Source organism: Carcharhinus amblyrhynchos, chromosome 14 (assembly GCF_965287045.1).
Source record: "Carcharhinus amblyrhynchos chromosome 14, sCarAmb.v2.hapA, whole genome shotgun sequence".
Lineage (NCBI taxonomy): Eukaryota > Metazoa > Chordata > Chondrichthyes > Carcharhiniformes > Carcharhinidae > Carcharhinus > Carcharhinus amblyrhynchos.
Window position 1 is genome coordinate 13,283,370 of NC_137337.1, and position 60,948 is coordinate 13,344,317.

A 60,948-nucleotide genomic window follows, 5' to 3' on the forward strand; every position below is an offset into this window, starting at 1 on the left:
TCATCCAGAGTAAATGCCCAGCCTATTAATAAAACTTCCACAGAATGACTTTTCACATTGCTTAACTACAATAGGCCACTTCTTAATTTGTACAGCTAGTGGATTTAGGAACCAACATTGAGCTCAGACACACTCTCGGTGGAGAGTTGCACTGTAGGAAAACCCAGATGCAAAATTAAATGTAGATCCCTTTGGCTTCTCCAGCTGGCATCAAAAGACATTGCAGAGGCTATTTTGAAGAGGAGCAGGGGAGTCTCTCCTTGAATTTAGCCAATATTTATGCCTAAGCGAACACCTAAAAACAAGTGATTTGGATCATTATTAACTGGTTGTTTGTGGAACCTCTTTGCACAAATTGATAGCTGTGCTTCCAATGTAACAGTAATAACCATAGTTAGAGTTAACGGGTGGGATTCTCCAGCTTAGCTCTCCGCTAAACCAGACATGGACCTTTGCATGGTTGCCCCCCAACAACCCTGCCCACTATGATTCCCGCGCTGGGCGGGATGGGAGAATTCTCCTCAACACTTCATATGATTTTTTTTCAAAGCTAACTGTAGGGAAAATTCCCCCTCCCTTTAGCTGTGAGCAAGATTCATATGAACTTGAAACGTTAACTCTTTTACACTCTCTGCAGATGTCGCCAGACGTGCTGGATGGGATTTTCCAGCCTCGCTCATCCTGAAACCATAAAATCCCACCCAAGGTCGGGCAACGGATCTTTCCATGATCCACCCCTCACCTGTTCCGATTCCCGAGGCAGGTGGCACAGTAAAATTCCATCGCTGAGTTTTTTTCAGTGTTTGGTTTTTATTTCAGACTTCCAGCATCTGCAGTATTTTGCCTTTATTTTACTGACTATTTATTTCAGCTTTTCATTGGCTCAGCGACAGTAGAAGCAGGTTCACTGACCGATTTTAAGGCAGAGGTTGATATATTCCTGTCAGGCGAGGGAAGCAAAGGTTATTGGGGATGGATGGGAGCATGGAATTTGAAACACAAACAGATCAGTCATGATCTTTTTGATGGCGGAACAGACTCGAGGGACCAAATGGCTGCTGCTCCTATTTCATATGTATGTTGGCAAATCGCTTTCAGATATCCTGAGGTGTGGCCATTGTATAAACCACAGTTAATGGAGTTAAACAATGGAGAAGACTGTATATCACCAGGGGGCAGCGCATACCACATGTCAGAACATCATAGATGCTTTGCCCATCATTTTTCAGTCATTAGAATTATAGAATCACTACAGTGCAGAAGAAGCCATTTGGCCCCCTGAGCCTACACTGACTCCAACAGAGTGTCTTACTTAGGCCCTCTCCCCCCGCAACCCAACCCCACACATTTTCCATGGCTGATGGGACATTAAGAGGCAATTTAGCATGGCCAATCCAGGAAACCAGAGCACGCAGAGGCAACACATGCAGACATGGGGAGAACGTGCAGACTCCAAACAGACAGTCAGTCAAGGCTAGAATTGAACTCAGGTGCCTGGAACTGTGAGGCAGCAATACTAACCACTGTGCTACCATACTGCCTAACATTGACAAGATGAAATAGTGAGGTTGATTTTTTTGACAAGTGAAACCTGGATAGTAGAATTGGAGTCAAGGAATCTTTGACCCCAAATATATAAATATCTGCTGAAACCAATTGTTTAGTTACTGGACCTCATGTTACATGAATGGATCTCAATATATCAGCCAATTACTTTCTCACAGGAACAAGTTATTCTCATACAATTCTTCTACCCAGTTCCCTGAACTTTACGTAAATAAATATGACATAAGTTGCTCATCCGACTCTAATGGAGAAGTGGGGGGGGGGGGGGTGCAGATAAGTGTCTCGGCTAATTATTAGAACAGCACAAGGGTGTCAGTCATTTTGGGATTATGGCCCTTTCCAACTACATTTCAATTTGAACACTTGTTTGGAATTTTCAGTGATGGGGGGTAGGGGAGGAGGGAGTGAGCTGTTCCACAGAAAGTCAGTAAAGTCAGCCATAGGAGGGGCATGAATTACTACAGATCATACCCGGAATTCTCCAACCTTGCCCATGGCTGGGATTCTCCTGCTCCGTTGCTGTTCAATTATGGCCTTTGGTGATTATCTGTGTGCAGTTTGCTTCGGGTGCTCCGGTTTCCTCCCGCAGTCCAAAGATGTGTGGGTTAGGTAGATTGGCTAAATAGAGTTATATAGATTAGATGGATTAGAAGAGTAAATATGTGGGGTTATGAGGTTAGCCTGAGTGAGAATCGGTGCAGTCTCGATGGGCCTCCTTCTGCACTGTAGGGATTCTATGATATTCTATGAAATAGAAAGAAAGAGCAATTTGTAATGGTTAGTTTTGGCTACCAACATCAGGAATCACAAAAACACAATGATGCATAACACGCAGACCACACTGGCAAATCCCCATCATCATTCAGTCCAAAATTAGTCAACTATTCGGATTGGAGACATGATGTTACCAGGTGTTGATCTCAGAGAGAAATGACAACATCAGATCGAGAACAATTCCTTACTGCTTTCCATTGGAGGGACACAGATAGGATTTAATGAGGTTGGGATTTACTTGGAGAAGCAGCAACTGAAACATATACAAGGACAGACTCAATTTGGAATCTGGTGCAAAAGGAAGGAATGTGATTATGAAAAATTCCAGTTAATGTGAAGCTGGATGATCATCCCAGCGTCGCTTTAGCTTTCAAATGATGCACTAAAAATATACTTTCCAAGTTAAAAATTACAAAAGATAACTTAAAAATAGAAGCTCCCTGGAGGTGTCATAGAGATTTACAGTGTGGAAACAGGCCCTTCTGCCCAACTTGTTCATGTTGCCCTTTTTTCAAACCCTACGCTAGTCCCAATTGCCCATGTTTGGCCCATATCCCTCTATACCCATCTTACCCATGTAACTGTCTAAACGCTTTTTAAAAGGCAAAATTGTACCTGCTCTACTACCTCTGGCAGCTTGTTCCAGACACTCATCACCCTCTATGTAAAAGAATTGCTGCTCCGGACCCTTTTGTATCTCTCCCCTCTCACCTTAAACCAATGCCCTTTAGTTTTAGACTCCCCTACCTTCAGGAAAAGATGTTGACAATCTAGCTGATCTATGCCCCTCATTATTTTATAGACCTCTATAAGATCATACCTAAATCTGCTGCACTCCAGGGGAAAAAGTCCCAGTCTACCAGCTTTTTCTTATAGCTCAAACCATCAAGTCCTGGTAGCATCCTGGTAAATCTTTTCTGCACTCTTTCTAGTTTAATGGAACAATGTCATGAAACGGAATGTGTTTTACAGAAATGAAAGAAAATTGATGGAAGAGAAACAATCCAAGTATTTAAGAGTGACAAATGTTTGAAAAGCATTGGCCAATTATATATTTGCATGTGTTTGCAAAATAAAAAGTGGGTGGACAACATTAACAGATCTGAATGGCCTTCCCTCCAACACCATTAACAATAAAATCAATTCACTCCTTTAGAACAGAGATAACTAAACGTTTATGAGAAAAGGGCTGAAGAAAGAAATGAGAACATTATGAGACCATAATTTATGAGTACATGTTATATTAGGTGGATTGGCCATGCTGAATTAGGAGGGGCAATAGCCTCGTGGTATTATCGCTAGACTATTAATCCAGAAACTCAGCTAATGTTCCAGGGACCTGGGTTCAAATCCCACCACGGCAGATGGTGGAATTTGAATTCAATAAAAAATATTTGGAATTAAGAATCTACTGATGACCATGAAACCATTGTCAATTGTCGGAAAAACCCATCTGGTTCACTAATGCCCTTTAGGGAAGGAAATCTGCTGTCCTTACCTGGTCTGGCCTACGTGTGACACCAGATCCATGGCAAATAGTTGACTCTCAAATGCCCTCAGGCAAGTAGGGACGAGTAATAAATGCTGACCAGCCAATGACACCTATATCCCACAAATGTTTTTTTTTAAAAAATGCTCCTTAGTGTCCCAAAATGTGTAGGTTAGGGGGATTAGCAGGGTAAATGTATGGGGTTATGGGGAAGGACCTGGAATAAGATGCTGTATCGGTGAGTCAGTGCAGACTTGATGGGCAGAATGGCCTGCCGCTGTACAGTGGATATTCTATGATTTTATGTGTGAAATGTAAAAGATCAGGGCTGACCAGTGTAGGTTGTAATAGGAAGGCAGCATTCCGGAGATATGCAGGATTAGACCGTAAGATCATAGAACTTAAGAAATAGGAGTAGAATTAGGCCACTCGGTCCATTGAGTTTGTTCCGCCATTCAACCACGGCTGGTATTTTTCTCATCCCTATTCTCCTGCCTTTTCCCCATAACCCCGATCCCATTATTAATCAAGAACCTATCTATCTCTGTCTTAAAGACACTCAATGTCCTGGCCTCCACAACCTCCTGCAGCAAATAGTTCATTCGAATGACTCGTTACAGAAAACTTTTATCTCAGTGTTTCTTTTATTCATAATTAGCTGCGACTCTCAGGTGAGTCCCACACATGCTAAACAGTACCTGCTCAGTGGAAAGAGCAATCCGATAGGTCAGGTGTGACTAATTCCTTCCCACATCTCATGTTTTAAAAAGCCATCCGGCAACTTGGGGCATCGGTGACATGACACGGTTCGGTGCATTTTTATTCAGAACAAATTACATTTGCAAATTCAGGTTTCTTGACCTAGTGGGCAATCAGTGTGGAAGAATGCAAATTGCATATATCCAAATGTGGCCAGTCAGCAACATTTGATGAATCATGAGATGAATTTGTTCTGAAAACAATTGTCACATTTAGCACATTCCACACGCCACCCGATTTCTAGTAAGGAGATAAGAAATAGCGTTCCATCTTGATAACAGAATTAAACTGTTTTCACTTCCTGAAAACATATCAGAAATGTTTAACTGGTTGTTTAAGTTCTTCCTGAAGTGTATATTTTATGACTGGGCAAGTCCCAAAAATGAAATTTGATGCATGGAGGTGATCACTGATAACTTGCATTTATTTAAGTACTTTTAATGTAACTAAACTTTTCAAAGAACTTCAGAGGAGAGTTATCAAATATTATTTGACGCTGAGATGCTGAGGAGATATTAGGATCAGTAGGCAAGTTTGGTCAAAGAGGTAGGTTTGAGGGAGTGTCTTACGAGAAGTGATGAGTGTCAGGGAGAGAATTCTAAAGCTTAGAGTCGAGGCAGCTGAATTAAGGCAATGGTGGAGTGATTATCATCGTGGATACACAAGATATCCGAATTGAAGGAGTGCAGAGAGCTCTGGAGGTTGTGGGTCCAGCCCCAAGCGAGGATAGAAGATTTTGGCCAATGAGTGAGCAGGGCTGTGGAGTGATGTGAAAGCAAGAATGAGATTTTGAAAATGAGATTGTTGTTGGACCTGGATCCAGTCTCACTCAGAGGGCAATGGGGAGGGGTGAACAGGACATTGGGCACAGTAGGAAATGAGCAGCAATATCCCCTCACTCAGCATATCAGAACTCTGTCCAATAAAACAGCCAAAAACACACATTGTGCATGGATTATATTGACATTAACCAGGGGAAAGCATCTGTCTGGAAACTAATATGCATTTATATGCCCAAGGTACCATTCACTCCATTTACCTTATCCAATAAGTAGGGAAATACAGTATCAAATTGTGTGTAGATAGCAGCCTGAACTTAATACATACAGATACAAGGTAAAGTTACAAAGAACCCAGAAACATAGATCACACATTTTCACATTGGCAGCACATATCACTACAGATGGACAAACTCCAACCTCTGGAGGTATTTAAAAGGCAAAAACAGCTTGCACAAAATATGCCTGTATCCCTAATAAGAGTTGATCATAGAATCCCTACAGCACAGAAAGAGGCCATTTGGCCCATCGAGTCTGTATTGACCATAATCCCACCCAGGCCCTATCCCCGTAACCCTCATTTACTAATCCCCCTGACACTAGGCCAATCAACCTAACCCACACATCTTTGGACTGTGGTAGGGAACCAGAGCACCCAGAGGAAACCCACACAGACACAGGGAGAACATGCAAACTCCACACAGCCAGTGACCTGAGGCTGGAATTGAACCTGGGTCCCTGGCACTGTGAGGCAGCAGTGCTAACCACTATGCCACTGCGCTGCCCTGATGATGGCTGGAATTCTCCAGCCTTGTCCGCGGCTGGGATTCTCCAGTCCTGCTGCAGGGAATGGAATTTTGGCTGAGTGCCAAATTTTTTATTCTCGCCAGCAGCAGTCGCAGGGTGTCTGAGAATTCCAGCCAGTGTTTTTTCAGAGAAAATGACTAACTTTGTCTTAATTACTGAGTAATGATTAATATATAGGAGAATTCAAATGCAGGATGGAGAGCACTGAGCGTTGCTCAGATTAAATATTTTATTTTCTATATTGTTTAGATATTGCTGGAATTTTCCGGCTGTTCACTCCCCGCTGCAAGCGAGGATGGAGAACTTGCCGTTCAGCCAAATCTCCATTCACTGCAGCGGGGCTGGAGAATCCCGTCGGTGCTGACAAATTCCGGCTACACCACACAGACAACATTGCAGAATAAAATTAAACACCTAACTGTCCTCAGCACGGGAATCTGTTTATTCACCATGACAAAAGTACACTTCAAGGTTTTGGTCTCCAGAATAGTCTGAGCTTGCCATTTATGCTGAAGTTGTGCTTAAAGTTAAAAGTCAAAAATTAAGTGCCTTTATTTAACTTACTTGAAAGTGCAGGTTTTTAAAACTATTATTTATAATATACATATGGATATAATACACAAATACACAGAGGCTGCAAAAGTTTCCTATTATATACACAGATAAAATTCAATATTACTGTCGCCTGAGGCTATTAAATCGACACAATAAATGGAAAGGCTATCTTGATCATTGTCTAAGCTGCAAGAAAGAAGGCAAAAGTATTAATATTAAAGAAGGCAACAGTCTTGTATATCATACAGTCTGGGCACATCACAAGGCCGTTCCACAGGCTGAGGAAATCACATTCACATTCAGCCATTTTGAATATCGTGGTGACCTATGAGAAGCTTTTTTTTTGCCTTTTGTGATCCAACGCCCACAAAGTCCAAAGGTTGATGATCAAGAACGCAATATTATACTAAAATTCCCAGTCAATCTAATTATAAGACACACGACACTAAAACACAGTTCATCCTTCAGTCCCGGTTCTTTATGGATTCGGATCTAGTTGGCATGGGCCACCAACTTCAACGAAATACCTCAAGTGAAATGCAGGTTGTGCCACTTGATAACAACTTTCTCTGGATTGGCGCTCATATCTTGCCACTGTTCCAAAGCCTCTCCACTGCTGTCCCATCCGATCGTGATCTAAAAAGGAAAAGCACCCAAGTCACAATCAAACACGAGTAACATGTGGTTAAACTGGTTTCTCTGTCTCAGTTAAACTGGAATGATATTGCCAAATTGCATTCATTCTTCTTGTTCTGTTTCTAGATTTATCAACTGCAGTTTCTTTGTTTCGAATAAAAATTTATAAAAAAGGTTTTTAAAAATGGATCATGTACTCGGGGTTAAAGGTTGACAGGACTCAATTGGGGTTGGAGATGGCAGCAATAGTGGGACTTTCTTTGGTAATCCAGACATCCAAAATAATGCTTTTGGGGCATGGGGACCATACCAGCGAGATGCAATTGTTTAATAATTCAGTTAAATAATTTTTTAAAAAATATGGAATGGAAAGTTAAGCTAAGGTGAACAAGGCAACTCTCAGCTTGTTGTAAAAACCCATCTGGTTTACTCTTGCCCGTTCAAGAAGGAAATCTGCCGTCCTTACCCAGTCAGTCCTACATGTGACTCCAGATCCACAGCCATGTGGCTGACTCTTAACATTGCTCCAAAATGTCAAGCCATTCAGGATGTGGGCAATTAAGGATGGCAACAAGTGCTGGCCTTGCCAGTGACACCCACATCACATGGAAGAATATTGTCAAAAATCCATTGATTTTTCTCTTGACTCAGTATTATTCCTCATCACTGCCTGCTAAGAGCCAAACCGGGCAGAGCACAATGTTACAACTCATTGGCCTGTTGGGGGTATTTGGGTCTTGGAAGGGGTTGAAGAACCAAAGTCAGAGCGCACCTAATAGTCAGGAGTCCCCTGCAATGCTTAAAACTCCACAGTGTATGTGGCATCACCTGGTTGGCAGTGTTGGCGTCCAGTTAGATGGGGAAACAGACAGGTAGAGGTCGCAAGACGGTGTCAGTCTGTGCCCGATGACAGTAGGTAGGGTGATCCACAGGAGGGAAATTGAATTGGGGTTTGGGGGGTTGGGGGGGGGGAGGGTAGGGGGGAGGTGGGGGGGCGGGTGCGCAAAGGGTGGGGGGGGATGCAGTGTGGATCCTGTAGCCCTGGGACATGCTGAGGGTGGAATTAGAGTCCTGGAAATTAGAATTCAGGGATATAGAGAAGGTACCCCATTTTGGGGGATTGCCCAGGTTGGCATGTTGCACCCAGCAGGTATATGTGAAGGCACTTGCGTCACGGATCTGTTAGCCCTTACCTGCAAGCAGATTTCCACAGGAAACCCAGCCCTCTGCAATTAAAATCAAAAGCTAAAAATAATTGAGGCTGATGGTGTTGTAATATTTAAAGGGCCAATGCACATCCTTGGAATTTGCTGATCTTCCCATCTGTTAAATAGGTTTGAGGCAGGTTTGGGTCACGTTTGGAATGTTTCAGACATTACCACAGCTCCTCACCACTACCTGTTCCTTATGGTTAAAATTTCCCTCTCACATTCCAGTTTTCTTCCTGCTAGCTGATTCGAAGGCGGGTCCCAGTCCTTCACTGTTTCCAGCCCCCTGTGTATGAGTCCCGCTCTTGTATACATTAATCTGTCTAATTAATGCACACAAGGTACTGGCTGTTTCCCACCAAATCTGGCTCAATTACCTGAAGCAATATTGGTTCTCCCCTTCCTGCCTTCAAATCTTCTGAGCACTCCAGAACTATGGAAAGGCAAGGGGAGAAGCTGGACACCGCTCCCCCCGAACCCCCCTGCTCCTCCTCTAGATGATAATCACCCCTTCTAGCCTCACAGCCGCTCCTCCTCAAATCTCCCTCTTCTTGGATTCCTATTTTCATCCCAAGGCCAATCAGGAGGCGTACTTGGATTTCTTCAACTAACACATCAGGACCATCATTCTCACTGCAGCCCTGTGGCGGCACAGTGGCACAGTGGTTAGCGCTGCTGCCTCACAGTGCCAGGGACCCGGGTTCAATTTCAGCCTTGGGTGATTGTGCAAACTCCATTCAGACATTCTCCCTGTGTCTGCGCGGGTTTCCTCCGGATGCTTCAGTTTCTTCCCACAGTCCAAAAATGTGCGGATGAGGTTAATTGGCCATGTTAAATTGCCCCTTGGTGTGAGAGGGATTAGCAAGGTAAATACGTGGGGTTACAGAGATAGGGCCAGTGCAGGTTTGATGGGCCAAATGGCCTCCTTCTGCACTGTTGGGATTCTATGATTCCTGGTAAATGTCAATAGCTCCCTCTCCACATGTCACGCCTGCCACACCCAAGCCTGATAATAATAAGCTGCTTCTTAAATCAGCCCTGACATCCGACCATCGTGTCAACTCCCTACTCACCTCTCAATTCCTTGATCAGAATTAACAAGCAGGAGACCTTTCAAGATTTCTTACGGTTGCTGGATAAATTGGGTTTAATTTAGTTCTGCCTGGAGCACTGTTTTCTTAGTAACCGTCAGTATTCTTAGTACCTTAGCCACCTGTCACTTGCCTAAAGAAAATATTCTTTGTGTAACAGAGGCTTTACTGGTGATCATTCTGTGATCAGATGCCTGTAATGTACTCTGACCTCCCCAGACAGAAGAATCATCCATCAAACCTAACTGAGGAGCAAATAATCTTCAGGAATGTTTAATATTGCTAGGGATGCCATGAAAGGCAATTAGCAAATTAGTCGGTCAGCAAGGAGAATAAGGAATAAATCAAAGAGGTTTTAATTGTTTGTGAGTAACTAGAGAGATGTGGGGCAGCCTCACTTTGCCACCTTAAAGCAGGGGAAGGCAAAAGATTTCACAAGAGGTTACTGCAGAAGGTCAGAGGACATGGAGTTGGGGGTAGGGTGTTAGCGTGGATAGAGGATTGGTTGTCAAATAGGAGGCAGAGAGTGGGGGTCAATGGGTGCTATTCGGATTGGCAGTTGGTGACTAGTGGGGTGCCCCAGGGGTCGGTGCTGGGGCCTCAGCTATTTACCATTTATATAGATGATCTGGAGGAGGGAACCGAGTGTAGGGTGTCGAAATTTGCTGATGACACCAAGATTGGGGGAAAGGCAAATTGTGCGGAGGGTGTGGAGAGTCTACAGAAGGATCTAGATAGGCTGGGCGAATGGGCCAGGAAATGGCAAATGGAATTTAATGTTGGCAAGTGTGAGGTGGTCCACTTTGGTAGGAAGAATGGTAGGAAGGACTATTACTTACGTGGCGAAAAACTGCAGCAGGCGACGGTGCAGAGGGACCTCGGGATCCTTGTGCATGAGTCGCAAAAACCCAGCCTGCAGGTGCAGCAGGTGGTCAGGAAGGCGAATGGGATGCTGGCCTTCATAGCGAGGGGGATTGAATATAAAAGTAGGGAGGTCTTGCTGCAGCTGTATAGGGCATTGGTGAGGCCGCAGCTGGAGTACTGTGTGCAGTTTTGGGCGCCGCACCTGCGCAAGGATATTTTGGCCTTGGAGGGAGTGCAGAGCAGGTTTACTAGGCTGATACCGGAGTTGAGGGGGTTGAGCTATGAGGAGAGGCTGAATAAACTAGGCTTGTACTCGTTAGAGTTTAGAAGAATGAGGGGAGATCTCATTGAGACGTATAAGATGATGAATGGGATGGATAGGATAGAGGTGGAGAGACTCTTCCCGCTCAAAAAAGACAGTAGGACTAGGGGGCACAGCCTCAAGATAAAGGGGGGACGGTTTAGAACGGAGTTGAGGAGGAACTTCTTCACTCAAAGGGTGGTGAATATCTGGAATTCTCTGCCCGTTGAAGTGGTGGAGGCTGCCTCACTAAATATTTTTAAGAAGCGGGTTGATGGGTTTTTGATAAGAGAGGGGATTAAGGGTTATGGGGAGAGGGCGGGAAAGTGGAACTGAGCCACGACAGATCAGCCATGATCTTATTGAATGGCGGGGCAGGCTCGAAGGGCCAGATGGCCTACTCCTGCTCCTATTTCTTATGTTCTTATGTGGCTGAGTTGGTTGTACTGTCTGAGCTGCTAAAGGTTCCTGGTTCAAATCCCACTCCAGGAGATGAAAGATTGACCTGAGGTCTTCTCGGGTGGATGTAAGAAGTCACTCAGCACCAGCTTCATAGAATCCCTACAATGTAGAAGAAAGCCATTCGGCCCATCGAGTCTGTACCGACCACAATCCCAATCAGGTCCTATCCCCATAACCCCATGCATTTATCCTAGCTAATTCCCCCCAACATTAAGGGGCAATTTAGGGTGGCCTGCAATCTTTTGGACTATTGGAGGAAACTGTAGCACCCAGAGGAAAACCACGCAGACACGAGGAGAACATGCAGACTCCATACAGACAGTGACCCAAGCCAGGAATCGAACATGGGTCCCTGGCACTGTGAGGCAACAGTGCTAACCACTGTGCCACCATGCTGCTGGGAATCGAACCCAGGTCCCTGGCACTGTGAGGCAACAGTGCTAACCACTGTGCCACCATGCTGCTGGGAATCGAACCCAGGTCCCTGGCACTGTGAGGCAACAGTGCTAACCACTGTGCCACCATGCCACGCCGGCTGCAGGAAGTACAGGGGAATTCTGCTCAATATTTATCCCTCAATTTTCATGATCTCACAAAAAAGATCTGGTTCCTATTCCATTATTGCCTGTGGGAGCTTGCTGTGTATAAACTGGCAGCCAAATTTCCTGTGATACAGCAGTGACGATACTCAACAATACTTCATTAGCCACACCGTGAGACGGCTGGTGTTTGTGAGTGGTGTTACACAAATGCAATTCTTCCTTTAAATGGAAAGCTGTAACTTGGGTTTTCTTCCCTTTACCCAAGAGGGCCATGGGTCTCACTGTCCCACCATCGCTGGCCCTGTCTCTAGCTGCCCAGGTGCCAAGCTCCGGAATTCCCTCCCTAGGCCTCTTGGCCTCTCTTCTCCTTTAAGGCGCTCCTCAAAACCTGCCTCTCCGTCCAGGTAATTTGGAGAGTGAACATTTTTTAACCATTTAGAAGAGTGAGAGGCCACTTGATTCAGACAAATAAGATCTCGAGGGGACTTGGCAAGAGTGACTGTGGAGAGCATGTTTCCCCTTGTGGGAGAATTGAGCACTTGGGAGTCACTGTTTAAAACCGGGACGAGGCAAAATTATTTTCTTTGAGAGGATTGTGAGTCTTTGAAACTCTCTTCCAGATAAGGTGGTGGAGAGTCTTTGAATATTTTTAAGGCAGAGGTGGATAGATTCTTGGTGAGCAAGGGGGAGATAGGTTATTGGGGCAATGTGCAGTTGAGATTACTATCAGATCAATCACAATCTTATTAAAAAGTGCAGCAGGCTCAAGGGGCTGAATGGCCTCCTCTTGCTTCTTGTTTGTATGTTCATGTGTTCAACACATGTACACATGGCCACGGACTTTCAACGGGTCGTACTTGGGCTGCTCTTGGATGTTCGAGAGTAGCCTAGTGCTTTGTGTCGTTAGTGTGTGCTTAAACTGGACCAGATGCTGGGCAACACAACAGCTCAGTGACTATCACTGTTTGCTGTGCAGGCACATGGATTTGGGCCAGTGTCTGTGGGAGTTTGCGCATTCTCCCCGTGCTTGCGTGGGTTTTCTCCGGGTGCTGCAGTTTCCTCCCACACCCCAAAGATGTGCTATTTAGGCTGATTGGAGGTAATAAATTGTCCCAAATTAGTTTCCCTCAATGTGGAATGCCATAAACAATAGATAAGGATCATGGGTGGAGGGGGGGACTGGTAATGTTAAAATGGCGGCGCGGGCTCGTTGGGCCGAAGGGCCTGTTTCCCAGGCTGTTTTTGTTCTTTTTGCTCTCTGTTCTTTGGACTTCCTACCCACTAAAAACTGCAGTAATTAGGAATCTGTAACAGTGTAATAATCTTATCAGAGAATGCGGGACCTCAGTAAACAGGACAGGCAATTGTGCATTCCTTTACTGGAGTGAAGAATCCTCAAAGAACCATGCAGAATTTAAACCAGGAAGTTAGAAGCATAAACAGAAAATGCTGGGAAAAATCTCAGCATCTGTGGCGAGAGAATAGAGCCAACGTTTTCAGTCTGGATGACCCTGACTTGAAATGGTGATTCTATTCTCTCTCCACAGATGCTGAGAGACCTGCTGAGATTTTTCCAGCATTTTCTGTTTCCGTTTCAGATCCCAGCATCTGCAGTGATTCGCTGTTATCTTAAAGAAGTTAGAAGGTTTGACTCAGTGGCAAATCTCACAGAGAATCATAAGCAAATAAACAGATTAAAAAAAATACAATTTAAGGTCAAGACAAACAGGTGATGGGTATTAATTGTTTTTGAGCCCATAGCAATAAGGAGTCATCCTTTTTATTTGTTAATCTTCTGGTTTTCTTCAAAAGAGCTTCTCGATAGGGGCTGGCTGGGACACTGGGTGAGATGGGAGGAGAGCTGAAGGAGGGGGGGGAATCTCATAGAGACTTATAAAACTCAACAGGACTAGACAGAGTAGATGCAGGGAGGATGTTCCCAATGGTGGGTGAGTCCAGAACCAGGATTCAGAATCTGAGGATCTGAGGATACCGGGTAGACCATTTGAGAAGGAAATGAGGAGATATTTCTTCACCCAGAGTGGTGAGCCTGCGGAATTCATTACCACAGGAAGTAGTTGAGGCTAAAACATTGAATGTATTCAAGGGGCAGCTGGATATAGCACTTGGGGCGAATGGGATAAAAGGTTATGGGGAAAAAGCAGGATTAGGCTATTGAGTTGGATGATTAGCCCTGATCATGATGAATGGCAGAGAAGGTCAAAGGGCCAAATGACCTCCTCCTGCTCCTATCATCTATGTTGAACAAATAACCCTCTCCATGAAGAAAAGCTCTCCGTCTTGGTTTCAGCTTGAATCCTCTAAATGTCTCAAGAGCTCGTCTACCATCCTTAAGTAGATGGCAAGCACACCCTCTGAACACTGATCACCCAATTCAGCAAAAATCAGTGCTGGGTGACTGTTCCCCGCACACTTGTCTCCAACCTCAAATCCTGATTTTAAACCAAAAATCCTGGCCCATGTCACAGTCTGCATCAAATCGGCTTCGCAGGTAGACAATGTGATTAAGAAGGCGTATGGCGTACTGGCCTTCATCAATCGAGGAATTGAGTTTAGGAGCTGTTGCAGCTGTATAAGATCCTGGTCAGACCCCACTTGGAGTACTGTGCTCAGTTCTGGTCGCCTCATTACAGGAAGGATGTGGAAGGCTTTGAAAGGGTGCAGAGGAGATTTACAAGGATGTTGCCTGGATTGGGTGGCATGCCTTATGAGGATAGGTTGAGAGAGCTCAGTCTCTTCTCTTTAGAGAGAAGGATGAGAGGTGACCTGATAGAGGTGTATAAGATGTTGAGAGGTATAGATCGGGTTGATTCTCAGAGGCTTTTTCCCAGGGCTGAAATGGCTGCCACAAGAGGACACAGGTTTAGGGTGCTGGGGAGTAGGTACAGAGGAGATATCAGGGGTAAGTATTTCACTCAGAGGGTGATGGGTGCGTGGAATTGGCTGCCATCGGTAGTGGTGGAGGTGGATTCGATAAGGTCTTTTAAGAGACTTCTGGATGAGTACATGGGACTTAGTAGGATTGCCCAGGTAAGCCTACTAGGTAGCGATGTTCGGCGCAACTTGTGGGCCGAAGGGCTGTAGTTTTTCTATGTTCTATGTTCTATTGCAGCACAGGCAATAAAAGTTATATATTTCTCAAACCCTGCCATGGTGCCGACTTGCTTTTGTCTATAAAGACCTCTTTGAAATCGAGTGGAAAATGAGCTTTAAAAACAGAAGGAAAAATATCCCAAATTAAACTGGCGAAAATGATATGGTTGACATTTGCCACCTTCCAGAGTCAGAATTTTACCTGGAGGACAGTAATGGATAGTCCACTGCATAGTCAAGAACTACCTATTTAACTGAACCTGTAATGAAAGGCAGCTTTGTTCTTAAATAAATAACTGGGGAGAAACCTGAACTGTGAAAACTATCAAGCATCAAGACATCAGCAGTGCTTAAAGGGTATAAATCTCGGGTTGTACAATATAAAGCAAATATTGAAGACATTGGTCAAATCTGAATTGATTCCATGTGATTCAGCAATAGTGGTTTCCCTACTCCTCAGAATGAATCTCGATGGATCTCAGTGGAAGATGTGACTAAAGATTTGAATCAGATACCACCAACCCAAGAACAGAAGATCCAAGTTAAAGGAATGCCTTTCTTGTTACACATCAATCGAGGGATTGGTTTATTTATGTGGTAGGTGCAGTGTTGCGTCTACACATTAACAGTCTAACCCGGCAGGGAAAAAAATAATAATAAATAATGATAGGCAGAAATAAATCTTTCTGCCCTACATAGAGTCGGAAAGTCATTTTTCTGGAAAGAGATCTTGTAGATGAGCGAACTTCTGCAAAAATACTTAACCGAATCTAGTTCATCCAGAAACTCGGGTCTCTGGGGACCTGGGTTCGAATCCCATCAGAGAAGATGGTAGAATTGGGGTGAATAATTTAAAAAAATCTGGAATTAAGAATCTACTGTGACCATGAAAATTGTTGATTGTCAGAAAAACTCACCTGGTTGACTAATGTCCTTGGGGGAAGGAAATCTGCCATTTTTACCTAGTCTGGCCTACATGTGACTCCAGAGACAGAGCAATGTGCTTGACTCTCAACTACCACTCAGTTCAAGGGCAACTAGGGATGGCCAATAAATGCTGGCCAGCCAGCAACGCCCATGTCCCACGATTGAATTATATTAAAAAAGCTGTACTTGATGGGTTGACATGGGCAAGGTTGATCAGACAATGGAGAGTTGTGAAGGCAATTTAAAATAGAAACAAAAGCAGAAAATGCCAGAAAAATCTCAGCAGGTCTTACAGCATCTGTGGAGAGAGATTAGAGCCAACCCTTTTGAGTCTGGCTGACCCTTTGTCAGTGTTCTATTTAACATAGAAAATGGCCTCAGCAGCCTGCGCAGCATTGTTGGTGAGGGTGGAACCCCTCCAGTGAGCATCCTGTGGCTGTGGCTGCAGTCAGGTAGGGCCTCAGAGCCTGCCTGGAGTGCTAGGCCCCAGGTCTGTCACTAGGATACTGATCCAGGCTGGAAAATGCTGCCATCAGCATCTGAATGGACCTGTCATATCTTAAGCTGATCTTTCTTTACACCCTATCTGTAACTGCAATGCAATATCTTACACCGTCTCCTTTCCTCCTCCCTATGTTCTCTATGAATAGTATGCTTTGTCCATATAGTGCGCACGAAAGAATACTTTTCACTGTATCCCAATACATGTGACAATAATAAATCAAATCAAAGCCAAAATCCCAGTTGGCCGACGTCAATAATAAACCCTTAACTTGTTGAATGATAACTGAAAGTGCTGAGGAATATTACTCACTACATCCAGAAGTCCAGCACTTGACGTTCTGATGAAACTGATGGTCCCAATAACTCACAACTCTTAATATATCAAGAAATCATAAATGTAGAACAGCTGCAGCTGAAGTCTGAGGCATTGATTCAGTGCCATGTTTCTGGTCAGCTCTCGAACAAAAAGTGTGCCTGCCAGTTTTTACTACATATTGCAATGTTCGTATCAATTCACCACCCCTTTCTTATATTCATATTATCCTCTTTCTGGTTGGAAATGTGGGTTGGAAGAAATATCTGTCACTGCCCTCAGGTCCCCCAGCAAAAGAGTATATAAATAAAACACAATAGGAAGGATTAGATTAAAATGTCGCTCATTTCAATCTAATCCTTAGATTAGATTAAAATGAGGTAAAGTGCAGGTTGCTGACTCACTGCCCAAAGGGGAGTTTACAACAAAGCTCGAAACACACATTGTGTTTCCCATTTCATGAGTACCTCCAACTCCACCAATTTAGCCAACATTACCTGACCCAGAAAGTGTTTTCTTCTCACTGAGCTCTTGCTGTAGAGTTTCATGTTGAAACTGACCCTCTGGAGATGGAGGCTATTCTGAACGACAGGAAACAGGAACGTTTCTCCCCATTTCACCTGACCGTTTACAGCTTTCAGGGGACGAGTCTTCTTCTTGTCAAACAGCCCATCTTTCGTTTCCATGGTTATCTTCACATAGAAATCTAAACGGGGGCGGGGGAGGGGGCATCGATGGAAAAATGCACAGTTAAAAATGCAGCAGAAAGGATATGTCCAATCTGAGCCCCTTAAGCTTGTCACAGTTTCCAGAAAGCATTGCATTTTGATTGTACACCAAGAAAAAAAAATGGATTGGGCAAATTCCCCCTTCGTGTCCCAAGGTGTGTAGATTGGATGGGATTAATGGGATTGGCCATGGTAAATGTGCGGGGTTACGGGGATAGGGTAGGGAAGAGGGCCTGGGAAGATACTCTGTCAGACAGTTGGTGCAGACTCGATGGGCTAAATGGTCTCTGTTGCATTGTCGGATTCTGTGATTGCATGAATGACCCAAATGCAGGAGGCACCCAGGAAAATAGATCCTGGGGGGAAATCACCGTTCAAAGATGTGCGGGTTAGGTTGATTGGCCGTGCTTTATTGACCCTTGTGTCGGGGGATTAGCAGGACAAATGTTTGGAGTTACGGGAATAGGGCCTGGGTGAGATTGCGGTCAGTGCAGACTCGATGGGCCAAATGGCCTCTTCTCCACTGTGGAGATTCTGTGATTCTACGAACGACCCAAAATCAGGAAGCGCTCAATCGCCCAGGAAAATAGATCCTTGGAGGAAATTGCTGTCTTCCTGGTTCACAGAATCTGAGACAATACTTTGGACCTTCACACCCCTTGAATTCCATTGCTTTTAGTTGCACACTCAGAGAGCCATGTGCAGTTCTGGCCAGCATTTTATAGAAAGATATGAATGTATTGGGTGCAGATAAAATTTCCAAGGATCATATCACAAATGTGTGGGGTTTTTATTTCAGGAAAGGATTTTCATGTTGGAATTCTTCCATCTGGGATCAAGTCCCATGGTGGGAATGTGGAGTGTTTCCCATTGCGGAGGCCAGCATGAAACCTCATTAATTATGCATCCAGGGATTGGGGTGCCCTATTCCGTGGTGAGGTGGGCATGATGATGTTAGTGCCGCCATCATATCTGGGCACCATATTGAAAAGACACCCAACACGGCCGACCCACTGTTGAATAAATGAGATGGACCTCCTGAAAAAGGTGGATCTCCAGCAACACCCAGAGGCTGGACGATGGACCCCCTCAATGATACAGAATCTGGAAGATTCACCTGTAGGCGCTCCCCTACCCACTGCAGTGGTGCTCAGGGGTCCTGAGTTGCTGGCGGCCTCTGGCTCAAACTCCAGAGGCAGTGTGGGCATTGTTCACGTGAATTCTGACTTATATAGACTGCATTGTTCCAGACTTGTTCTGGACTGGGATGTAGCTCAGTTTCATGCCAGCCTTCAGCGGGTTTCCTGATTTGTTGTGGTGGGCACGAGTGGAAGGAAATTCATGCCAGCGTAAAACAGATTTTTGTACCCATGTAGAATTCTCCCCATCCTGATTGCCATTGGGCCTGTCTGTGGTACCATGGGAGAATTCCACCCTTTGTCTAGGCTGGTGGGGTGACCTAATAGAGGCCTTTAAAATTATGAAAGGTTTTAATAGAGTGGATGCAGAGATAATGGGCCGGAATTTCTTGGGTGAGGCAGCAGGTTTGAATTGGGGACATATTGGCTATTGACAGACTTCAGGAGCCATGTTTGCGAAATGGAGACAGGGGAGAAAAAGCTTTTAGCAAATTATTTGAGTTGATGAAGGCCCAGGGTATAACATAGGTCTCTTGGGCCTCAGTTGTCACAGAGATTGTGCCCTATCCCCCATCAGAAGATCAAATTTCTACACCGTCTCCCTCCCCCCACCAAGCCCCCAGTGCACTTTCAACTTAGTTGTTCCAAAAGTTAATAAGAGCAACACCAGTTTCAGAACTTGAGCAAACAAAGTCTGCATTAATACTTACTCAACGCCAGAGGTGTTGAGGATGTTGGCAAGTTCTGTACTTCCAGGATTTGTAGCTGGATCCGATTACTGATGGCCTGAAAACATGTTCCTATTTGTAGAGTCGCATGGCAGCTCTAGACAAAAAGAAAATATCACACTTCAACACTCAGTCAGAAAAATCATAAAAAACAAGTAGAAGGTTAAAAGTTAAAGTTTACTTATTAGTCACAACTAGGCTTACATTAACGTTGCAATGAAGTTACTGTGAAAATCCCCTACGTCGCACTCCAGCGCCTATTTCAGGTCAATGCATCTAACCAGCATGTCGTTCAGGATGTGGGAGGAAACCGGAGCACCCGGAGAAAAAACAAATGGAGACACAGGGAGAACGTGCAAACTCCACACAGGCAGTGATCCAAGCCAGGAATTGAACGCAGGTCCCTGGCACTGTGAGGCAACAATGCTAATCACTGTGCCACAAAAAAAAAACTAAGTTACGATTCAGTTCCTGCTTGCTACTGTAATGATTTGGAAAATAATTTCAAAGTGGCTTTTGAAAAAATCTGAAACTTAAAAGATTAAACTGACTTTCCCAACATGCCCCATGACCCAAAGCAATGACGAAACTGAACCGATTCTGCCAGATAAACATATTCAATCAGATTGATCCAAGTCTCCCTGCCGTGCTTCTGAGTGAGATGTTCAGGTTCTGCACTGGGACCTGCCTCTGTGTGCCATATACAAGTGAAAATACAAGTGCCCGCTTTCATTTATTGGCCGGAGGCCAAGTCCTACGGGCACCAAGGCAAAGTACATTAATCGTTAATCCTGCCTTCTTATAAGCGAGTTTCCTGGAAGACCAGAGGACTGGGTCAACAAGCCAGCAGCAGAAGATAAAACAAATTGAAATAGAATTAAGATCAAGAGCAGGCTCAGAAATGTCAGTTTGAAAAAACAAATACAAAAATGCCTTTGCCCTAGGCCAACCGGTTTTGTAGCATTAGGCCCAAATACTGGAACACTAAAAATACCAACGTAAAGTATCTCGTGTATTGCAATACCAGGAACACGATTGCTGCAATAACCTTGAAGCAAATATTACAATCTTACACACAAATAATTAATTCAGACACTTTGCTGTTTCTTGAGTATTAACTGTTACTTGAATATCCTATGCTACATTTTTCTCAAAACCATACTTCTCATTCATTCTAATCTCATTCTTTATCCTCTGCCTCCCTACCTTACAGTAACTGGAGAATGGGATAACCAAGACAAAGATTGGGATTTCCTCCCCGCCACCCACCCGCCCCCCCAACCCCTGAAATCTGGGTTCAATTCTGGCCTTGGGTCACTGTCTGTGTGGGGTTCTCCACATGTCAGTGTGGGTTTCCTCCAGATGCTCCGATTTCCTCCCACACTCCAGAGATCTACAGGTTAGATTGATTGACAATGCTAACTTGTCCTCAGTGCTGGGGGATTAATAGTGTAAATAGATAGGGTTTCGGGGATGGGGCCTGGGTGGGATTGTTGTCAGTGCAGCCTCAAAGGGCTGAATGGCCTCCTTCTGCACTGTAGGGATTTTGTGATTCTATGTTTGCCCACGATGTGGTTTCTCCCCGGACTCATCCCCAATGTAAATGATCACCACTACAGGAGACACTCCAAGTAAAATCCTAATACAGTGCTCAGCAGAAACCCAACAGATTGATAAGTGATAGGCAAGACATACTCACCGGGTTCTTTGAAGGTTGAGTAATATCAAGCCAGAGGTTTGACTCCACATCGCTTAATTCTCTGAGTGACACTGAGCATTCACCAATAATCCTCTTCCGGGGAAGTTGAGTCATAATGTTGATGACAAGGCCATGTTTTTGGAGAATAGGCAGTTTGATATTAAACACAAAGGTCTCCAGGAACATCAAAACCTAGGAAAAGATAAAGAGATAATCCTCCGGCCAACAGATGTGAAAGCTCCTGAGTTAGTAACATTGTCACACACTGCCAAGGTCAGTCCTCAGTATTAACTACACTCCTCTACTGACCTCTTTCCCAGCCATCTTCTTCCTTGCTCTCACTCTTTTCATTTCAAACGCTCCCACCCCACACATCCACATTCCTCTACCTCATGCCTTATCTCCTGTTCTCTCCCTCCCTCTTTGGCACCTTGTTCCTCTCCTAAATCTCAATCTCTCCCTCCCTCCCTTCCATTGTGGCTCCCATCTCCTATTTGCTCCCTCTCTACTCTCAATATCTCACTCGCTGTCCACAAGGATCCCTGGCTAAAGCTTCCTGCCTCTGATCTTCCCGCCCGGATGCCCGTCTGTCAGTTTGGTCAGGCTGTCCGGCAGGAAACAGCGGAGTTGGTAAAATTGACTGGCGTTCCCCCGCTGTCCCCAACTTTGCCCACTCTAACCCAGTCCCACTCCACAAATACTGGGGCTCACATGAATCGGCAAGGGTTTGAGATTTCAGGAGTTAAATGTTCAGAAAGGGGCAGATTTTGAACTTTGGTACAACTCAAGACACTAAGTGAGTGATCAAACTCAAATAACTATCATCGCCACGCCAAAATGTACGTTACGTTAAAGAGAAAGGGTGGCATTTTCCAACCCGTGCTTGCCCCAAAGCCAGAAAATCCCACCTGATGTTAGTGGACCTTTGTATGGTTGGGTCCTGTCCACTGTGATTCCTGTGGTGGGTGGGATGCGAAAATTCCATCCAAAAACTCAAACAGAGCAGCACGTGTGTTAAAGTCAGCACTCTTGGTAAGGCCATGACTGAAAACTTGTGAACCTTATCTCCTATATAAGAACACACCCACACGATACAAAGGGTGGGATTTTCCAGCCACTCCCGATGGCAGGATTTTCCGGTCCCAGGGACGCACCCCACCCCCACCATGGGTTCTCCAGTGGATGGTTTGAACAACGGGAAATCCATTTGACAGCAGTGGGACAGGAAGATCCCACCACCAGCCAATGGGTACGGGCCGTGGAGATTTTTTGAGTGTTCCAAGGGAATGATGAGAAACTCTGAAAGTGAGTGTCACAATTCAGCAAATACAGTGAAGAAGTTTATGATCAGGAATTCGAACACAGTCAACAGCTCTGGCACCCTTTTAGGTCACACAAAACTCACGCAATGGAAACCCAAATCATTTATTCCGAACATAAAACACCTTTCGTGAGACAACTGTCTGGGCAATCTTAACAATGCCTCTGTGCGAGTTAATATTTTACTCTACCTAAAGTACACAGAGTGTTACAGCACAAACAGGGTTGAGTTTGATCGTAAGCCAAATCTATGACAGTGCCCTTCAAGTTACCAAGCTCAAAACTCTACAGGCAAGCAGATTAACTTGGAGGTACTAAATTCTGAAAATCCCTTATGCGATCTATCCGATTTCAACACTGGTTCTCATCACCACATCCAGAGCAATAGAGGCAACTCAGAAGTTGGATTAAATTCAAGGCTGCAAAGGACTGGTTCAGATGTAGCCCGATTCAATACATAGTTCAGATCCTCAGTGATCCGTCACTGATAATACTTATATCCACCTCAGAGGCTGTAATGTAGGAGTAATGTAATGGTTTGTAATCTTGGGGTCACGTTCATTCAATGTTGCACTTTTTAAAATATCCTGCTCAATTTGCTTATCTATTTTGGTCTCTATGTGATTGTTACATGTTTTCAAGTTTTTAATCGGATACATACACTATATATGAATTTTTGACGTAAGTTAAACTGCAATTCGGGCTGAGAACATGTTTCTTGGATAAAATACCATTACAATTTGATCCATTTAATCTGCATTGGTCTCTTTCTCTATGCAAGCCAACTATTCTGATTCCACTCCCCTGTGCACCCTGTGTATCCTCTCAATGTTCCTCCTTTTCAAACAACTGCCTCATTGAATGTTAAAAAGGAATTGTGCTCCAAGAAGTGCTTGTGACAGGGAATTCTGACCATTTTCTGTGAAAGGCATTTTGTGCTCAGCATTACGGAGAGATTAATGCTCGCTGATTTACACGGGCTCCTGGTTAAGCAACATCTCAAATTTAAAATCCACATTTCTTTTCTCTCTTTGACCTCCTCCCTCCCAGGCTCCTTCATCCTCACAAATAGAATTCCTACAGTACAGAAGGAGGCCATTTGGCCCACTGAGCCTGTACTGACCACAATCCCACCCAGGCCTTATCGCTATAACCCCAAACATTTACCCTGCTAATCCCCCTGTCATTAAGAGGCAATTTAGCACGGCCAGTCAACCTCAGTAAAAAGTCTGACAGCACCAGGTTTCAGTCCAACCGATTTATTTGTTTTATTCTTTTTACTGTGTTGTCAGACTTTTTACTGTGTTTACCCCAGTCCAACGCCAGCATATCCACATCAGTCAACCTAACCCACATACCTTTGGATCGTGGGAGGAAACCAGAGCACCCAGAGGAAACACACGCAGTCACGGGGAGAAATTGCAAACTCCACACTGACAGTGACCAAGGCAGGAAGTGAACCCAGGTCCCTGGCGCTGTGAGTCAGCAGTACTAACAACTGTGCTACCGTGCCACTCCATCTTGGTGCTCTCTAGTGTTGCCACTTGAGCCTCCCCTAAGTTAATTTCTTCAACATTGATGGCTATGTCTACAGTGCCTTGTGACCTGAAGTCTGGAGTTTGTTCTGCAAATCTCTTTACCGCTCTTCCTTACTTTCTTTCTTAAATATGGTCTTTCAAACCTACCTTCTTGACCAATCTTTTCATCACTTGCACTAATATTGCCAGACATATTTTAGTATGATATTTTGCTTTATAATGCTCCCATGAATTACTGGGTGTGATATAAACGGCACCATGTAAATGCAGGCCTTGAGGCGCATTGGGTAACTTCTGAGCCAGGGCTCAGGGTTCAAGTCCCGCTCTTGATTGCCAAGGAAAGTGCGCTCGTAATGAGGTCAAACCGGTTGACTATCAACTTGCAAAATCCTTTCAAACACGCCAAACTGGCAGACAGTAAGAGCGGGAGAGACTCCTGGTCAGCCATGCATGATGTGGAGAGGCACCTCTCAAACATAAGCCCCTGGCGACAGACTAGCAACTTATTCCGGGAATTACTAGCTATGGAAAGAGACAACAGTCCGCCTTATTACACCACTTGGTGCAGGAAGAGAACTGGAATATAAACACAAGTTGTAAATTTAGGGTCCAGGAATAGGACGGAAAAGAGTAATAAAACAGTTATAGTGGAGTTAGGTATAGAATTAACATCATTAAGTGGCCCTTGTTAAAGAACACTTACACTGGCACCATCCTTCACAGAAGATTTGAAGTGCACAGGCTTTGGTAAGGTTATTGTCCCTTTAAGATAAACAGTAACTTTCTCTGTAGGTTTGCAACGCAAATATAAGTCGGTAATCTGTTAAAGGGTAAGAATATAATTATTAGTGATTTGTTATTAACTTAAAGGCAATTTAATCATACAGACATGATACACTCATTTTAATTCAAATAATCTAATATTCTTTCATATGGTTGGGTATTGAACAACAACAGTAATTTTCCATCAAGGAAATGTAAAACATCAATAAAGATGTTTTTAGCAGTTTGCTGTTATAATCATTTTGCTTAATTCAAATGGTCACCAGATTTTTATTGTAAAATCAACTGAGTTATTAAGAAGGGACTTCGTTGCCTGTTGCACAGTTGATTTATTAGAAAATGGTGCAGCTTACACTGGAGATCAGCCATGATCTTACTGAATGGTACAGCAGACTCAAAGGGCTGAATGGCCTACACCTGCTCCTAATTCGTGAGCATGTTCACAAGTTTCTTCTAAGTACCAAGTTGAGAAGATCACACTGACGGGATCTTCTAGTCCCGCTGACAGCATATCCCTGCCCCACGCTTCCCGGTAGCCCGAAGATCCCACACCAGAAGATCCCACTGCATCAATGGTGCACCACCTCCCACCACAGAGAAAAAAGCCATGGGGAGGTCAGAGAATCCCAGTGATAGATTGGAGATACGGAAAAGAAAGGGCAAATACCAGAGGAGTGGATTGAAGGACCACATCAAGAGCTAGAAAAAGATAGAAGTTCTGTGGAAGTTTATGAGATATCGAGGTAATGGAACAAGAAATTGGTCTCTCTTTGCAACAACTTATTGAGGAACTCCACAAGAATAGAAACATCAGTTACCAACTACTGTCATTTAGAAGAAAGCAAAGGAAAAGTAAACCAACAGCAAAACTACAGAAGGCTTCCAGTTTTTCAGGCATATGGTTAGGCCTCACCTGTAACACTTTGATCCAGATTTGTTCCACATCTGGTCTATAACTCAGTTTCAGATTGAGTTTTCCAAAATCATCCACGATTGTATCTGGGGAAGACCACATACTTCAATAATGCTATCTGTAAATCAGTGTACATTGTAACCAAACTGTTTTCATCTCTGGGAAGCTGGAGCACTCGATTTTCTTTTTGCTCTATGTGGTTTGGCTTGCAATGAGCAATAAGAGCATCAATGGCAAAAGTAAACCACGGGCCCAGGTTCTGTCTGATTCATTATGGCAGGAGCTGAATACCATGCCATGGGAATGGAAAGAATAGACCATGAGAAGGTCCATTGGCCTTGGGCGGGATTTTCTGGTTTTGGGGCAATCGGGGTTGGAAAATCACACCCTATTCTTAAATTTGGGAATTGGATCGAGATGATTGGTCAATTCTCCAGCTTCGCTGGCCAAGCACTTGTACTGTTGAAATGATGAGGTAACAATATTTAACTTTTATTTATTCTTTGATAGGATGTGGACATTATTGACAAGGGCAGTGTTTGTTGCTCATCACTAATTGCCCACTCATTTCAGAGGGCAGTTGAGAGTCATTTCTATGGATCTGGAGTCACTTGTAGGCCAGACCAAATAATGATGGCAGATAATGATGGCAAATAATGATGGCAGATTTTCTTTCCAAAAGGACATTAAGTGAAGCAGATGGGTTTATATGGCAGTTGATGGTAGTTTTTCATGATTGAAAAACTATTCCCATCACTGAGACTTGCTTCTAATTCCAGATTTTTTAAAATTAATTGAATTTAAATTGAATTGAATTGGGCGGCATGGTGGCACAGTGGTTAGCACTGCTGCCTCATAATGTCAAGAACCTGGGTTCGATTCCTGGCTTGCGTCACTGTTTGTGTAAAGTCTGCACATTCTCTCCGTGTCTATGTGGGTTTCCTCCAAAGATATGCAGGTTAGGTTGTTTGGCTATGCTAAATTGCCTCTTAGTGTTGGCGGACTAGCTAGGGTAAATGCATGGGGTTATGGCCTGTGTGGGATTATGGTCAATGCAGACTCGATGGGCCAAATGGCCTCTTTCTGTACTGTAGGATTCTATGATTCTATAATCTATGAATTTAACTTCCACCATGCCATGCCATAGTGGGATTTGAACCCATGTCCCCAGGGCATTGGTCTTGGCTTCTGGATTACTAGTCCTATGCCAACACCACTATGACTCTCTCCCACCTCCCAATATTTGGTGACATTGCAGCTCCCACATCAAACCTCCGACTTGAAATAGTCACGATCATGTAAAAACTGTGCAATGATCATCATTCTAGATTGCTGAATCTCGGCCGTAATATACTTTTTACTGATTAGGACAGAACTGATGTCTGAATCATTTCCATTATAGGGGTCCAAGCTGAGAGATTTTCATTTGTAATAATGCTTTGAGTGCACTAACACAGTCACTATCACAAGAATGTTTGGCAACCCCCGTCATTTTGTACGCAAAAGCATTTTACTCAGTGAGGGTATTAAGGCAAGTGGAGACAAAGTGGATAAATGGAATTGATTACATGATTCAGTTAAATGGAGTTGGGGGGATGGGCTTGAAGAGCTAAATGGCTGTTTACTGTTCCTGTAAAAGTAATGAGTTAAAAATAATCTTTAAAAACCATAGCTCAGTGACATAAAGAGATTTTGTTAGAAAAAATATCCTTCACAGAAGGTGGGGCAAGTTTCATATCTTTCTTTATCTGGGTATGGGAATGGGGGCAGGGAGAAGAAGAGACTAACAATAGAACATAGAACAAAGAAAATTACAGCACAGGAACAGGCCCTTTGGCCCTCCAGGCCTGAACCGAACCTACTGCCCTACTGAACTAAAACCCCATACCCTTCCAGAGGACATTCCCATCCTATTCACGTATTTGTCAAAATGCCCCTTAAAAGAACTCGGCTAAAATAAATTATTAACCTCAGTAGGTGGAATTCTCCGGCCGTTCACACCCAACCGCAGCTGCCAGAGAGGACGGAGAACTTGGCGCTCAGGCAAATCTCCATTCACTGCAGCGGGATGGGAGAATCCCGCTGGTATGAACAGCCAGAGAATCCCAGTTCGTGGACAGGAGAAGGGAATCAGCTCTTCAATGGAATTTTATCACGGTTCACATCTCATTGTTTTAAAATCTCACAAGAGTAGCTTAACCTGCAAACCATTCTCTCCTGCTGAGTGCCCAGGTGAGAGTATAGGGCCTGTCAGTGGAAATTGCGAGAAGGTGGGAGCTGTGTATAATGCACTCCGCACCCCCCCCCCCAAACAAATCACAGCCGCTGGGCCCTACCCAATGGGTGGAATTTTCCCTGTAAGAAGTCTCACAACACCAGGTTAAAGTCCAACAGGTCTATTTGGTCGTAAACACCACGATCAGAACTCCCACTCACCTGACGAAGGGGCAAACCCCAAAAGCCAGTGGTGTTTACTACCAAATAAACATGTTGGACTTGAACCTGGTGTTGTGAGACTTCTTACTGTGTTTACCCCAGTCCAACGCCGGCATCTCCACATCATGGAATTTTCCCTTCCAGCCCACGGGAATCGTAGTGGGCAGGGACAGACCATGCAAGGGTCCCTTGACCTAGGGTGGGGGATTCCCAGCCTTGGGGTGAGCACGGTTGGAAAATCCCACCCAAAGACTGTGATCTTGTCACCTTAAATAGTAACTGGCATCTTGTTCGTCCTCAGGTTTTTGCTGCCCCTTTAAAATTGCAATAGGTATAGAAACGTGCTTTTTGATTCTATAATTCATTTGTCACATGCTCCAAGTATCCACACCGCATTTGGAAAATTAAGAACCTGTTAAGTAGACTGATGGACACAAGGGCACCAAGCACTTACCAGCAGAGTTCTAAGTGGAAAAATAAATGTGGTGGTTGGAGCTGTGTGCTTGTTATTTACAGATAAGGGGTGGTACGTGCGTATGTGTCTGTGTGCACACAGAACCACGAGGGAAGCAGGTGCTTGGAATACAATGAAAGATATTGGAGAGGGAGGGAGGGAGAGATAGTTATTAACTAATTCATTGAAAGTTCCTCTTGGCATCCCGGCAAACCTGGAAGCAGAAAGTGAAGGAGTGCATTCCTCAGAAGCCAGGCGTTAGGCTAGATAGTCACCGAGGTGTACTTAGAACATTCTCTGAAATAGAGGAAGGGTCATTTCTGAGGGGTGTACTCACCTAGATTGCGCGAGCTTCCCAGGGAATCCATCAAAGAGGACACTGTACTGTTTATGCTCGATGCTGAACTAAATCTCTGGGTGCAGGAACAGAAAAAAAACAGGCAGAGTTTTAGGTCGGGAACAGGGAAAGGTCATTCAGCTTCTCGTGACTGGAGTCCAGTAACACGCAATTTGCAGCCTCACCTTGCCTTCTTCAGTGTTGGAATAAAACTCCCCATGTTTGAATAAAACATGAGTCAATTCTTTTAAAGATTATTGCTGAATAAACCAGAGCTTCCAGTCCAAATATTGAACAGCGAGAGACACTTTAGGGAAAGAAAGCTAAGGAATAGTGACAAGAGGCATACAGTGCAGCAAGTCACCCAGGTAACGACCCAGAGAGTGGTGAATGTGTGGAATTCACTACCACAGAAAATATTGAGGCCAAAACGTTGTGTGATTTCAAGAAGAAATTAAATATATCTCTTGGGGTTAAAGAGATCAAGGGATATGGGGCGGGCAAGGTGGGGGGATCAGAATATTGAATTCGATCATTAGTCACGATCAAAATGAATAGCAGAGCAGGCTCAATGGGCTGAATGGCCTACTCCTGCTTCTAGCTTCTATGTTTCTATGTAAGGGCATTAAAACCTGGACTGCCTTCACCAGAATCTCTCGACTTATCCAACTGGATCTCTTTCTTGATGCAACTGATGTCCCCCAGTGATTTCCTCTCCTAGAGTTGTTCATAGCAGTGCCTGAGGGATTAATGTCTTATTTTCAAGCGACTTCAGGATAATTCAGGAGTGTTGGCATTTCTAAATCAGGGCGTATCTCACTGGTCATTAATCCGACTAAACAGTTCTTGGTTTCGAACTGAAAGCAGAAACCCTGACATTGTTATTCTGAACGGCTGTTGTTCTTTGCCTGGAGATGGAATTCCTGAAACAGATGTGACACGTGATGAATTATTGTACAGAACAAAGGAAAAGGACTCCTCCCTTTCCTTAGATCTTTCCCTAGCACATTGCTGTCTGTCTCTAGCCCTGGCTTGTAAAAACATGCTGGCAAACACTGGGAAGAAAAGTTAATGAGAGCTTTAGGAGAAGGAGCTGTGACATGGGGTCACCGTCTCCTGTGGAGGTGAGTGACCTTCCACTATGCCGAAAATTCTCCAGTCAATTTCAGAAAAGGTCACCAAGTATTGAAGGGACTGCAATCCCTGCCGCATGTTATGGATGCCGCGCTTTGACCAACAACCCAGGGGTCAATTCTTCACGGCAACTTGCAAAATTCTTCTTTGTAAAAAGAAATGTGGTTATTTTTCTGGCCTTCAATTACTATTGGGGTTTTCCAGTTTGTTCTGAAGCTGAGTGGAGGAACCTGCCAGCCTTCCCTATGTTGTATCACTTCAGTGTCACTACGTCTATCTGTGTTAAACTCTTAGATTCAGAAAGATTGTATCTCAATGGTGGGGGAGTCCAGAACTAGGAGCCATTGTTTGAGGGTAAGGGGTAAGGGGCATACACACGATGGGTCGTACTAGGGCTGCTCTTGGATGTTCGAGATTGGCCTAGTGCTTCATTAGTGTGTGCTTAACCTGGACCAGATGCTGGGCAACATGACAGCTCAGTGACTATCACTGTTTACTGTGCAGACACATGGATTTGGGCCAGTGTCTGTGGGAGTTTGCGCATTCTCCCCATGCTTGCGTGGGTTTTCTCCGGGTGCTCCGGTTTCCTCCCACACCCCAAAGATGTGCTATTAGGCTGATTGGAGGTAATAAGTTGTCCCTAAATTAGTTTCCCTCAATGTGGAATGCCGTAAGCAATAGATAAGGGTCATGGGTGGAGGGGGGGCTGGTAATGTTAAATTGGCGGCGCGGGCTCGTTGGGCCGAAGGGCCTGTTTCCCGGACTGTTTTTTGTTCTTTGTTCTTTGTAAACCTTTTAGGACTGAGGTGAGGAGAAATTTTGTCACCCAGGCAGTGGGGGACCTGTGGAATTCACTCCGACAGAAAGTAGTTGAGGCCAAAAAATTGTGTTTTTTCAGGAAGAAATTTGACACGGCTCCTGGGGCTAAAGGGATTATGAGAGGGAAGGTAGGATCAGGATATTGAATTTGATGATCAGCCATGACCAAAATGAATGGTGGAGCAGGCTCGAAGGGCTGGATGGCCTAAAACTACTTGTAGTTTCTATGTTTCTATGTTAGAACTCTAGCAAGCCACTATGCTGTTAGAGTGCTATCTACTCTACGTAACATCATCAACTCTCGAAAGAACACAAGTGGCAGACTTTGCAACATTCATTTATTGACTAAATCTGCTCATCAAAATCAAGCCACTATCAAACCATGGGGAGTGAAGGGCCAAATGGCCTACACCTGCTTCTATTTTCTACGTTTCTATGAAAGAGCAAACACCTCCTTACTGATCAATGGTGGAGATCGCTTTCTTTGACCCCCCATGAAGACAGTAGGCAAGACTCAACTGGATCAGCACAGCATATGAATGACGTGACCTCCTCCCCCACAAGCAGAAGGTGAAGGGACCACTCAAAAAGCGTTTGTAGCCATGAGTCTCAAACCACTGAAAATGTGGCATCAAAGCTGCCCACCGAGATCTGTGCGGAGAGCACCTCACTTCCTCACTCAGCAAGCCATCAAATGGGTTGCCACTGAAGGCATTCCGTTTTAAACTTCACCACCATCTAAAAAAATAGCAGTTTAACACAGAGTTGGATGTGGGAGTGCCAGGGGGCGGTGGAGAATACGATCAGAAATTGTGTCAAATTTAAAAAGATCCAGTGAACTGTTCAAAATTACAAAACGATTCGCCAATTGCCAGAAGCAAGAGTATCACGTAGCAAGAGGAGATAGATAAATGTTGTATGGTTACAAGGTACTTGTCTTCACACAGAATAAGCCTCTTATTATGAGGCTGAAACTTGAGAAGGTGCACACCTATTCCAACATTCTCAGCCTCACCACTAATGTTGTCTGGGCTAGTTACAGAACCTGAATTGGTTAGAGACTTACATGCATACTCAGTGGATTTGTAAGATCGACTGACGAACCACTTAGGCTTTGTGCAATACTCAGTCTTGGGCTCCTCAAATCCCACACTGAAACACAAAGAACACATGGGGTTTTGCAAGATAAAATAATCATTCCAGAACGATTTTAGACTTCAAAAACCATGACCCTCATCAGGGGGTTGAATTTCTCCTTGCGTGAACTGTCTGGATCGAAGTCAGAGGGAACCCAGAAGCCATCATTGCCCTGCATTGCTGCAGACATTTAACTCCACAATATATGCGTAGCCAGACCAATCGATTACCTGCCTATTGACAGCTTCCAAACAGATGGGGAAACAGGTCAATAAAATCCATCGAGTTAGCTAAGCCTGTGCCACAGGATGAGGGTGTCATCCTTGGGGTGGGGAAAGGGGATGCTACACCAGGTGGACTGCCAATTAGCAGTCACAGGTCAAGGAAAGAATCAGTGATTGGCAACGAGCTTGGGGGCTTGGAGTACCCGTTTGCAAGGTTTTGCAAGCAAGAGGTAGGTGTAAAGATATTAATTCCTGGATCTACCAAACGCTCACTTAGCTGTCACTGCCAGGAAATCCAGCCAACAATATCTAAATGGTAAATCACAATGATATTTGAAACCTTATTATAATAATTCAACATACAACCTGCTTCTCACAAGCAGTTTGGTTATCATTCTGTTTCTATTAGGACTAGGGGGCACAGCCTCAAGATAAAGGGGGGGCAGTTTAGAACGGAGTTGAGGAGGAACTTCTTCACTCAAAGGGTGGTGAATCTCTGGAATTCTCTGCCCGTTGAAGTGGTGGAGGCTGCCTCGCTAAATATTTTTAAGACGCGGGTTGATAGGTTTTTGATAGGCGAGGGGATTAAGGGTTATGGGGAGAGGGCGGGAATGTGGAACTGAGCCACAACAGATCAGCCATGATCTTATTGAATGGCGGGGCAGGCTCGAAGGGCTAGATGGCCTACTCCTGTTCCTATTTCTTATGTTCTTATGTTCTTATTAAAAGCGGAAATAGGCAGGTTCAAGGCGGGCTAAGTTTCAGTTTCAGGTTTCTTGCATTTTAAGTCCTGATCCACCCTACTTGGGAGTTTAAACTCAACCTGTTTGGTTTCCCGAAGCAAAGTGCTACACAATTTATTTCCTAATGATTAAAACAAGGTGAAACTTTGCAGTGCCTAATCACCAGGTCATTCAACTGTTAACTATTAATTTGCATATAATGACATGTTTATGGTCCAGTAACATTGGATGATGAAGTTGTTGGATTATTATATGAGTAGATTTAGGCACCATCTTTGGTGGGATTTGCTCAAAGGTAGTATTGGCCCTATAGACATCATTTGATTGGTAATCTTTTTGTATTGATTTCTGGGACATGGACGTCGCTGGCTGTCCAGCATTCATTGCCTATCTCTGGTTGCTCGAGGGGAGTTGAGAATCAATCATATTGCTGTGGCTCTGAAGTCACATGTAGGCCAGATCAGATAAGGACAGCAAATTCCTTTCCATAAAGGATATTAATGAACCAGATAGGTTTTTCCAACAATCGGCAATGATTTCACAGTCATCAGTAGATTCTTAATGCCAGATATTTTTTATAGAATTCAAATTCCACCATCTGCTGTGGATGGATTCGAGCCTAGGTTCCCAGAACATTAATTAAGTTTCTGGACTCTTTCCCTCTTTCTCACTCTCTCTCTTAATCACACTGTCTTTCTCTCTCTCTCACTCTCTCTCTCTCTCGCTGTCTCTCACCCGCTCGCTCTCTCTCGCATGTTCCCCTTCTCTCGCTCGCTCTCTTTCTCTCGCTCACTCTCTCTCGCTCTCTCTCAACTATCTAAAATAGATAATTACCCTTGGCAATCAGTATGTGGAAGTTGATGTGCTGCTGGCAGCCAGCAAATTTAATGACAATTACTGGCAAAATTAGTCACCCGAATGAATGTAATGAAATGAACAGATTGAAAATGAAACTATTGATGGAGAAATTGGTTCTTCTCCCAAATGTTGGAAAAATTCTGGGCGGAGTTTGCCACAGGAATCGTAACGGGCAAGTCACGGAGATCCGTGGACCTCGGGCAGAGTTTCCTGGTTTTGGAGCGAGTGCAGTCGGAAAATCCCACCCTCTGTGTTTCAATCCATTCTCCAACCTGCTGTACTCAAGGTTGTGCTGCGGGGTGGACCCTCATGCAGCACAGAATGATTTTTAAGAACACATTTAAGAATAATGACTTGCATTTGGAGATAATTTTCACAACCGCAGGGTGTCCTAAAGTGTTTGACGGTCAAGAGGACTTTTGAAATGTAATCACCACTGTAGTGTAGGCAAATGTAGCAGACAGTTCACGTACAGCAAGTTCCCACAAAGACAGCATGATAAACGATGAGTTAATTTGTTTTAGTCACGCTAGTTGAGGGATGAAGATTGGTCAGGAGATTAGGGAATACTCCCCTGCTCTCCTTCAACATGTGCCATGGGCTTTTACACCCACTTCAGGGGACAAGTGTTGGCCTACCACCTCCTCTGAAAGAAAGCAAAGCAAATAATCAACAAATCTGGAAGGATATGTTGGAGAATGATGGGTTTAGGGTTGTGGCGTTGCTCAATAGAATCAGCAGTCTAAGAGCCGGAGGCACTCGTTCGATTGGAAGGAGAGATATGATCTTTTCGCCTTGATTGAAAGACACAATTTGCTTGTGACTTTGAAATTAAATATCCCTGAGTATAATATTTTTAAAAAAGATACAGAAAGAAACATAGCCTGAAACAGCACTGAAGAAGATCACTCACCCATTATGGTTTTCCCAGAGGAGGGGGTCTTGTAGATTAAAGGTTCATTACAACCATTGAAAGGAAAGTTTGTCTCAAAACCAACAACAAATAATTGACAGTGTAACACTCCCTCAGTGTTACAGTGGAATATCAGCTTAGATTGTCTGCTCGAGTCTCATGAACCCATAGCTTTCTACTCAGATGAGAGTGCCATGAGGTAACGATAACTTACAAATCATGCTGTGCAGATTATTTGAAAATATGATTTGGCCATCATATCTAAAATCTGTTTGTGTTCAAAGTGATTACTGGTTTCAGTCAATGGAATGTTGCCTGCAGCAAATGAGTCCCATCACCTAACCAGTAACGCAATGAGTAATAAGCCTGGTATTCAACAATAGGCCCAATTGTAGAATCATAAAATCCCTACAGCACAGAGGAAGCCATTTGGCCAATCGAGTCAGCACTGACTCCCTGAAAGGGCATCTATCCCAGGCCCGGTTCACGTCTAACCTGTGATCCCCCTAACCTACACATGTTGAGACACTAAGAGACAATTAACATGGCTAATCTGCCCAACCAGCGCATCTTTGGACTGTGGGAGGAAATCAGAGCACTCGGAGGAAACCCACGCAGACACGGGGAGAATGTGCAAACTCCATACAGTCACCCAGGCCTGGAATTGAATCCTGGTCCCTGGCACTGTGAGGCAGCAGTTCTAACCACTGTGCCACCACATCGCCCCAATTATCTACAAAACAAACATTATTTTATTACATGTACTGTGCTTAGCTCCTTCATGGTCAGTTGGCTTATTTAAAACTTTCACTTCACATGGGTTTGCTGATGGAGGCAGGATCTGGTCTTGGGTGTATGTCTGTGTATGGTGTGCATGTTCTCCTTGTGTTTGTGTGGGTTTCCTCTGAATGCTCCAGTTTCCTCCCACAGTCCAAAAATGTGCAGGTTAGACTCCAACTACGTCTCACCCTGTCTACTAATTTCAAGGACTAGGCATTCATTAATAAATGGTATATCAATGACCTTTCCATTTCTGCAGTTTTGTATATTCTTGCCTTTGCCATCTGTCTCTGCTATCTGCCATCATGGTCTATCTTTCCACGCCCTGTGTTTGTAATCTGATTCTTCCACCCACCCCCCTCCCCCATTCTCTGCCTTTATTCCAAAGTCATTCCTTACCTGACTCAGATGGACTGCCTGGATTTCCCTGAGGTGTCACATGTCTACCTGGTCCTGGGGCGATGTGCTGCAACACATAATTAGGATTGTAGACCTCATCGATGTCTTGCAGCTGTTGACGTGCATTGGATAGCTCCAACTTTCTCTCACTATAATGGGCTCTTGAGTAACCTGCCATTGAAAGTCAAATTATTAAGAAAAGTTAACTGAGTCATTATTTAAAGTATCCATTTGCTTGTGAAAGGTTCCTATCCACATCAAACCCTACTGAAACATGGAGGAACTTCTTCACCTAAAGGGTGGAATTCCCTGCCCAGTGAAGCACTCGAGGCTACCCCACTGAATGTTTTTAGGGCAGGGATAGATAAATCTTTGAACAGTAAAGGAATTAAGGGTTATGGTGAGCAGGCGGGTAAGTGGAGCTGAGTCCAAGAAAAGATCAGCCATGATCTTATTGAATGGCGGAGCAGGCTCGAGGGGCCTATTTCTGCTCTTAGTTCTTATGTTCTTATGTACTTGATCATTACTCTCTCCTCACTGACTTACATAGACTCATAATTCTCCAGGGCATCGAGTTAAAAATGCTTGATTCCCATATTTAAATGCCTTCCCGGTCTTATATTGATATTGGTGCACCTTCCTCCCAACCCAATCCAAATCTCTCTTTGCACCCTCCCCCCCTCCACCCCCTCGCCCACCCCCCCACCAACCCTGTTCCTTGCCCGATCATTGATGGCCTTGCCTTCAGGTGCCCAGATCTCGTACCCGGAAACTCCCCCCTATAAACCTCTCCCTTCCCTTTGACCAGTCTTCTAAATGTCTGAGCTGTGAAGAAAAGCCATGCGGATGTGAATCATAAACTCTTGTTTCTCGTTCCACAAATGCTGCCAGGCCTGCTAAATTTCAAGCATGTTCTGTTTTTACTCTAAGTATCTCATTTTGGCTTGGATATTCTCCTTTCCCTCCTCGCACAGAGTGAAGTGCCTTGGCTCATTCTTCCATGTTACTCTATATGAATGCAAATTTCTGCTCTTGTCGTCATACTTATTTGCGGTACACGGGTTACAGTCAGAAAGTTAAAATGCAATGCACTCAACCATTCCGCAAACGCCACCAATAACCAGAGCAAAGCTGAGGGCACTGACATACCTGGCACGGTGTCTTCGTAGTACCAGTTAAAGCTGGGTTGCACGTAGGTTGGCTTTAAGTTTGGCACCACAAAGGGCACCTCCCTGCCATCAGGAGGCAGTTTGGACAGTAAAATATCCTCAGTAAACCTGATCATCTTCCGGCCAGAACTGGACTCTGGTTTGGAATCTTGACTTGCAGGTTCGCTATGGACTGAGAAGATTTTAAGATATGTTTTTTTAAAAAAATATTTATCCATTTTCATTATCAACCTACTGAACATCAAGTCATTTGTTTAGCCACGACTACCAAAACCGGGAAAAGGCTAGATCAACAATGCTGTAACTGGCACTCCAATTTTTGACTAAATGGACTGGTGATTTTAAAGAAAGCAGTTTGGCAATCCACAATGGGAGGCCTAGGACACTTCAACCCCGAGGTCTTGTTTCCTGATCCCTATCAGCCTCTGGGTGGCACAATGGTTAGCACTGCTGATGGGTGTTGGCTGATAGTGAAATGTTAGTTGGGTTGGCAGGAACAAGATAGTGGGTGACAGGAGGCCACTATGTGGGAGTTACAATGGAGTGGCCTACCAGCAGTCTTACAACTACTTCGGCGGAAGTCAGAAGTGCACAGGGATGGAGGAGGGTGATTCAGGGAAGCTGAAGTTCAAACATTCCTGGAGGAGCAACTCTGTTTCTCTCAGCTCACATGTATTTTTTTAAAGAAATGCTCAACTCTCCTGGACCCTGCTCCCATTTGTTGCCAGATGGGCCTAAAAGTGAGGCCTCAGTTTAAATTGGAGCCTGGTGCCAGTGACAGGAATTTGGCCAGAAAGCAGGATCCTACACTCTTCCACTCATCTGCTCAAAGGAGCAAGATAAATGACATCCCAATGGAAAGCACTGAGGCCATTTCAACTCTCCACGTGCCTGGATTCAGTTGGCTGGGCAGGGTCAAAATTGAATGCTTAACTCCATAACTTTTTGTCATTTTGTACATCAAGAGTGCATTTTTCACAAGCTGACGGGTTTCTGCACAGGAATCCTAAACGAGAATCCTAGAGGCCATGGCTAAGACAAGCCAAAAGCCAATTTTCCACATGTCAAATAATAGATTCATTATGACCATACATGGTCACACTGACCATCAAATGTTTTGGGGTAGCGCCCATTGTTTTAAAACACACTAATGGTTGTATTTCTCGAATATTTAATAGGAAGAAATGTTTTGATTCTCAAAGCACCAGGATATTATCCATTAAGCAATGCTATAAAATTCACTCCACTGTGATTAAGTGTCACAATTTTACAATCTTCTCGAGGGAATGATGGTGTGGGATTCATGTACAGTCTTCCACAGTTGAGTTTTCAGCAGAAGACTGTAATATGGGGACAAATTAGAACTCTATCACCTGGTGAATAAAACCCTTGCCTCTTAATACTCGCTGGAAGTAATAGGATAAATTTTCAGCCTGAAATTGGATCTATTTAATGAATGGTGGTCGGTCGACAACATGTGGTGGCATGGTGGCACAGTGGTTCGCACTGCTGCCTCGCAGCCCCAGGGACCTGGGTTCAATCCCAGCTCGGGTTACTGTCTTTGTGGAGTCTGCACATTCTCCCCGTGTCTGCATGGATTTCCTTTGGATGCTCCTGTTTCCTCCCATACTCCAAAGATGTGCATCAGCCATGGTAAATTGTCCCTTAGTGTCCTGGGATGCCTAGGTTAGAGGGATTAGTGGGATAAATATGTGGGGTTATGGGGATAGGGCTTAGGTGGGATTATTGGCGATGCAGATTCGATGGGCCGAATGGCTTCCTTCTGCATTGTAACGATTCTATGATTCTAAGTGGCAAATTGCAAATCAGCCCAATTTCACCATATTGTTAGCACAAGATGAAACTCAACAAGAATAGAATAAGAAACCTACTTTTACTTTCGCTATCATCTTTCTCCTTCCTGCTTGAAAATGTTTTCTTGCAGCAATCCTTCAGAAACTCTGTGGTGAGGCCCAGTACAACGCTGAGCAATAATCCAATGCAAACTGGGATAAGCAACCAAAGTGATGCTGAAAGAGATGGGAACGATGATGCTTAACAGGAATATCCAATAACTTTCAAAAGAGCAATAGCTCAATGCAGGCTTCCAAACCTTGAGACTGAAAGAAAGATTTGTGCGGCTATGGGGAAAGAAAAACGCAAAGAGAGCATGTGGAGGGGGGAGGGCAATTGAATTGCTCTTTCAAAGAGCTAAAACAGGCAGGAAGGGTCAAATTTCCTTCTTCTGTGCTTTGATCATTCTACATTTGAGAGCAAATTCTACAGCTTTGCCATCTTTTTAAGCTTCATTACATGCCCGCCTCACTCAGGAGTGCAGTTTCATGGTGGCCGTCAGCCCATTAGAAGCATCCAAGATTAGCCGGTATTGCACAGTAGTGAGCGCTTCCTTGTACTTAATTTAGCAACTGTCATTAATGTTTCATTTATTACTTTTTTTAGTTTGGACTAACCATCTGTTCTCAGTCTAGCGTTCTCTTCCTTGTTGTTGGGGGGGGTGTTTGGCAGAAGCAAACATGAGTAGGCTTAACATCTGTACTGGGAGAAAGAATATTTGATGACACTCTGGAGCATGTTATCAACTGGAGTGTGGAAATATTAAATGCATAACATGGATTTTGAAATGACGTGGCAACGCTCCACAAATCGGCTGGAGTTTTTTGAGGGTGCATCCTTGCATGGGTTTTCAAAATGCATGTTCGAACACTCAATTTTCCTGGAATTAATGGCAAATTGGCTTACTGGGCTGTAATTTGGGTCAACATGAGAGAAAGTGCATCACCAATGGAGCACTTCTGAAGTGTAATCGCTATAGTAAAGCATGGCAATATGGCAGCCAATTGATGTCCAGCCAATGCATTAAACAAAAAGGTCGATAGAAACATCACTACAGGACAGGAGTGGTGGTATGGAGTGTAAGATAATAAAGGGGATGGATAGGGAGATTCTTCCCACTCAGAAATGACAGCAGGACTAGAGGGCACAGCCTCAAGATAAGGGGGGGGCAGTTTAGAACGGAGTTGAGGAGGAACTTCTTCACTCAAAGGGTGGTGAATCTCTGGAATTCTCTGCCCGTTGAAGTGGTGGAGGCTACCTCGCTAAATATATTTAAGATGCGGGTAGATAGGTTTTTGGTAGGCAAGGGGATTAAGGGTTATGGGGAGAAAGCGGGAAAGTGGAACTGAGCCAGTTCAGATCAGCCATGATCTTATTGAATGGCGGGGCAGGCTCGAAGGGCTAGATGGCCTACTCCTGCTCCTATTTCTTATGTTCTTATGTTCACATGACCTGTTCTTCGTAAACAATGTAACGGGGAGGGAGCGGAGGGGGCGGAGGGGGAGGGGTTGGTGGATGGGGGGTGGGGGTGATACCCATACATAATTTCCTGAAAACACAAAGTCTTTTGTTAAGGTGATAAGTTGTAAGAACACTATCCATGTTCAAATACAACTTTCACCTTCAGTGTGAGTGGAAAGTAATTACAGTAACGCGGTGAAGCAGATAACATGGGAAAATGCGCCGAGAAAAGAAATGATACTCTGGAATATTGCCAAAGGAATCAGGAATCCAAAGATTTTGTTCTAATGAGTGAATTGTTCGCTGAAACCTTTAGCCAATGTGAGGTGGTCACCAGTAAGGCAAATCAAATCCTGAGACATCAGAAGGGTGTTTAATTGGAAAGCAATACAAACACTATTGATCTCAGTTTGATTATTCACACTTGCAATATAGTGGAACAATTTTGGCATGTAGTTCTGAGTGTTAGGAATGAGCTAGAATTTAATTTGTGGGGGATGGGTAGATGAGAGATAGGGAGAATCTTTCTCCCAGGGATTACATTTATACAGTTAAGGTTAGGGTGATGATCTTGAGGAAGAACAGGGTTGGTGAGGTGATAACAATTTTCATCATTCACTTCATTACATTTGAAATAAAGGACATTTTATATGTAAACCTCTCTCTTATTCAAAATAATTTTTTTTTGGGTCCAACAAAATACCAGATGACCAGAGTTCTCATATCAACTCTCCTATAATTAGCCTAATAGAAAGGGTCACTGAACCAGGCAAGGGTTGGAGATAGTGATCACCAGTTTCCTAAAATGCAAAAGCTCACAAGAACAACAAATGCTAGGTTCTATTTTTGAATTCACTACAAAATGTCTGACATTCAATCTTTTCTATTCTATAGAATCTGTATTGGTAATTACCCTGAATTTTCAGCATGGCAAGCAGTCAGAGCCCACCATCCTGACAGTCAGTGGGGAACACATCCCCCTGAGAGTCAGAGGGGAACACATCCCCCTGAGTCAGTGGGGAACACATCCCCCTGAGAGTCAGTGGGGAACACATCCCCCTGAGAGTGAGTGGGGAACACATCCCCCTGAGTCAGTGGGGAACACATCCCCCTGAGAGTCAGTGGGGAACACATCCCCCTGAGAGTCAGTGGGGAACACATCCCCCTGAGAGTGAGTGGGGAACACATCCCCCTGAGTCAGTGGGGAACACATCCCCCTGAGAGTCAGTGAGGAACACATCCCCCTGAGAGTCAGTGAGGAACACATCCCCCTGAGAGTCAGTGGGGAACACATCCCCCTGAGAGTCAGTGAGGAACACATCCCCCTGAGAGTCAGTGGGGAACACATCCCCCTGAGAGTCAGTGGGGAACACATCCCCCTGAGAGTCAGTGAGGAACACATCCCCCTGAGAGTCAGTGAGGAACACATCCCCCTGAGAGTCAGTGAGGAACACATCCCCCTGAGAGTCAGTGAGGAACACATCCCCCTGAGAGTCAGTGAGGAACACATCCCCCTGAGAGTCAGTAAGGAACACATCGTCCTGAGAGTCAGTGGGGAACACATCGTCCTGAGAGTCAGTGGGGAACACATCCCCCTGAGAGTCAGTGAGGAACACATCCCCCTGAGAGTCAGTGGGGAACACATCCCCCTGAGAGTCAGTGGGGAACACATCCCCCTGAGAGTCAGTGGAGAACACATCCCCCTGAGAGTCAGTGAGGAACACATCCCCCTGAGAGTCAGTGAGGAACACATCCCCCTGAGAGTCAGTGGAGAACACATCGTCCTGAGAGTCAGTGGGGAACACATCCCCCTGAGAGTCAGTGAGGAACACATCCCCCTGAGAGTCAGTGGAGAACACATCCCCCTGAGAGTCAGTGGAGAACACATCCCCCTGAGAGTCAGTGGGGAACACATCCCCCTGAGAGTCAGTGAGGAACACATCCCCCTGAGAGTCAGTGGAGAACACATCCCCCTGAGAGTCAGTGGGGAACACATCCCCCTGAGAGTCAGTGAGGAACACATCCCCCTGAGAGTCAGTGGGGAACACATCCCCCTGAGAGTCAGTGGGGAACACATCCCCCTGAGAGTCAGTGGGGAACACATCCCCCTGAGAGTCAGTGGGGAACACATCCCCCTGAGAGTCAGTGGGGAACACACCCCCACTGACTCTGACAGCCCCAGTGCATTTAATGCTCAATTGAGTGCTGACCACTAGCAGTTGGGACATCAATCTGCCCTCGGACAAAATGTACGATTAGTCATAAAGTGCTTTATCACCAGATAAATGGGATGGCTTCTAGCCTGCCTTAACCTTTCAGCTGATTCTACAGCAGTGTAGCGAGCCAGAAATTGAGCAAAGAACAAAGGATGCCTCTCACTAAAACTGGATTCCTGACTCCAGCTATGATATCAGAGACATACCTGGGGTGGGTGTAACTAACTGAAGGCCTGCCATTAGTTCGGTCGCTCAGGCTCCAAGATTTTTAGGATTTTTTTTGTAAGATCTCCACATATCACAGGACACCTGCAGAAATAAAAGGAACACTGGGTCAAACATGCTGAAAAGTGGTTTTCAGAAGGATTGCGTTAGAAAAACCAGAAAATAATACAATCCAATTGTTAATGACTGTTGCAAAACAACAAAATGCATATTGGTTTGACCTTGGACAGACACTATAAGGGCCACCAGCAAAGGTTATTGTCCTCTTTTCTCAAAGTGTGTTCTTTTGTGCTGTAGACAATTCATTTCAAGTCAAATTCAGTGGAAGTCAGTGATACTTGTCTTTTAATTTAAAAATCACAAGGCAAGGGGAAGTATCCTTTCGAAAAACATGGCTGGAATTCTCCGGCTGTTCATGCCAATGGGATCCTCCAATCCCACTGGCAGTGCACCCCCGCCCATGAGTTTCCCGCCAGCATGGGGTGATGTAAATGGTAATTCCCATTGACAGCAATGGGACCAGAGAATCCCGCAACTAGCAAACAGCCCGCCACCCCCCTCTAGTTGGGAGGCCGGTTTATCTCACCCATCAAGGTTGGTGGAACGGCAAATTGCGCGGAGGGTGTGGAGAGTCTGCAGAAGGATCTAGATAGGCTGGGCGAATGGGCCAGGAAATGGCAAATGGAATTTAATGTTGGCAAGTGCGAGGTGGTCCACTTTGGTAGGAATAATGGTAGGAAGGACTATTACTTACTTGGTGAAAAACTGCAGCAGGCGACGGTGCAGAGGGACCTCGGGGTCCTTGTGCATGAGTCGCAAAAACCCAGCTTGCAGGTGCAGCAGGAGGTCAGGAAGGTGAATGGGATGCTGGCCTTCATAGCGAGGGGGATTGAATATAAAAGTAGGGAGGTCTTGCTGCAGCCGTATAGGGCACTGGTGAGGCCGCAGCTGGAGTACTGTGTGCAGTTTTGGTCGCTGTACTTATGCAAGGATATTTTGGCCTTGGAGAGAGTGCAGAGGAGGTTTACTAGGCTGATACCGGAGTTGAGGGGGTTGAGCTATGAGGAGAGGCTGAATAAACTAGGCTTGTACTCAGAGTTTAGAAGAATGAGGGGAGATCTCATTGAGACATATAAGATGATGAATGGGATGGATAGGATAGAGGTGGACAGTAGGACTAGGGGGCACAGCCTCAAGATAAAGGGGGTGCGGTTTAGAACGGAGTTGAGGAGGAACTTCTTCACTCAAAGGGTGGTGAATCTCTGGAATTCTCTGCCCGTTGAAGTGGTGGAGGCTGCCTCGCTAAATATTTTTAAGACGCTGGTTGATGGGTTTTTGATAAGCGAGGGGATTAAGGGTTATGGGGAGAGGGCGGGAATGTGGAACTGAGCCACGACAGATCAGCCATGATCTTATTGAATGGCGGGGCAGGCTCGAAGGGCTAGATGGCCTACTCCTGCTCCTATTTCTTACGTTCTTATGTTCTTATGTCCAGTCTAACAGTGTCAGTTTGACTCAATCAGCAGCTATCTTTCTCATGTAACAGGATTTGAATTCCTTGCCATGGGCTGGAGTCATAATCCAGGTACATACTGCAATGTAAATCGTGGTCAGAAGTGTTGTCCACTTTTGAACTGGTGAGATAGTGCCCCAGTTTAAGTAGCTGTCAAGGCCCCCAAGCCACCATTCAAACAGAAAGCAGTTCTCCCTAAACCAACACCACCAAAATAAAAGCAAAATTAACTAATGACTCATCCAATCTTTCTGTCTGTCACTAAGTAACCGCTATAGTTGGCTAACCAAACATTTATATTTCAGATCATAGCTGAGATGGCAGGGGGAGAAGAGGAGTAAGACATTGCTTTACATTTTCACTGCCTGGGTGATGGTCCTGTTATAAATTCCTGATGGGACAGATGTCAATGCAATGAAATTGGCAGCTCCCACAAAAGGCAACCAATTTGCTCTGTCCATTACCACTAACTCTACCCCTAATCTGTTTCTGTTAATTGGAGGGGAAGAGGCAATGATCACTGAAGGGAAGGCACGGTGGCACAGTGCTGCCTCACAGTACCATGGACTCAGGTTTGACTCCCGGCTTGGGTCACTATGATGTGTGGAATTTGCACATTCTCTGTGTGGGTTTCTTCCGGGTGCTCCGGTTTCCTCCCATAGTCCAAAGATGTGTAGGTTAGGTGGATTGTCCCGCTACATTGCTTCTTAGTGTCAGGGGGACTAGCTAGGGTAAATGCTTGAGGTTATGGGGATAGGGATGTGGTCAGTGCAGACACAATGGGCCGAATGGCCTCCTTCTACACTGTAGGGATTCTATGATTCCATGACATGGGTGCAACCCCTGTCTTAGTTTTGCCACAGGTTAAGGTTCCCTTTTCACAGATTTCTTTCTTTTTATGGTCCCTTCAAGCCACTACATACAACTGCAGCTCTGCAAGAACAGGAGAATTTATATTTATATCGCGCCTTCAACACAGCAAACATCCAGGAGCACAATCAAAACAATGGGCCAACTTGGAGGTAACCAGATAAGTACTTAACAAAACGCTGTGATGTCTCAGAGGCAAGAATATAAGAACATAAGAAATAGGAGCAGGAGTAGGCCATCTAGCCCTTCGAGCCTGCCCCGCCATTCAATAAGATCATGGCTGATCTGTCGTGGATCAGTTCCACTTTCCCACCTGCTCCCCATAACCCTTAATTCCCCTGTCTATCAGAAACCTATCTACCCGTGACTTAAACATATTCAACGAGGTAGCCTCCACCATTTCAACGGGCAGAGAATTCCAGAGATTCACCACCCTTTGAGAGAAGGAGTTCCTCCTCAGCTCTGTTCTAAACTGCCCCCCCCCCCCCGCTTATTTTGAGGCTGTGCCCTCTAGTTCTGGTTTCGTTTCTAAGTGGAAAGAATCTCTCTACCTCTACCCTATCTAGCCCCTTCATTATTTTGTAAGTCTCTATAAGATCCCCCCTCAGCCTTCTAAACTCTGACGAGTACAGACCCAATCTATTCAATCTCTCCTTATAAGCAAACCCCCTCATCTCCGGTATCAGCCTGGTGAACCTTCTCTGTACTCCCTCCAAGGCCAATATATCCTTATGTAAATAAGGGGACAAAAACTGCACACAGTACTCCAGCTGCGGCCTCACCAGTGCCCTGTACAGTTGCAGCAAGACCTCCCCGCTTTTATATTCTAGCCCCCTCGCTATAAAGGCCAACATTCCATTCGCCTTCTTGATCACCTGCTGCACTGGGTTTTTGCGATTCGTGCACAAGGACCCCCAGGTCCCTCTGAACCGTCGCACGCTGCAACTTTTCACCATTTAAATAATATTCCATCCGACTATTATTTCTTCCAAAGTGGATAACCTCACATTTGTATCTTACTTTAAATTAGATAATCAGTGCTGGTGGATAAAGAAACTCTTCACAGGGAGACCAGTATCCTTATTGCAGTGTTAATATAAGCCCACTCGTGACTAATAAATTAACTTTAGAACAGCTGCCTTGTTGTAAATCCAACTGCATTTATAGTCTGCACGCATAGGGACACAGAGATTCCACATGACACCATGCACAAAAATAAGTTAATGTTTCCCCTTCTATCTGTGTTACCAGTAAAACAGTTTTAGTATGGCTGCAGATATAAAGTTTTATTTGACTTCAATTGGATTAACACTCTGGATATCATCCACAGCTGTTGCTTATCTTCTTTATGGATCTTTAACGGTAATAGTCATAAACCTAAGACGCTAATTTCTCAGAAGATGAGGAAAGAAATTAGTTCCTGCATCCTTGTTTATTGTAAGCATGGTTAGCTCTCTTCCCACTTGCCCATTCCACATTTCAATCATTGATCCAGGAACCATGAACTAATCTTCTATTCAAACTAGAAAGCTGGGTTTATCATGCCTCGCTCTGTTAATGTTTTAACAAAGCTATCGTAAACTGGAAAATATTGAAGCTTATAAAAACATTTTTTTAAAAAAGAACAAATTCAAAGGACCCTGTTATTCCAGGTTCAATTAATTAACCCTCCAACACCCCCACCCTGCACAGGCAGTCCACCAGCGGCCAGATCTTCCAGTCCTGCTGCTGTTTTGCATCGTTCGCACCCTCCAGCACCAGGGAATCCGCACCGGGGGTCACCATCGGCAGGACCGAAGATCCCACCAGCAGGAACAGCTGGAAAATCCCACCCTATGATTCCAAGAAGTAGGAGCATTTTGTGGATCAGCAGAGTTACTCACTCAAATGAGAATCCTGCCTATGAATTTAATTTCCATTTCCACAATGCATCTGATTTGGCGAGCGTTTTAAATTTTAAAAGAATTTACATTAGAGCTGGTTTTCTGCAATAGTAGAAATAAAAATGTCTTTCGATCGTGGACATTTGGAGGTGATTTATTATCAGAAGTATACATAGCTGGGAGCTTCCCTGGGAAAATCATTGGCCTGGAACAGCAACTCTGTTGCAAGGTCAACTTCACTATTCCGGCATTTTCTGTTTTGATTTCAGATTTCAAGCATTGGCCATATTTTGTTCTTTTGCTGAGAGCTTCTTGTTTTTGCTCTTGCCACTTCCTGGCAAAACTTAAAAGTAAAGTTTATTTATTAGTGTCACGAATACATTAACGCTGCAATGAAGTTACGGTGAAAATCCCCGGGTCACCAGAATCCAGCACCTGTTCGGGGTACACTGAGGTAGGATTTATCATAGATTCCTGCAGTGCAGAAGGAGGCTATTTGGCCCATCAAGTCTGCACCAACCACAATCCCCATGCATTTACTGTAGCTAGTCCCTCTGACACTAAGGGGCAATTCAGCTTGGCCAAACCACCTAACCCACTCATCTTTGGACTGTGGGAGGAAAGTGGAGCACCCCCTCGCAGACAGGGGAAGAAGGTGCAAACTCTGCACAGACAGTGACCCAAGCTAGGATTCGAATCCAGATCCCTAGTGCTGTGAGACCATTGTGCCACCGTGCCACCCTTGGATTTCAAGACTCAACTGCAGTAATTTTCGTTTCAACTTTGGCTGAGTGGTAACGCAGGCCTGGCCTTGATTTCGAACCCCAATTTAGAGTATAGTTTGAACTAAAACCCCATTACAATCTTGAGGGAATGCTGCACTGTCAGAGGTGCCACTAAACATGAACCCAGGAGAGCTCTGTCCACTCAAGTGGAGGTGAAAACTCCCTGGGTGCGATATGATGAAGAGCAGCGGAGTTCTGTCCAGTGCCCAGCTCAATATCGATCCTTTCATCAGTGTCATCAAAATAGAATATCTGGCCACAATGAACGTTTGTGAGAATTAGTTCACACAAATTGGTTGCCACATTTCCTACATCCCAACAGTGACCAATGACTCACTGACTGTAGAGAATTTGGGACGGTGGGAGACCATGAAAGATTTGCTATAAATTAATTCTTTCTGAAAGTGTAAATGCTTTTATTCTCTAATTTATCAGCTGCTTTTGTCAAGTCCATTCTGACTACCCCACCTCCACATGCAGAAAAGCTTCAATTTTTCCACCACTGATCTCAAATAATTTATATTCACACATCAGAGGTGTAATTATCATGAAGTTAAAACGTTCTTTGGTTGGTCATGCTTCATTCTGTATATTTTTCCAATTACCTTCCCAGTTTAAGAGTCTGGTGAACACATTAAGTAGATAAAACATTTCTGCTGCAAATTGAGAGTACAAAACAAAAGGTGCTGAAAATAAACAGTAGCATCACGAAAAGAGCTCAGACACGTTAAGACCTCTGGTGCATAGGTTTCAGGATAAAAACTCTGAGCGTTAACACCATTCTGTCCACTTACAGAGTTTGCTGTATATTGGCAGCTACGATTTGTTGCGGTAGCTTGATTTCCCAAAGTGGGAAGCTGCTTCCTGTCCAATTTCCTGGACAGTGAATGGGAGAGATCCGGGAATGGAGTACTCACAGGATCAGCCGGTGACCCAGCAAAACGTCAGCTGCATCTCTGACTTTTTTGCTGAGAGACAGGGTCATTGTTAATGTGTGACAGTGATTCAGTTCTAGGGGCTGGTGATCGAACTCTCACTGTTTAGTCGTGCAGGGAGCGCAAGTTAAAATAAATGCTTAAGCTGCTGTCTGCAAAGACCCTTTTAACGCCTCTCCAAATGTCCCTGTCCTGCCTGCGATGGTGATAAGTGTCAGTGTCAGGGCTGGGAAATCCTGGCTCAGACATGGAGGTACAACATGGAAACAGGCCATTTGTTCCATCTGTTTCATGCTGCTATTTATAGAATCAAAGAATCACTACAGTGCAGAAAGAGAGCCCACACTGACTCTCCCAGAGCATCCCAACCTACTCCCATAACCTCACATATTTATCCCGCCAATTCCCCTAACTACATATATATATATAGAACCATAGATTCCATGTAGTGCAGAAAGAAGCCTTTTGGCCCATCCAGTCTGCACTGACTCTCCAAAAGAGTATCCTGTCCTCTGCCCTATCCCTATAACTGTGTACATTTACCCTGGCTAATCCACCTAACCAACACATCTTTGGACTATGAGAGGAGACTGGAGCTTTGCACACATGGGGAGAAAACTTCACACAGATAGTGACCGCAATTGAACCCAGGTCCCTGACGCTGTGAGGCAGCAGTGCAGGCTTCACATGAATCTCTTCCAATGCTGCTTCCTGTCATTGTATCAACATATTACTTAGTATTCCTTTCTCCCTGACGTGTTTATCAAGCGTTTCTCTTTCCTCACCAAAGTCCTTGAACGTGTTATCACATCTCAAACCCATGTCTATCCTTCCAGGAACTGCATGCTTCAACCTCAACAATCAGATTTCCACCGCTGTCATAGCATTCAACAAATTTGCTCATTAAACAGGAAAACAGAAGCTGAAACATTGCTGTAAAATTCCAACTCATTCACTTTATGTCTTTCTGCAAAGGGAACCTGCCATCCTAATCTGGTCAGGTTTACATGTTCCATGACTTGGTTCACTCTTAACAGGGAAACTAGGAGTACGCAACAAATGCAACTCAACTGCCAGTATTTCAGCAATGGGTAGCACAAGCAGCACAGTGGCACAGTGGCACAGTGGTTAGTGCTGCTGCCTCATAGTGCCAGGGACCTGGGTTCGATTCCTGGCTTAGGTCGCAGTCTGTGCCGAGTCTGCATGTTCTCCCCGTGTCTTTGTGGGTTTCCTCTGGGTGCTCTGGTTTCCTCCCATAGTCCAAAGATGCTTCAGGTGGATTGGCCATGCTAAATTGACCCCAGTGTCAGGGGAATTAACAGGTTAAATATGTGGGGTTATGTGAAAAGGAGCTGGGTGGGATCATGGTCAGTGCAGACTTGATGAGCTGAATGGCCTCTGTCTGCACTGTAGGGATTCTATGATTTCCCTTGTCTTAAGAACATTTGCAAAATGCATTGACAGTGTCTCCATGACAGAGCCAAGCCTCATATGAACAACAATGGGGTAAGCAAGCTCTGCTCAGCTATATTGGAAATATATCCTTACTTTTGTTGCCAACAACTAATGGCACTTTGAAATAACTTTCCATCAGTAAAGAACAGGATAGCAAAGAAAAAAAACTGCTGCTGTCAGACAACACAGGTCCAGAAGAGTTCACTCGTGCAAAACGTGAGAACAGATTGTACGAATGCCTGCAGTTTTTCTTGTGCATTGGACAGTTAGCAACTCAACAAGTACACTTGTCTAGTACGCTGGGTAACTAAGACACATGCCATCCCTTCGTGATTATTTGCAATGCATAAAACTTTACATTGGAACTTAATTCCATTTACAATGTGAAACAGCCATCTATTAGAGGATTTTAAGGGAAGCAAAGCTAATGGAATTAATGACAGATTTGCTTCACAGTAGAAAGTTATGTGGTGAATGAATGATTACTTTGTGGTTGGTTTGCAATGACTTGGAGACTCACTTATGGGTTCTCTGTGCTATTCCTGTGATTCAGAAATGATTTGGCACTGAGCATTCATCGCTGAAGGTAGCATGGCCAGATTACAAGTGATTGTGAGTATTCAAAGAGGTTTGACACAGTTACAGTCTGTGCTGTGGACTGGCAGATTGAATTACACTACATTTTAAGAACAACTCCCATTATGTCCCACCTTTAATGTATGAAAAAAGCACCACAGTTTCAATAAAGGAAATAATGAGACAAAACAAACATGCAAAAAATATACTATGAGTAACTGAAAAGTTCATCAAGGAGGTTCATGCCTTGGTGTTGGAGGGATTTACAGAGGGAATTCTTGAACTTTGGGTCTAGGCAGCTGAAAATGAGTGTTTTACTAAACACGCTTAAGAATTACAAAGCATTAAGAACAAAGAAAATTACAGCACAGGAACAGGCCCTTCAGCCCTCCAAGCCTGCACTGACCATGCTGCCCAACTGAACTAAAACCCCCTACTCTTCTGAGGACCATATCCCTCTATTCCCATCCTATATTTGTCAAGATTCCGCAATCGTATCTGTTTCCACTACCTCCCCTGGCCTCAGTTCCAGGCACCCAGCACCCTCTGTGTAAAAAACTTGCTGTGTGCATCTAAAAAATACACATTATTTGATCAGAGCAGAGGTTACAGAGAAGCCAAAACACAGTGATTATTTTAAGAATGGGTAGCGTTTGATCAGGTTGCTGCTTTGTTATCATCTGGAGATTAAGGAAAGAAAATCTACAGAACTTCAAATAGATGGGTAGGAGTGACAGTGGACAATGAGAAGTGGGCTTTATATCTGCCTGCTTTAGATTTACCACAAGTGTGGAATGTTTGAGCCACTCGGTTGCAGTTCAGTAGAGGAGATACAAGGCCTGCTTCTTCATAAACCACCTTTATTTCTTTGATTCAACTCCACATACAATTCTCCCCAACCTCCAGTGCCACTTGTAACCCCTTTGTATATCAGTGATTTCTATTGGATAATTGACATCAAATTAGGACTTAATTGGAAGGCCTGACAACCCATTCCTAACGTGGGTCTCAGTAAATAAAAAATGTTGCATCACCTCCAAATAAATCGCAGATTAATTCTGGAATCTCTAAATATTAGAGCAATTATGCATTTGCTTCATTTTGCAATATTCTTGCAACACTGACAAAGCTGTGTTCATTATCCACTTCTAGTTGCCCTGATAAAAGTGAATTAGTGACTAACATAGCGTGGGGCATGTAAACTAGACAGGGTAACAATGGCCACTTTCCTTCACAGAGGACATTAGCAAACTAATTTGGTTTTTAAAATAATCCAACTGTTTCCAACGTCCTCTTCCAAAACCAGATTTACCGAGGCTAATTTCACAATTTGCCAAAACATGATTTGAACTCACAATATTTACATTCCTATCATTACCAATACACTACTCTGTGGTTTCAGATTTCAATCTCCGTTAAAGCTTTCAATGTACGCTGTGCACCAAAAAAAAATGATCTGGAGTGTGCCATCTATCTGGGCGGCACAGTGGGACAGTGGGGTTAGGACTGCTGCCTCACAGTGTCAAGGACCTGGATTCGGTTCTCGGCTTGGATCACTGTCTATGTGGAGACTGCACATTCTCCCCATGCCTGTGTGGGTTTCCGCCCATAGTGCAAAACAGGTGCTAGTTATGTGCATTGGCCATGCTAAATTTTCTCTCTTTGTACCTGAAGAGGTGATGGAGTGTGGTGACTCGGGGTTTTCACAGTAACTTCATTGTGGTGTTAATGTAAACCTACTTGTGACAATAAACAAAATTTACTTTACTCTTTTACCTCCTCTGACAGAGCCACAAATAGCTAAGTTTTATACTGGCTAAGATAACATGTTACGCTCTTCAAAAGCAAAATCTTCCCTTTTGTTCTTCCCACCACCACCCACCCCTGCTTGTTCACTTGCTCAAAACCTATTACATTTCTAAATTTTTCCATTTCTGGTAAAAGATCCCAGATCTGAAAAGCTAACTCTGTTTCACCCTCCTCAAATGCTGCCAGAGCTGCCAAGTTGTAGAATCATAGAATCCCGACAGTACAGAAGGAGGCCATTCAGCCCATTGAGTCTGTACCGGCCACAATCCCACCCAGGCCCTATTCCCATAACTCTCATTTACCCTGCTAATCCCCCCGACACTATGGTGTCCAATGACCAATCAACCTAACCAGCACACCTTTGGTCTGTGGTAGGAAACTGAAGCACCTGGAGGAAACCCACACAGACACGGGGAGAAATGCAAACTCCACACAGGTAGTGACCTGAGGCTGGAATTGAACCTGGCTCCCTGGCGCTGTGAGGCAGCAATGCCAACCACTGCGCCACCATGCCACCCTTAGTTGTCTTAGCATTCTCCATACTATATTTCCAAACTCCAGCATTCGCAATATTTTGTTTTTGTATCATCTACCTATCTTGGTTTAATCACTAAATCAGTGTATCATGTGCTTGATATAATCATATATCCACAAATTCCAAAATCAATGAATTCAAAAGCACTCAGCTTGGGTGGTTACACACTTCTCTTCAGTCCCTTGCGCTGCAGTCGCTTTTCACTTCCATTATCCAGTTAAATGCTAAAAATGAAAGAGAACTAATCAATCACTCTGCCAACTTTTTGTCTCAGTCTACAGATACATTTCTACATCACATTGTCACGATAGAAAACTGGTTTGAAACTGGAGAGGCGTAAATGTTGCAGTATATCTCAAGAGCTTTCTCCTGAATGGCCTCTGATGAGAAACCATACAAGACCTCCCTTTGCCTTCACCAGACATGCCTTGAATTTGATTCCACAGAGTATATAACTTCCAGTGAGCTCTCAAGCTGGATATTTTATTGAAACCTACCCAAATATTTAAAAGCATTGGGAGTGCAGATTAAGAGTGCTCTAACTGAGGCGTGCAAGGTAATTAAAGGATATTACAGGTTAGGGAGATGGGGCAGGTTGGGATAATGGTCTGCTGGGTTGACTAAGTGTTTGGGAGTTACCAGGTTATGTTGAATCAGGGGAACAACAGGAGGGATTGAAAAGAACAGAGCAAGCAAACAAAAAGAGGTGGAAATCCACAGTGCTTGGAGGGGAAGCAAGAGAGGAGAAAAGTAACACTTACAGGTGAAGAGCTGGCTGGTAAAGGGTGGAAAATAAAAGGAGATGATCACAAGAAAATGTGCTAAAGCAATAAATATATTTTAAAAAGTGTGTGTGTGTGTGTTTGAAAGATGTGATTGGTCCATACAAAAATGTCAATCATCACTCACAGATAAAATTTTAATGTAAAATAGCAATCAGCCTTCAAGTGGTTTCCATTCATTCTATTGAATTCATGCTCATGTAATTGATTATGAGAGTAATTAGAGCTGCAATCTTATCAGGAAATTTAACTGATGCAAGCAAAGCCACAGCAATTTGCAACTCTTATTTGAATCCCAGTACAAGATTATAGTTTAAGATTACTTTTTGATTTCATCATGGAATGAATATTAACTCTATTTTTTTACAGTAGCCCTCCACCTGCAATTGGAGGGCCACCAGGAGTGAGCAGCTCTTTCTCCTCATTCATTTGTGCAATGACATCAGCAGCAATTTTTCTTCATCCCCAATCGCCCGTGAGAAAGTGCTGGAGAATCACCTTCTTGGACCTGTGCAGTGGGTGAGGAATGTAACTGTTTGCAGCAGTGTTTGATATGACGGATTGGTTTGCCAGACCGCTTTGGAGGAAAGTTACAGAGTCAATCATATTGTTGCGGGTCTGGATTCACTTATCAGTCAGATCAGCTAAGGACGGCGCATTTCCCTCCCCAGAGAACATTACTGAGCCAGTTGAGTTTATACAACAATCTCATCGTCACTATTATGGATACAAAATTTAAACTGCAGATTCATTTAATGAGCTGAGTTGAAATTCCTCCAGTTGCTTGGGGGAGGTTGTGGAGGGTTGAACCCTTGCCTGCCACATTAGTTGTACCAGATTAGCAAACGCCACAGTTTTGAGTGCACACTCCATTGTGGCCAGCTGTGAACACAGATTCAATGAATCTGGTCACTTGTTGCATGATTTGTGCCTGAGGGCACTTAGTTTTGACAATTCTCTCCTGGTAGCTTCTTTCACATGTCATGATGACGAGGACTTGTCACTGATTGATATCTACCTACAATTTCACCAGCTAACCAAGAACATACAAAATACAAGAAAAGCCACTGACCAAAAAGGCTGTCATTGTCATAGAGTCATAGAGTCAGTAGTCACCTGATGTCTGAAATTGTGAGTGGATCTCTTCTGAATAGTTACTATATGGATTACATTGCAGTCATGCCCTGTCGTGTTGCTCATAGAATTTTACACCTGGGGATGTCAATGTCCACTTCAAAAAGGATTATGGATAGGAAGACATAGAGAAACAAAGTGTGAGACTTATTTGACTATAATCCTATCAAAACGAAAGGGAACCGCTGGCCACCCAGAGCACACAACCAAAAAGACACCCGGACCTTCCCCCTCCTCTGTACCGGATTTTAGATCCCTATCTACTGTTGATTTTTATTATCTTGAAAAATGTTGAAGGTTTCTGAGATATCAGAATATGATTATTTGTTCTACAACAATGACTGCCGCAGACATGTAATTAGATTCCTTTAGAAGATTCAGCGAGCAGGACTTTTAAGAATTGGGTTTGCCAAGCAGTTGCAAAGGAATTGCGCAAAACTGCTAATAGAGCGGTAAAGAATCTTTCTCTCCCTTAAGTTAAGTGAAGCCCCATCTCTACAGTTTAAAAATCCAGCAGAAGAGATGGTGAAGGTTCATCAGAAAGAACCTGAGGAGAAACTCATCACTTTCTGGTGGATGAATTACAGATTTAAAAAAGGAAATTATCTCCAACAAATGAAGTTCCATGAACCTCAATTCAACTTTGTGATTTTAAAGGAATCAGCTGACTTACACTGGACGCAACCTTCAACAATCTGTGCCTCAAGGACAAGTAAAGGGAGGTGATGGCCTAGTGGTATTATTGCTAGACCTATTCATCCAGAAACTCAGCTAATGTTCTGGGGACCTGGGTTTAAATCCCACCACAGCAGATGGTGGAATCTGAATTCAATTTTAAAAATCTGGAATTAAGAATCTATTGATGACCCTGAAAGCATTGTTGGAAAATCCCATCTGGTTCACCAACGTCCTTTAAGGAGGGAAATCTGCCATCCTTATCTGGTCTGGACTACATGTGACTCCAGAGTATCCACAGCAATGTGGTTGACTCTTAACTGCCCTCTGAAATGGCGTAGCAAGGCTCTCAGTTCAAGGGCAACTAGGGATGGGCAATAAATGTTAGCCAGCCAGCAATGCCCATGTCCCACTAACAAATTTTAAAAAAGGATTAACCGGATGTTCCTTTAACTTTTTATTTAGATTCTAACTTTCCTCACTTCTGAAACCTATGTGTGGGTAACATCACATTTTAATTATTTTTCTTTCCACTTTAATAACTAATAAACTTGCTGTTTCTTTAGTTCCAGCAGACCTTGTGAGGGGCTCCATATTTTCCACTGCATAGATAGTAAAAATACATTTGGATGGAAAAAGGCATTCACTGAAAAATTAAATTTTAAAAACCTATGTGGTGACCAACTGAGGGCACAGAATGGAAGGGAGCCAGATCATTTCTCCTGGCATGATTGTAACACTCGCGAGTACTACCTGACATATGGGATAACAGGGAGTATATAGCACAACGGGACCTGTGAAAAAGGAGAAAGGGGAATGACTGTCACATTTACTCTTTAGTAATGGTAAATTTGGTATTTTGTCGCATGGTATTTTGTCACTAAAAGGTTGAAGAACCAATGGATATTGCAGAATGACCATCGATAACAGAAATATATTTTAAAACATATTAGAAATGGGCTTCCAAATCAAAAAGGGATTTTCCAGCCTTTCCTGCCAGTGGGATCTTCCAGTCCTGCCGAAGGCAAACCCCCACGGCAGGAGTCCCTGATGATGGAATGGGAAGCCACACAAAATGTGGTAAACGTCGACGGGACCAGAAGATTCTGCCAGCAGCCAATGGCAAGCCATTGCAGGGGGTCTGGAAAATCCATCCCAATTGGCTTTTGCAGTTCAGAAATCTGACCTTGCAAATAAAAAAGGTTTGATATTAAAATGGTTAGCAATGCCTTAGTTAATCTTTGGCTAATACAGACACGAGATGAAGAATGTTTAATAACTGCAGCATCAGATTTCTTGCACCTTCTCAATCTCTTTGTAACATGTCAAAATAGTGAAAAATAATCTTTCTTCAAGTATCTCCCTTGAGTGTCAGATTTTTATTATTAGATTTCCTCTTTTGATCTGATGTGAGAAAATCCTTTTTCACTCAGTGAATGGTTGAGGTCTGAATACTCTGCCTGGAAGTGTGGTGGAAGCAGGTTCAATCAAGGTATTCAAAAGGCTGTAAGATGATTATTTGAATAGAGACAATGTTTAGGGGAAAGGGCAGGGGAATGACACTAAATCTTGATAACCATTTGGAGAACTGATGCAGACACGATGGGCCAAATGGCCTCCTTCTGCATCGTACCAGTTCTGTGATCAGCGTCCTTTTTTAGCTCTTTAACTCAAACTCTAGTCAGATAGATGCAACAGCTCACAGGTTCACCCACACAGAGTCAGAAAGGATTACCAACTGCTACAAGCGTGGTAACCATGACACACAAATAAATGTCAAACTTCAGAACACATGAGTTTGATTTGCTTACTTTTCACTAGATGAACAGAGAATTACACACTAGCCACCACATGGTACAGGTCTAAAGATTGCATTGTGCCAGAATTTGCTGAAGCGAGGCATCTCATTGTGTGAGTTTTGTGAATTAAACTCCCTCCTCAACCCTTCAGTTTAAAAAAGAAGTTACAGCATTCTTCAAGGTACAGAGCCAATGCTCAGAGTGGCCAAGCCCTTAATCCATTTCCTTGCTTGCTCCAAAAACCATTTCAAAATCAAATTGAATCCTCCCGATCTTAGGCTTAATCTTAGGCGTGCCGCATAATAACATGTCTGGGAGGGAACTTGGTGAATGATGGGGCCAGCAGTCAATTTTCAGTCAGAGTTAAAGTTTGAGAAACAGAGCAAATCTCTTTAACAATGGTGCTGGAACGTGGTGATTCTTGTCAGCTGTCCCCATCATTCCATCTGATTCTATCTTTCACTCTCATTCGAAGCTTTTAAAACTGTATTCTAACTCTTTTAAACTCTCTAATACTGTTCTATTTTAATCTCTCATTAAGTTGATCTTTCTCTACACCTTAGCTATGATGGTAACACTACATTCTGTACATTCTCATTCCCTTCTCCCCTACATACCCTATCAATGGTATGCTTTGTCTGCAAGAAACAATACTTTTCACTGCATTTCAGTACGTGCAACGATAATCAATCAAATCAAACCAAATGATGAAGGAGGAAATAGGGCAAATTTAAGTCTAATTAAGTGCAGGAAAGGAAATTTTAAATCAAATGAAATACAGAAAAATAAATAAAGAGGGGGGAAAATTGATTATGACAAAGTGAAAAGAAACAGGAAAGGTAAAGTAAGAAACAAGAATTTTAAATTTAACAGGAATAATTTACCACCTGCAGGAATGAGGCTGTGCTGTGCCAGATAAGGATTGCGGCAAATTTAATCTCTTCATTGAAAGAACCTTTATTTCATTAGCTAACCTTTTCACACCCAAGTTTGTTCTAATAGCACAAATGAGGTATTGTTTTGCAACAGGGAAGGTGAGGGTGAGCTCTTGTTTTGATAAAACTAATGATATAAAACATCCAGTAATTTGTGTCCAGCCTCAAATCACTACATCACAGAATCCCGACAATGCAGAAAGAGGCCATTTGACCCACTGAGTCTGCATTGACTCTCCAACAGAGCATCGCACCCAGGCCACATCCTCATCACCCTGCATATTTACTCCATTAATCCCCCTCCCCATAACCTACACATCTTGGGACACTAAGAGGCAATTTAGCATGGCCAATCCACCTAAACTACACATCTTTGTGGAAGGAAATCGGAGCATCCGGAGGAAACCCACACAGACACAGGGAGAATGTGCAAACTCCATAGGCAGTCACCCCAAAGCTGGAATTGAACCTCGGTCCTTGACACTTTGTGGCAGCAGTGCTAACCACTGCACACCCAAATCATTCTATTTACATGACGCAAATCCCTTTCTTATTGAATGTTGCTGATTAATACCGGGGAGAGGTGAGGAGGGGGTAGTTCAAATATTATGTAGAGTCTCTTAAAGAATTGCCCCTTTCTGATCACTGATACAGCCACAATTAAAAACTGCTGTATTTTAGTAAGTGATAGGATTTACCAGCTGCCAGGGATCTCACCCTGTACTCTAACTCAGGTCTATGTATCTTGTCCCTCCAGCACTCCCACAGAATCTTCAGCCTCCTACACTCTCATACTTTTCCTCACACACCTCCCGTCTGGTCAGATCTCTCCCCTTTATTTCACAACTTAATTCTGACCGTACTTTCTGGGGAACTTCTTGTTCAGTGATCTCCTTCTATCTCTACACACTTCAGCCCCACCAAGTCCTGTACCTTACAAAGTCCCAAAGTAAAAGTGCTGTCTCCAGAGGCTACGCGGGAGTTTTTCTGTACAACTCCAAAACTTCATCGAATTGACGACAGTTTCCAGTTAAGTTCCTTCCAATAACAGTTAAATAAACCGTTTTTTTTTAAATGGGGAGAGTTTTCCATTATAAAAATATTTCACCTCTTACATGGTGAGGCTGGCCTGCTAACTTTAAACAGAAACCCCAGTCGACACAAATATTAGAAATGAAAACATGTACTCACTCTACAGTAGCCAGGAATGGGAGAGAGACAGGCAATTAGTAGCAACTTAATGTAGAGATATCTGCGTGCCAGGGAGTCGCTGTACATTGACTGGTACAGGGGCCCATTCACACTCAGGGCTCTGTGGAAGTAACCAGTTTTCAAACCATCGGCGCGACATGTTCAAGATCTGAGCCCTTCCATTAATCCTTCCGACTCTGAACCCGTGTCTGCCTCCCGTTCCATTTAACCCACTGGGCAGGCATACCCACGCCTGGGAGATGTTGCAACTAACAGGTGGAGGAACCTGTTCAACATCACTGGTTCACCCAGCAGAGCAGCACCACCCAGTGTAACAAATAAATAGGAAACTGCGGATCCCCGGGTGGAAACTAAATTTGACGGTCCCCGATCAAGTTTTATTAATCAGCTCCGGTGATTACTCTTACCCGCTCTCGCAAAAGTAAATAAGTTCATTCTGTAACACGTTTCAGAAACTTTGCCTGGACTCACAAACATCATAAATTTCAGTGGCTACAAAGCTTCCTCAGAGAAATGTTTATCCCAGAGGGACAGATGGGATAGTGTGGGGATTCATTTCACTTACCTCTCTCTGATCACTGTAGGATTCTGCCAAGGATTTCTTTCAGTCACTTGTGCTAAGTGTTCAAGATTTCAGCAGGAGCCGGAGTGGGTCAGCTCCACACACACACATCTGGCTGCTCCACTTAGTACCACACATGTAGGGCAGGAGGGAACTCAGTAACTTCTGCTGACAACTTCCCAAAATCAAACCACACAAAGACTTTCCTTCGCAAGAATTGTTTTTGTTTTAAGTTGCCGGGTGTTAAAATTGGGCTTTTTCGTCTATATGTCTATATCTTTAAAAATGCCACCAAATTCCCGAGATCCACAGTGGAAGCTCAGATTTACAAGTTGTGGAGTCAGAGGAGGAAAACTTTATTTCCCCCAAACTGGCTGTTCACAGCAACAAGGCGCCTTATTCCTGTCCCGATCACTGACCCCATTCCCCACTCTCCAGAACTCAGCAACTTCCACTCAATTCTGGATAAACCTCCCATTTCCATTTCCCAATCACTGCAATATAAAGGGTGTCCGCCGGGTCCTATACATCCTCGCAATGTACAGTGACTGAGCTATTAACCCTTGCAGTGTCGCTTTCGCTTTGACCGCTCCTAAGACAAGGATAATCAATAAGAGAGACGTGTTTTCTAATGCCATATGAACACCCTGGATAACAGCCCATCCAGTGGATAGTTTCTCATTTAAAACCATAAAGAATAAAAACAAACCCATCTTTCAACTTGATCTTTGTATTGTGAATTTCAAATGTGTTCTAACAAAATAATTTAAGGAGCAAAATACTGTAAATA

General features: G+C 44.0%; 1 protein-coding gene across 5 annotated transcripts; it reads right to left on the reverse strand.

Moving 5' to 3' along the window:
• Positions 1–4,994: 4,994 nt before the first annotated feature.
• Positions 4,995–60,640, reverse strand: tc2n (tandem C2 domains, nuclear). Of its 5 annotated transcripts, none has more exons than XM_080202317.1 (14): positions 60,488–60,640; positions 53,228–53,283; positions 42,680–42,782; positions 38,835–38,972; positions 36,923–37,114; positions 35,774–35,944; positions 31,786–31,871; positions 28,767–28,842; positions 25,540–25,625; positions 24,547–24,663; positions 20,986–21,177; positions 19,269–19,383; positions 17,189–17,397; positions 4,995–7,365 (listed from the first exon to the last, which is right to left on the reverse strand). In XM_080202317.1, exons 3-14 carry the CDS (start codon positions 42,711–42,713, stop codon positions 7,258–7,260), a joined length of 1,524 nt encoding a protein of 507 aa, XP_080058443.1. In that variant the 5' UTR covers positions 42,714–42,782; positions 53,228–53,283; positions 60,488–60,640; the 3' UTR covers positions 4,995–7,257. The 5 variants fall into 5 exon arrangements, with proteins under 5 accessions (XP_080058443.1, XP_080058439.1, XP_080058442.1 ...); XM_080202313.1 differs by having other exon boundaries at positions 60,162–60,640; XM_080202316.1 differs by lacking the exon at positions 60,488–60,640 and adding an exon at positions 59,645–59,801.
• Positions 60,641–60,948: the final 308 nt, after the last annotated feature.

What these genes read in the sequence shown, in the direction of transcription:
- tc2n (XM_080202317.1), bottom strand. Translation starts at nt 42,713, where the DNA reads ATGGCAGGCCTTCAGTTAGTTACACCCACCCCAG. An exon ending in GGGAAGCTCGCGCAATCTAG is followed by an intron (nt 25,626 to 28,766) that starts GTGAGTACACCC and finishes GGTCTTCCCCAG; the next exon opens with ATACAATCGTGGATGATTTT. An exon ending in CTGTGAAGGATGGTGCCAGT is followed by an intron (nt 21,178 to 24,546) that starts GTAAGTGTTCTT and finishes ATCTTTTCCTAG; the next exon opens with GTTTTGATGTTCCTGGAGAC.